General features: G+C 41.3%; 1 protein-coding gene across 1 annotated transcript; it reads right to left on the bottom strand.

Annotated features, from left to right (window-relative positions):
* Nucleotides 1-38,085: 38,085 nt before the first annotated feature.
* On the bottom strand, nt 38,086-45,706 carry LOC145411612 (perlucin-like protein). The gene is made up of 4 exons (XM_080281620.1): nt 45,624-45,706; nt 42,017-42,204; nt 39,024-39,259; nt 38,086-38,145 (listed from the first exon to the last, which is right to left on the bottom strand). Exons 1-4 carry the CDS (start codon nt 45,704-45,706, stop codon nt 38,086-38,088), a joined length of 567 nt encoding a protein of 188 aa, XP_080137746.1.
* Nucleotides 45,707-72,089: the final 26,383 nt, after the last annotated feature.

Genomic DNA, 72,089 nt, shown 5'->3' with positions numbered 1-72,089 from the left:
CACTGAGTTCTTTCTGTCCTTCAGTATGTTTTTGTAATTGTTCATTGAGTTCTTTCTGTTCTTCAGTTTGTGGTTGAAGTTTTTCACTGAGTTCTTTCTTGAGCTCTGTCTGTCCTTCACTTTGTGCCTGTAGGAACTTCATGACTGCAGACAGACACCTCCTCCAGCCTAGGTTGGCTTCTTGTCTGTACAACTTCCGGCACCATATCGAAGATTTGACTCACTGCAGCACTTTTAGATCCCACACCTGACTCCACTTGTTATGTCCTCGTCCAACACAGCCATAGCCTCCAACAGCAGTAGTTCAGTATAGGAAGGAAGTCGCCCATTGAATTGTTCTTCGTAGGGTCAGCCTTTCAATGTACACAATATCAACTCTGGCGTCGTAATAACGCAGGCTCCTCATGTTCATTGTCTTTTTATTTCCAAGCAATTACACTGTCTGCTTCACAACTCCAGAGCTACGCTATCTTCACAAGGCCACAAGTAAAACTAAACTGAAACTCCTCTATCCTGTCTGCCATCCTTTTATAACCTTGCTCGAAACGCGAATGTTCTAGTATGTGCTCCTAGCAACAACAGATTTCTATGCTGGAGACGTCCATAATATTCCAGAGCTTTCTTACATTACGTAACACTCTAAATGCTTCAGCATACAAGATAAAATTAAATATGAACATTACAAAATAATCCAAAGAAAAAATAACAGAGAGAAAATGAATAAAAATTAATGCATAACTTTGCAAAATAACTCCGCTGACAACAGGAGGCTATCTGGCAACTCTGACTCGTAACTGAAAACGCGAGAATCATCGGGAATGTTCTGTCAGGACTCTAAAATATCATAACACACTACATAATAACTAGTAACGTATATATGTAATATAGGAGTTAGATGAAAGTCATGCCTAAGCGAGAGGACTAGAGGAAATAACGATCGCACATTCTCAGTTAGGAATTTCAAACACAGTAAAATGTGATGCTGAATGGAAAGTCCCCAGGCTCGGGAAGGTTCCACACACCTGTGCCCTTACAAGTGACACAACCAGTCATTGACACAACCAGTCATATACAGAAGAAATGGGAGATACAGGTCAGAAGGGGTTTAGGAGAGAATAGATGCATGGCGACGAGAGGCAAGGAGCGTGTGGGGTTAAACCGCTCTTACCTCAGTACTGCTCTTGTGAGATACAATACTCACTATTACTAACCTCAGTACTACTCTTGAGATATTCCCTCTGAAGAAAATAAACTGCAATCAAACCCCAGACTCCTCTTTATCTTTCTCCTGCCATCTACGACATGTTAATGAACATTCTCTCCTTTCACAAGATCCCTACAAATCAACACACAATAGCTCGGCGACGACTACAATACATTTACAGTTACGATATATTATACTGTATTTGGTGGCAGTAAGCGTAGAAACCACGTCTACAACTCTACAGTTGAGTCTACATTATCAAAACAACACAAAAGCTACCACAAGTTCGAGCCATACAACGCCACACAGCTTTATACTGTCGGTGGTTTGACGATTTACAATTACAACTAAGCTTCTAATTTCTATGTCAATCTACAGTACAATCAGCGAACCTACTAACTAGAATACAATCTACTAAAGCCTCACGATTTTATTAACATTCAACATCCAGCTATAATAATTCTATTCAGGTACAAGCTTCAGTTCTACGATTCACGATAAACTGCAAGTATCTACGATTGCCACGAAACAAGCCATATCTACAAGCAACATTCATCAAGCAATGCAACCTAAACACCAGAGATTGAGAAGGCGCTGATTTGATGGTGACGGGAGAAACAACGCAGCCTACATTCACCACCCCTGACTCATCACTCACCTCACTCACCACTCAGCACCACAACCACCAGAGTGGGGAGTCGACTTGCGCTGTGCCAGGGTTTGCTGAGAACACTATAACACGTCAATCAACCCATATCTGATACCACCATCACCACCACACACACACCATTCCCACCATGGTTAAAATCAGTTAGTTGAATATTTACTTCATATTTATACAATACAGTGATAGATACAGTGTAGACAAACATTCTGCGCAGACATATAAAACGCGCTTTATAGTTACAACTAACGTACTTCAATTATCTACATTAAGTCAGTCACTAAGTACTTGAACCAACAATAACTATTATATTCTGTATATATTCATTCATCTACTATAGCATTCATACATAAAGGGTTTCGTGCGTACAGCGAGGCAGCATTCCATCTGCAAAGTGATAAATAAAATATACTATCACATTAACCCAGTGAGCGATGAACAGAACTGTAATAAAGAGTTATTAATTAAAGCTATCTAATGGGACCAGACAAATTAAATTACAAGGAAATTCCGAGAGAGAGAGAGAGAGAGAGAGAGAGAGAGAGAGAGAGAGAGAGAGAGAGAGAGAGAGAATGGCCAACACGAATGAAATTAGCAAGAATGAACTACCTTCTTCACACAATTGTGAGGACAAAGATTTCCGCACAGTGCTGACACATACATTGTCCCCCAGAAATACAAATGAACACCAAGTGAGTGTATATTGTTTTATGTATTACACTGTATATATATTTTTATATAAAATAACATAATATAGGGTTACATAATATCATTTTCAGTAATAACTGTGAAATATAACAAATTTATACAAATTGTGTAACATTACTACAGTAAGTGTTATATATGACTGATTCAGAATACGATTCATTGCGGTACATTGCTATTTGTGTTACTATTGTATAATTATATGCATGTGCACACAATTATGTCGCAACTTACAATGTAACATACAATGTAAATGTACAATATTACTACAGTTACCTACAATATTACTACAGATACTACAATTACTTACAGTATGACAGCAGTTACTACAATACCTATGACATTACTGCTGTTACTAAATTAATTACAATATTACTTCAATTAAAATTATAATTATATGTTACAATATTACTTCAATTAAAAATATAATTATGTAACAGTTACATTACTTCAGTTAAAAATACAATTATGTAACTATTACAATATTTTCATTCATTCATTCATTGCCAGACGCCATGTATCCCAAACGGGGTGGCCAAGGGCTTAGAGTTAATTGTTTTACAGGAAGGGGCACTAATCCTCCACCAACCCCACTTGACACGTAGGGATGCCAACAGCATCTGGTGTTCCCAGGCGGTCACCCATCCAGGTACTAACCAGACCCAACGTTGCTTAACTTCGCTGTAACTACAATGTTCTTACAATTCTGTGTTACCAGAATTACCGGTATGTATTTCATTAAATCATCATACAAGCTGAGTGTAATAGTAGACATTATTAAAGGCAAGGTCACCATTAACCTACTTTCAGTTCACAATCTACGTCAAATCAGTCAAGGCATACGTAAACATGGTTTGAAGCCTTTCTTCCGGGACAGGAATCTCATGCTATATTATCCATACTTAGAAGCGACTCTAACACCAACATCAGTAATAATTCATGTACCATTCATAATAGATTATCTGTTCACCGTCTATCAAGTATACCCTTTTCATTCTAAGAATAACACCTTGGTCATCATCATCAACACCTAACTCGTCACAGCCTCCAAGAGACAGGACACTGTCACTTTCCCTAGTGAATCAACGACTGAACGAAAGTGTCGTACATCCTTACATGCTGTTCAACTTTGTCCTGCATACATTTTCACGTTTCAGCCACCTGGAACAGTCCCTTGTGAAATGGCCATCATACGAAATCATGACATTCATCAGCATTGCAACTTCACGTTTGCTCCAGATAAACTTACCCATCATCAATGCATCGGGTATTCACATTTTTTCTTCTTCACTCAGCACATTAGCTTTCGTAATTTGTCCAGATACACCATCATCTCATACTTCAGCATCAGGATTATACATAAACCCTGACTATTCTGCAGTACTTACACCATCTTTGTCCACCTTAGCTACAAACAGTCACTATGCTATCCTTAATCACACACACTTCCAACCACTACCTGAGGTGGATCTAAACATGAGCACAAATGCAATTTTTTTATGTGAGAAAGAATGAACCAAAGGCCATGAGCCCACAAACCGTTCCCTCCAAGAAAAAACAAAAACAATACAAAAGAGAGCCAAATTCAAGATCCGTTCATTTCGAGATGCCTGGACACAGTGCGTCTGAAAGACTGGAAATCATAGGAAGTAGGAAATACAGACAGAGGGACAGTTCCAGAGTTGACTTGTTGCATAAATGAAGGACTGAGAGTAACGGCTAACTCTTGCATTAGAGAGTTGGACAGAAAAGGGATGAGAGTTTCTAGCAACAAACAGCTCTCCCTGTCATCAGCTTTCCATCAACCTTGGGAGTACTGCCCTGCTCGACTGGCACTACAGTCTACTCCTCTAAGATCAACCAAAAACAATGAAGCCCTGGGAAGAATTGATTATAAGTATGTTCAATCCATCTTATGTGTACAACCCAGCTCCAATCATCTTTAAAATTTTCTCCATTGTATTTAGTATAATCCTATTGGCAATGCATGGAATGCAAGAAAGGATTGCCAACTTGGAGTCAGTATTTACGGAAGGAAGAGTAAACATTCAAGCGAGACCCCTTGAGTGAAATGTGTATAATATGTAAATAGTGTAAATTAAATATGTAAAGGAAAAAAAAAAAAAGAAATAATGAAGGAAAATTGTGGGGTAACATTATATAAAATTAATCTATTCATGCATAAATGATAAACTGATATACATGTATCCAATTCATACAACAGTATTAATATATCTCATATCTATCTATCTATCTATATTTATATATATGACTCTTACTAAAGTCTTGGCATGGTACTGCCGTTGTATTACCGTTGCATAAATATATGCGTATGTCTGTTGTACTATCACGAACAAAAGTTCGTTCCCCCAACCAGCCACTGTGTGAATCTAGAACACGTGAGGATCGAAAAACGAAGCATCTGAAAGAAGCGCCATTTTCATCTAACAGATGGCGCACAGTAATGTTTATGAGGGGGGACAGAGAGGTTGGGAGAGGGATTTACGACGAAAGGAAGTTTGTATCTGCGTGAAGATTACGTAGCTTAATCACCAGATGTTCATATGGTTACGATTGTGATAAATGATTTACATTAACAATAAATAATGTTCGGTAGCAATATTTGTATGCGTAGTGGATGTTGTGGGAGCAACAGTGGTCGAGTTAATATTATGATTACTTGCCATATTCAGAAATTACACGTTTTAAGTGTTGAATATTAGTCCAAGTCGCACCAGTAGTTTTCGCGTAAAGTTGTTAACAGACAGACAGGCAAACAGACTAACCGAGTGAAAACAATACCCGTCCTCGAGCCCCTTCGGGGCGGGGACAGGCAATAACTGATAGGCCAATTTACCTTGGGTCGGTAAAGTGTGGAATGAATTCGAAACGTTTATAACAGAGCAAACAAATTATTGTTCGGTATAATAGGTTGTCAGAGAGATGGTCGATTATTGGGACTTGAATATCACAAATATATTAATACCACGTCATATACACCTAAACTTACTATCCTGGCAACTGCATCTCCCAACCTCCCCGACACCATCATAAACAAATACAGAAGCAAACATTCTACAAGAGACAAAGTAAAGTGATGAGAAACGTGAAGACCATCACCCCTAGATAGTTAACCAACTGTCTATGGGTGGTTCTGTCATGTAAAAACCAATCACGAGTATCATAGACAATTTAAGACTCGCAATATACATCTAGGAAGGTATTTGTTTTATTACATAAGCTGTGGACATCGTTTTTATTTTTGCATAGCGATTATAACGTCGTGAACAACTTGCGTAACTGCATGGTTACTAGACCTATTTAACGAGTCTAGGAAGCTGATAGCGTCTGCACCAAGGTAAATTGATGGTCTGCACCATGTAGGCTATGACTGTCTATTCCACCCGCACCAGTCGAGTCGGGATAAGGTTTAGGTTACGATAATAGGTTTGCCTTAACTAAGGCACAGGTTAACAGTTACTATATTCTACGTAATATGCTTATATATATATATATATATATATATATATATATATATATATATATATATATATATATATATATATACAGTTCACCTCACTGAAGGTGCTAGTTTACTGAGGAAAAAAATGCAGGGCTATTTTTGCTCATTATAGCCTGCCCGTGAGGTAAAGTGGAAAACAAAGAAAAAAGAACACCACTTTTGTTATGTTGACCTGAGGTTGAGGACAACCTGCCAGGTGTAAATGTAGGTGAATTTCAGCCACTATTTCCTGCAATACAGTACTTGGTGGAGGAGGTAACATTTGTTGACGATATACACATAACAATGTGCAATGTATTTTCTTATCTGCGAGATATTTACTGTGTTGGTACTGGGTGGAATATAACATAACGGACAAAATACAATATTGTTTGGTATAACAGGTTATCTGATTGCTGGCCGTTTGTCGACACTGAAAATAATATCATACTGTATATTAGTAAAATGTATCATATGCCCCTGCTTCAGCACTTAAAACGTGTGATTTCTGAATATGGCAAGTAATCATAATATTAACTCGACCACTGTTGCTGCCACAACATCCACCACGCAAACAAATATTGCTACCGAACATTATTTATTGTTAATGTAATCCATCTATCACAATCGTAACCATATGAACATCTGGTGATTAAACTACGTAATCTTCATGAAGATACAAACTTCCTTTCGTCGCACCTCCCTCTCCCAACCTCCCTGCCCCCCTCATAAACATTACTGTGCGCCATCTGTTAGGTGAAAATGGTGCTTCTTTCAGATGCTTCGTTTTTCGGTCCTCACGTGTTCCGGATTCACAGAGTAGCTGGTTGGGGGAACGAACTTTTGTTCATGATAGTACATACACATTTGTGCCACTATATTACTACAATATATTATACAATATTCTATACTCATTATTATACTACTATGTATTTACTCCATTATACATACTATATATTACTAAAATGTGTTATGTTTCTACAATATTATTGTGTCTCTACAATATTGTAATGAATACCATGTATTAATAGATCTGATTGTAATTAGTTACTACATGCTGTCACAGGCTCACCAGCTAGGCGTGACCAAGTGATATCAGGACTGTAAAATATCATAACACACTAAATAATAACTAGTAACTTATATATGTTATACAGAGGTTAGATGAAAGTCACGCCTAAGCGAGAGGACTAGAGGAAATAACGTTCGCACATTCTCAGTTAGGAATTTCAAACATAGCAAAGTGTGATGCTGAATGGAAAGTCCCCAGGCTCGGGAAGGTTCCACACACTCGTGCCCTTACACGTGACACAACCAGTCATATACAGGAGAAATGGGAGAGACGGGTCAGAAGAGGTTTAGGAAAGAATAAAGGCATGGCAAGGAGCGACATGGAGCGTGTGGGGTTAAACCGCTCTCACCTCAGTACTACTCTTGCGAGATACTATACTCACTATTACTAAACTCAGTACTACTCTCGAGATTTTCCCTTTGAAGAAAATAAACTGCAATCAAACCCCAGACTCATCTTTATCTTTCTTCTGCGATCTACGACAAGTACAATGAACATCATCTTTCATAAAATCCCTACAAATCAACACACTGTTACAATAGCTCGGCAATGACTATGATATATTTACAATTACAATATATTATATTTCCAGTACCACCCAGCTAACAGTCCAGATTCTCAACAACTGTTTTACCATCGACATAATTACTATAAATATTATTAAGTCTCCATCCCACACTACCATAGGCTCCATCAGCAGTAGCTCAGTATATGAAGGACGTTGGCCAGTGAGTTGTTCTTCCTAGAGGCAGCCTTTTGGTGTACAGTACACAGGATCAGCTTAGGCGTCATAAATAACACTGGCTTCTTAAGTTCACTGTCTTTATTTTCCAAATAATTACACTTAACATTTGCCACCTTCACTACACTGTTTTCGGAAGTACTGGAGATACACAATCTTCACTATCTGCGCTGACACTACACTGACACTGAACTTCACTCAGTCTAAAATGAAGCTGACTGAAACTGTTCTAGTCTCTTCCCCATCCTTATATAAGCTTCCTATGTACTAGAATCTTCTAGTACATTCTCGGGAAAGCAACAGTTGCCGACTCAGTGACATTCAATATATCACGAGATTTTGCACATTACACGACTCTCTAAATTATTTAGCATTCGGACTGATATAAGATTACATAATTTAACGTTCACATAAATAAATTATTATAGAGAATAAGAGTACAAAAATTAATGTACATATTGCAAAATAAGTATGCCCACAAACAGCAGGCTAACTGGCAGCTCTGGCACGTAGCTGAACTACGAAAATCATCAGGAATTCTGCACAATCTAACTAGCAATCCAGCTTATTAACCTTACCCCCTCCCTAGTGTCCTTTGTCGTCCCAACAAACCTACACAATGTATACAAACACAATCCTTAATCCAAACTAAACACATAATTATTCACAAAATAATCCTTCAGCTTATCAAGTCTTCTCCTATGCTACTTCCGATGACATCCCTGCTCTTTCACACAGTCCACTCCTGGAATGTCTTGGTCCTCCTCATGATGCACTTCTACTCTTGGGAAACTGTCACCATCCTCTTGCACTTCAGTTCCATGGTCCTCCTCAACATCCTCGGCTGCGGGAGAGCATGATTCCTCGGAGACATCCCGACTGTACTGTCCTGGCCCATGGTAATGCCACAGACGATTCACATGTACCACTTTTGGGCGAGATTTCCTGCCTCCCCGAATCCGGTACGTTATGCTTGATAGGCAGTCCAATACAGTGTAAGGCCCACAGGCTCTGCAGTTTCGGTGACTGTCCGTTCTCTCACTGAGGATTGTATAACCAAACTTGGTCACCATCCTTGAAGCTCACCTCCCTTGCCTTGGCATCATACTTGCACTTCATCACTTTGCCCGAAAACTTTAGAGATTCTTGCACCTGATAATGTACCTCAGCCAGCCTTTCCTGAAGATGCTTCACAAAGCTAGAGGTGTCTGTAGGCAGCTCTTCACCAGGTGATCTTCCCATTAGCAAGTTAATAGGTAAGCTTAACTTGTGGCCCAACATCAGTTTTGCAGGTGTGTAGCCGGTAGACTCATGGGATGCAGACCATTATACCGTCAGCAACGCAGGTAATTTCTGGTCCCATTCCATTTGTTCCTCTACACAGTACATGGCCAATTCTTGTCCCAGGGTCCAGTTGAATTTCTCCACCATCCCATCTGTCTTTGGCCTTAGTGGGGTCGTGCTGGTCTTCTTGATCCCCAGTAACTTGTAGCACTCACAGAACACAGCAGATTCAAAGTTTCTACCTGGTCTGAAAGTAACTCTGGTCAACCAACAACTGAGCAACAGTCGCCGCCTCTTGATCAGGGATGGAATAGGCTTCTGGCCACTTTGTGAAGTAGTCCATGGCAACACATATATACCAGTTTCCTCTTTCAGTGAGTGGCAGAGGTCTAGCAATGTCCACTGCAACTCTTTTCATTAGTGCACCCACTTGGTACAGCTGAAAAGGGATGCAACCACGCTTCTTGGGTCCTTTTTGGCACAGCATACATCACAGGCCCGACAGTACTCTTCAACATCCTGATGCATGCCAGTCCAGTAGAACCTCTGTTGCAGCTGACTTAGTGTTTTCTTCACTCCCAGATGCTCACTAGTGACCTGGTTATGGGACTCATCCAAGATCTTGGACCTCATATTCTTCAGAACCACCAGTTGCCAATAATTGCTAAGGCCATCAGGTGTCTCCCACTGATGCTCCAGTAGTCCGGTGTTCGAATGAAGAAGGTTCCACTGACTCCAGTAGCTCTTAGTCGCAGGGCTGAACCTGGAAACCTCTTCCCAAGTTGGTCACACTGTACTCTGCTGCAGCCACTCTAACACTGGTTGTAAATCTGCATCCTCCATCTGCATCCACTTCAGGTCTTCTTCATCTGACGCTGGCCCTGTCGCTGCAGTGTGGTGGCATTTCTTGCTTAGATTCCCATTCCTATTACACTGCTTGCCGTTTGTTCTTCCGTTATCACGCACACTATTAATCAAGGTTCTTTTGCATTTCCCCCGTGGTGGCACTTCTTAGGAAAAACTGGCTGGTTGTTGTCTCTTGTCACCAGCCTTTACTAATTTACCCTCATTCCTCTCATCTTCAGCAGTCTTCTTCTTGCCATCCTTCTGATTTGGACAGTCATAGCTGAAGTGTCCCATCTCATCACATGTCCAACACCGGTTTGTTGCAATCGTGGGGTTCCTTGGACTGTTCTGATCTTGCTTCTTCTTCCATAACAATCCACCTTCTTCTGTCCTGGCTTCTCGGAGAACCAGCAACCTTCTCTGATCTTCTGTTCTCTGATCCACTTGTAGCAGTCTATTTTCCTATGTCCTGGCTTTTCACAGTATCAGCAACTTCCTTCAATTTTTTCCACTTCACATACCTGAGCCTTTCTTGTCTTGAGTCCTGCACTATGTCCTGCCTGAAAAGTGGACATACTGGACCTGACGTAGGAATCATATTCTAGACCCCTGGCTAGTGTTTCTTGCATGCTTCTTGGTTGTGCTTGCTTCATTTGCACGTTCAACTCTGCACTATCAAGAGCATCAACGAACTTGTTCCTCAGAAGAATAGGCAACAGGTTAGGTGCTGCTCCAGGGTACTCCTTGCATGCCATACTTTCCATGTCATGAGCAAGCTGCTGTAGGGATTCTCATCGAGCCAGTACATGGCTCCAGAATCTTGCTCTGTAAACCTCAGCCTGGTACATGGCCCCATATCTGTTCTCCAGCACTTCTACTAGGGACTGATAACTGTTCCTATTCTCCACTGACATTTGGCCAAGTATCTCCATTGCAGCACCCTTGAGGCTTATAGCAAGCTGCACTACCTTCTGCCCATCATCCCAACCATTCTGATCCGCAAGCAACTCAAACTGCACACGATAAGTGTCCCAATATACTTTGTCATCAAATTCCTGAGGTTTCTTTTTAATTGGATCCTCATTATAGCCATGCACTTCACTGGTTTTGGGCCTAAGTACTGGGGCATCATAACTAAGTCCAGGACTTTAAAAATCTCCATTCAGATTATTCAACCCTGTATTGCTACCTTTAGATGCCTGGGATTCGTCATGATTCGTCTCATTAACTCTCCTCCTCTTACTGACTCCCTTCAACCTCTGTCTCTTCGCCGCACTGTTGCATCTTTATCTCTTTTCTATCGCTACTTTAATGGTCACTGCTCCTCTGAACTGTCTGCTTGCATTCCTCCACCTCTACGACGGGCGCGTAGCACCCGTCTGGCAGCAAACTCTCATCCCTTTTCTGTCCAACTCTCTAATGCAAGAGTTAACCGTTACTCCCAGTCTTTCATTTATGCAACAGGTCAGCTCTGGAACTGTCTCCCTCTGTCTGTATTTCCTCCTGCCTATGATCTCCAGTCTTTCAAACGTAGTGTGTCCAGGCATCTCAAAATGATCGGATCTTGAATTTGGCTCTCTATTGTATTTTGTTTTTCTCTTGGAGGGAACTGTTACTGCGGGCTCATGGCCTTTGGTTCCTTCTTCCTCGCATAAAAAAAAAAAAAAAAAAAAATACACTGTCCATTCTTTTCATATGCTCCCTGTACACTAGTCTGATGCTCAGCAGTGCAATATTTCTCTACAGCCTCAATTTTCTTACTAATTAGTTTCACATGGTCGACTACATGCATCAACTGGTTATCTACATGCTGTCTGCACTCCATCACAATTCACTCGCTAATTGTCTTCAGCTGGTTGTCTACATGCTGCTTGCACTCCGTTACATTTTTGCCTACCTCATACTTCTGCTGCCATAGCTTAGCGTATACTTCCTCCTTCAGTTGTTCCTGTTCGTCCTTCATTTCCCCCCATGAAAGTGTCTAGGTGTCATAGCATCCTCAATTGTAATTCCCTCTGTTGCTCTTGTAATGCCTCTTGAAGCTGTTCATATAGTTCTCTCTGTTCTTCACTTTGTACCTATAATTGTTCTTTGGTTTCTTCATTCTGCGCCTGTAATTGTCCTTTAAGTTCTTTCTGTCCTTCATTCTGTGCCTGTAATTGTCCTTGAAGTTCTTTCTGTCTTTCATTCTGTGCTTGTAATTGTCCTTTAAGTTCTTTCTGCCCTTCATTCTGTGCCTGTAATTGTTCTTTGAGTTCCTTCTGTCCTTCATTCTGTGCCTGTAATTGCTCCTGTAGTTGTACACACTTGTCAGGACTCCATATTATAAATACAAATCATTATAGATAGCATGATGGATAGATAGATAGAAGCACCAGCCAAGGTGTGGGAATGGGAAATATGTCAGCGAGAGTTGACTAAAGGAAATGTGTTTGCGATTTCAGTGGGAAAGGAAATGAGTCTGCATTTCTGTAAAAAATGCCACACGTACACTATGTCACCGGAAACGCTACATACACACAGACACACGGGTTTCTTGAACATTCGCATGTGTCTTGCACACGTGACATTAGCCCTCGTAGAGTAGGATGGATGGATTAGAGAGTCAGAAAGGGGCTAACCATAGAACCAAAAGATTGTGGAGAGAGGAAAAGAGAAGAGGGGTCCGACGAGAGTTAACTAGTAAATTACGTTCCTGTGTAATACATACACTGCTCAACTTAAACTCTTCCTTGAAGATAATAAACTATGATCAACTCCCTGTATCCATCTTTAACTTCTCCTACCGTCGACTACACGATAACTAGAACCAAATCTCAAGAATTACATATTATATGGTCAAGATACCACATATCACACTTTGTGCATGCAATAGCTTCATGATTGCAGCCAGTGATGCCTCCTCTTGCTTTGCTTGGCCTCGTTCCCGTACACCTTCTGCCTCCATGTCGAAGGTTAGACTCACTGCAGCACTTATGATCCACATTCCTGACACCTTTGTTATGTCCTCGTCCCACATTGCCACAAGCTTCAACAGCAGTAGCTCAGTATAGGAAGGGCGTTGCCTAGTGAGTTGTTTTTCCTAGAGGCAACCTTTCAGTGTACAGTACAGTACACAGGATCAGCTTAGGTTTCATAAATAAACACTGGCTTCTTAAGTTCACTGTCTTTAGTTTCCAAATAATTCATAATTACACTTAATATGTGCCAACTTCACTTCACTGTTTTCACAAGTACTGGGGAAACACAATCTTTCTTCTTCGGTTGTCCCTGTTCTTCCTCCATTTCTCCCATGCAAGCGTTTAGCTGTCTTCGCATCCTTAGTTGTAATTCCCTCAGTTTCTCCCGTAATGCCTCTTGAAGCTGTTCATATCATTCTTTCTGTTCTTCACTTTGTGCTTGTAATTGTTCTTTTATTTCCTCATTTTGTCCTGTAACTATCCTTTAAGTTCTTTCTGTCCTTAATTCCGTGCCTGTCATTGTTCTTTGAGTCCTTTCTGTCCCTTCTGTGCCTGTAATTGTTTTTGTAGTTGTACACTTTGTGCTTGCAATAGCTTCATGATTGCAGCCAGCAATGCCTCCTCTTGCTTTAATTGGCCTGATGTCTGTACACCTTCTGCTTCCATGTTGAAGGTTAGACTCACTGCAGCACTTATGATCCATACTCCTGACACCACTGTTATGTCCTCATCCCACACTGCCACTGGCTTCAACAGCTGTAGCTCAGTATAGGAAGGACGTTGCCCAGTGAGTTCTTCTTTCTAGAGGCTTCACTGTACAGTACACAGGATCAGCTTAGGCATCATAAATATACACTGGCTTCTTAAGTTCACCGTTTAGTTTCCAAATAATTTATAATTACACTTAATACATGCCAGCTTCACTTCATTCTTTTCACAAGTACTGGAGATACACAATCTTCGCTATCTGCACTGACACTGAACTACACTCAATCTGAACTGAAATTGACTGTAACTGCTCTAGTCTCTTTCCCATCCCTATATAAGCTTCCTATGAAATAGATTCTTCTACTACATTCTCGGGAAAGCAACAGTGCCAACTCAGTGACATTCAAAATATCCAGAGTTTTCTTACATTACACAACACTCTAAATCATCTAGCATACAAACTGAGATAAGGTTACATAATTTAACAGACAATCATATAAATAAAACATTAAAAAAAAAAAAAAGAGCACAAAAATTAATGCACAACTTACAAAATATCTACGCTCACAAACAGCAGGCTAACTGGCAATTCTGTCGTGTAGCCGAACTACGAGAATCACAGGGAATCCTCCAGCACAATCTAACTAGCGATCCAGCTTCTTAACAATATGTGAAAGGACAGTGAAGCAAAATGTACAAAATAAATCACCATGTAAGAGATGTTTAGAAACCTCCAAAGTCATTTCGTGTATAATCTGACAGAAGTAGTAGATAGTGTAAATGCGTGGAAACTAGATTTACTTCACCCCCTTGCACTCATGAAATTTTATATATTCTTAGTACTATCAGAAGATAATTTTTTCATCATATGGGTAACAGCTACCTCTTGCTGAAGAAAATTAGTTAAACCGGTATATAATTTCCCTAGTTAGAGAAGTCTCCTTTGATCTAAACAAAATCGTCTGGAAAAGGAAAAAGAAATAGAATATAGATTACATCATCTGAGCGAAGGGAATTGTCCTAAAATGGCCTTGAATTTTAAGTGTAGTACCCAGCGATGGGAGAATGGGACTTTTCATGATTATATATATATATATATATATATATATATATATATATATATATATATATATATATATATATATATATATATATAAAACTGGACTTTTCCCTGAGGTCCACCAGCCCTATTGATCTACTGCAGCAATCCTGTTTTCTTATGTTCTTATGTTTTATATGCTACACAAATTATGTACAGTGGCAGTGGGGAAAGGATAATGCTTCGAACAGCCTATATGTACTGCGCCAGGCTCAGTGCCACACATTAAAACTGGATTGATATTGTTTGGTGCATTAAAACGACCTGAATCTCTTTTCATAGTTTTCACTTCTCTAGGTATCCTATGGAACACCCCAGGTCGCCAAGAGGGAAATGCTTATGTCTCTTGTAACTGTTACATTGGTATGTTTTATGGTAAAAATATAAATAACTGATAATTTTGTAAGTATTTTATGTAATTTTCAAGATGGTGAACCTGCAAATATGTTGTAATAAGAGAAAGCATGATGTGATATCAACATAATGAAAACGCTTTATTTACAAGTTTCACTTGATCTAGCATTAAATTGTTTGTCGTTCTTAGATGATTATTCCAAAATTATTATGCACTGATGTTGGTTATAAAGTGAAGTTACTGTATACTTCTGACTTGACAATATGCGTTCCATAATCGCTAGGTAAACTAAGGTGAAAGGTAAGTATATGTTCATGACAAGTGTGATGTATGCTACCACTTTAAAGATGATTTTGAAGGCTGTCAGCCCTAACCAGTGTCTCAGGGTTGGAAAAAATGAATCGTTTGTGTTTGGTGCACGTTCTCCCATTTTTAATTAAATTTCGCCACTAATACAGTTTTTTAAGCTGATTCCATATATGAACTTATTTCTTGGGGAAAAATTATTTTTTTAAATGTTTGGTTAGGTTAGGTTAATTATTAATAATAATTAGGTTAGTTAATAAGAATATCAAACAAAATTTAAGTATAACATCCTTCTCCTTGCTCCATGCTTAGATAAATACGTCTATGGTGGATAACGGAAACGTGCCACCCTAAAATCACATTCCATTCCTGATGGAAATGCACTATTTACAGCCACGTTTTGAGCAGCGCCACTGAGAAGATCTACCACGAATGTTTATGTTCATCAAATGCTTGTGGCAGAATAACTTAGATTTTGGATCTTTTGAGTTAATACTTTAGTATTTACTGTTATTATTATTAACTAACCTAAGTATTAAGTAACCTAACCTAACCTAACCTAACCTAACCTAACCTAACTTTTTAACGTATCTCCCATATATCTCACTGGAGCCCAGTGTCCCGTGTATTGGACAGAACTGGGATTTTTCAAGGCTTTATTAAGTAGGGAACCCTCGGGTAGGGACCTATGAGCTTCGCGACTATCAGCCGATAGGCGGAGGGCGGTACACTTAGTGCCCTCCCAGTGCAATGCCTCGTCCAGCACCCCTGGGATCCAATGGGTTAATGACTGGCAAACCTATCAGTCTCTTTAACCCTTTGGAGCCCAGTGTCCCGTGTATTGGACAGAACTGGGATTTTTCAAGTTTTTATAAAGTAGAGAACCCCCGGGTAGGGACCTATGAGCTTCGTGACTATGAGCTGATAGGCGGAGGGCGGTATGCTTAGTGCCCTCCCAGTGCAATGCCTCGTCCAGCACCCCTGGGATCCAATGGGTTAAAAGTTCATATCTGGAAATCTGCTTAAAAACCTGTATTAGTGACGAAATTTACTTAAAAATGGGAGAACGTGCACCAAACACAAAAGACCCCAAAAATCTTTGCTAAAACTGAGCAGTAGGCTAAACTCCTTTATTCCAATGGTGTACTTCTTTATTTTTGCTTTCCTGTCACTTTCTTCTTCATCCTACGATGGATTTGTTGAATTATGGGGGCATTAACCCCCACACGCTGGGCAGTATTTAACGTAGTTATCACCTCAAGATGGACAATTCCTCGAAAACTGCTGAAAATTTTTTGTTTTCAAACCTTAATATCTCGGAAAGTATAGATCTACGAAACAGATTTAATGACCATTTTACTTACCAACTCTTCCTCTTGCGAGTAAAAGTATCCCCAAGTCTGTAGGTCCTTGCGTGAGTGAGTAAGGACATGAGGAAGAGAACTAATTTTTGCAGCAAGAGCAGCGTGAGAGCAGGACGTGTTCGTGCATCTGCCCTTGGCGCCGACTGTGGCTTTGCTCTCACCGTGATAACTTACTCCACTACTAGATAAACTGGACACTGTTGCATCCAAGGCATGCCTTATGGCACTATCACTGAGTCCTTTTCTAGTATTCTTGGAAAGAGGCTTGGCAGGGGTGGATGATGCAAGTGTCCACATAAGGCAGGAACAGAATCGGATGATATATATAAGAAAACATCATCTTACACCTGGCAGAGTCAAAGAGATGACTGAGGTATGCTTGCCTCGGGTGCTGGGAGGCTATCACCACCCTTTGGTGACGAGATCAAGTGGCAGCCACTGCAAACTGTGGCGGGAAAACCCTTGTGGTTACAGCCGTCCCCTGGCGTCCCCAATCCACCAATTTCGCATCGGATATAACCGTCACCAAGCGCTTAGAGGTTAATAATAAGCGACAGATATATCGTTATATATAAGTCATCATATAGTTGTCAATTTTAAACCCAATCAGATATTCTGATATAATATTTATTGTTGATTCTTTTTTTTTTTTGGGGGGGGGAGATTCTTAGAGCATAGTTTATGGCCCAAGAGAATTTAATTTAATATATTCAGTATGATGAGACTTTAAATTTCATTTCAGTTGCCTTAGGAGAAATCAGAATGTGGAAAGGCTATTAAAGATTTTCTAACTCCATTAAATACATTTGTTCCTCCAAAAGAAACAAAACTGTCCTGAGGTATCAAGAATATGTTTCATTTATAATTCGTCAGATGTATGGGAATGAATATCTAGATATCAAACTTTTTTTTTTTTACTTTTACCTTAAAATGGCATAACTTCATATCACGTGTTAAGGTGTAAAAAGAGATCACCACAAGAACATGACGCTAGTCACGAGGAAATCCATTGGAATGGATGTAGGGCGACAGTATGGTAATACTCGACCTTTGAGCTAGGGAAAATAAACTGCAAGGGACAAAAATGTCCAAGAGAAGGTGAAACGACATTATTAACAAATATATCTACATATCTGAATATCAATGATTTGTGGGCCAGCGCAACGGATGAGGAGGAGGGAACTTCAAGTGGATAGATGACAGTCAGGTCAGGATAGGGTCACCTTACTGGGGATACGATGTTGAAGGTGGGTATCCAGAGCCCAAAGGCGAAACAAATGAAAACTGTCATTTTTTGGAAATTCTACTACTATGACTTTGCTGACCACTTCTGTTCCCAAGGCCATGGAGGCATCTGTGAACAAGTGGACTGAAATTTTTGCATCTGCTGACCTCAATGGCGTAATTATAATTTAGCTCATTTGCCACCATACGATTAATGTAGCTCATGAGAGATTATTAATGTTCATGTGGTTAATGAAGGCTATATCTAACCCTTCCCATTTGAAGATTTTGAAGCTAAATAAAATGTTCATAGACAGGATGAATTTGCTAGGAAAAGTGTTATCAAATTAAAGTGCATAATACTTAAACAAGTGAATATGTTACCGTTTGCTTTGCCATCAGTTTCTCTATTTCTTACATTATTTTCCAAACTTTTTTTCTGTACATACAGACTGTGTCGATAACGCAACTCTTTTTCCATGAACATGTAGTGGCACGTCCTGAGAGAGAGAGAGACAGAGAGAGAGAGAGAGAGAGATTAATATTACACCAAAAGTAAATCCAGCCAATGAATATTTATTATTTCTTACCGTTTACTCTGTCGAGAATAGTGTTCTTATACTAGCTTGTAGTGTAATATATATATATATATATATATATATATATATATATATATATATATATATATATATATATATATAGATAGATAGATATATAGATAGATAGATATATACACACACACACACTAAGTAACACGATTTTTGTTCCTGAGTAGTGCGTGTTATTTTCTGATACTTTCGGTCTCAGAACCATGAAAAATGGCTATTACTCTCGTCAGAGTTCACTTTTTTTTGACAAGGATAGTGTTTTCTGTGCCTTCAAACAGGTTAAAATGGTTACCTAGGCAGAGTGAGGTGAGTTCTTGGGAAAAAGCTTCACTTCATAAAAGATTTTACATGTGTCTGCATGTGCCGATGTCAGCACTGCACGTCGTTTTGCTGAGCTCGGTTACCGGCTGAAGTACATTATTCGAACATAAACCGTTTCTGGACGCGCCCTACCTTTCCGGGTGTGGGAACTGTCATTTGAAATGAAGTCTCTCTGAGCAAAGCTTAGTTGAAAGGCTTGTAAATTTATATATCAATTCTTTATCGAATTACGGATGAATTGTGGTTTTTTCACAGTAACGTATACACGTAGCCACTGGGGGGGCAGGGGGGGCAGTTTGCCCCCCCTGGGAAAATTTGGGGGAAATGCTGAAAGGGATTTTTGGCATAGTTCTTGTATGACAATACAGTTTCCCTAAGTTTTCCACTTGTATATTAAACAATATTATCTATTTCCAAAAGTATTTACGTGGGAGTAATACTTTCCTTTGAAATTCAAAGCTAGACTAAATATAATAAAACCCTTGAGAAAAAACTGACCAGTTATAACTTAACAATTTCCTCTATCACCTTGAATTATGTGGTTAATATTAGAGCTCTAATGATGTTTTGCACTTGAATCCTGATGAGGTGTAAAAATGGCCTTCCTGTCCCCTCAGCCACATCCTCTAACCCTGCAGCCATATCCTCTCACCCTGTAGCCAGTTGCAGACAAACACTGCACGATTATTACAAACCATTGAAACAAGCAGAATTTTCGAATGAAGCCATTTTGATCACCTCAGTCTACATTTTAGAAGGTAAGCAAATATTAATATGTGTGCCAGGGGCCTCGTTTGAGTGGGGGGCAGGGGGACATCCCCCCCCCTTTTTGGGGGGCCTGGGGGACAGAGTATCTTTTGTCCCCCCCACTTTTTTAGGTGAGAATTTTCAGGATAAATAGCTTTACGCCGTTTTTCATTTTTCCTTAATGGAAAAATCCTTTCTATGCGGTACAATGCAGTTCAGGTGATATGAAAATCATTCCCTGCTGAACGGGGCAGGTCGAGTGGTCACCTGAGTCAAGAATTAAGAGAGGTTAATCCCACCAGATGTATTTACTTAGGTCAGTCTTGACGTATGCACCACCCCTGATGCCTGAGCCAGTGAGAATCAAACTAGAAGAATAAGTAGCTGAAAACAGAATTTCTGTTACCTACCACCACAGCAGTAGTACGTACAAAACAGAATACCAGGCTGGGGGTGGCTGCAGCAGCGAATTTTAATTTATGCATATGTGCTAAATGGAGAGAGAGAGAGAGAGAGAGAGAGAGAGAGAGAGAGAGAGAGAGAGAGAGAGAGAGAGACCCGCAAAGGAAAATAGAAAAAAAGCGATACGAATGTGGGAAAGTGTGTGTGCTTGGGACACTTACGCCAGATTTCGAGTTTTCACTGGCCTATCCATGCCGCCATTTTTCTTGAAGCAGCCAATGAAAATACATTTTTTTTTTCCTAATATAAACATATAGTATGGACGCCATTGCCTCTCGTATGGTAGATGCTGTGCCGATGTGTGGTATATTTCATCATAATTTCGTAGGTTGTTACGGAAAATAGCTGTACTTCCTTATAAGTACAGAGAGATAAAAACAACAGGTAAATGATGCGGTAAGAGTATAGTGTTGGCATTGCTTTTTTCAGTATTAAAATTGCACAAGATATTTGTGGTACCGAGAAAAAATAATATTATGAGGTAGAATGGACGGAAGTCAGCATGCATGTATCGATAATAATACCCTGTACGAGGGTGACCATGATGACCAATGATACTAGTGACAAGATGTCTTTGCTATGGAAACTCCAGTGCCTTCTGATTTTTTGCTGGTGTTTCCTTTTTCTCTCTAATGAAAGAGTAGATTTCTGGTAACATTATGTACTGAGTGTTTTACATACCTCTCCCCTGAAAGGATTATTAGCTATCTACTTAAAGTTACTCCAAGAAAGCTGTGAATATGTGGGAAAAACATAGTTTTTCTTTAAGACACTGGAACAAATGCGACAGTAATGATGTGAATTTATTTCTGATGACATAAAGCATCAAATCTAGGAAAATTTTTGGTGACATATTTTGGGGGAATATTCCAAGTGTTTGCCCCCCCTGGCAAAAATCCTGAATACGTCACAGCAGTAACGGTGCTAATTTTGTTGTACTCTAAATTTTATACCATTGTTTTTGTTTTTTGGAGAGAGTTTTAGAAGGTATGATTAGAGAAAGAGTGAATATTGATGAGATGCAGTTTGGGTTTATGCCAGGTAGGGGGACCACTGATGCCATATTCATTGTTCGACAGCTTCAGGAAAAATATATTGGTAGGAGAAGGGATCTTTATTTTGTTTTTGTTGATTTGGAAAAGGCCTTTGACAGAGTCCCTAGAGAGGTGGTGAAGTGGGCAATGAGAAAGCTTGGCTTGGAGGTGTGGCTGGTTAGGGTGGTTATGGCCATGTATGTGGGTGCTCACACGCAGGTAAGAGTGAATGGAGATTAGAGTGATGAGTTTTCCGTGAATGTTGGTGTGCATCAGGGGTCAGTCTTGAGTCCCATGTTGTTTATCATGGTACCTGAAGCCCTTTCACGTGACTTTAGAAACGGACTCCCATGGGAGTTGTTGTATGCTGATGATTTGGAGTTGACTGCAGAGAACGAAAGGGAGGCGGAGGAAAGGTTTAGGAAGTGGAGAGATGGTATGGGGCAAAAGGGTTTAAAGGTAAATGCAGATAAAACAAAAGTGATGATATCTAGGGTTGGTGGCGGTACTGTCATAGACGAGGGAGAGTGGCATGTGCAGTTTGCCACAAGAGCGTGGGAAGTAATTCCATCTTGTGCGGTGTGTGTGATAAATGGGTGCATAAAAGATGTAGTGGTATCAGAGGTAGACTGCGAGATAATGCTGATTTTATGTGTACGGCGTGTCGGGGTGAGCAGGTGGAGATTGTCAGACGTGAAAGGATTGAACTTGCTGGTGAATCTCTTGAGTGTGTGGAAGAGTTTTGTTATTTGGGAGACATGTTTGTGTGCTGGAGGTGGGGCTGGAGCTAGCTCTGTGGCTAGGGTGAGAAGTGGTTGGAAGAAGTTCAGGGAGCTCTTGCCTCTCCTGACATTGAGAGGACTCTCCCTACGTACTAAGGGGTCTTTGTATGCAGCATGTGTTAGGAGTGTAATGCTGTATGGTAGTGAGACCTGGGCAGTGAAGGAGGAAGATATTCGCCGGCTCAAACGTACAGAAATGACAATGATTAGGTGGATGTGCAGTGCGTCCCTGCGTCCAAGGCCTGGAGGGGCTGGGTTTACGATGGAAGAGTTGAGAGGTAAGATAGGACTGGAGTGTATTGATGTTGTGATGAGGAGAGGTAGATTGAGGTGGTTTGGACATGTGGAGAGGATATTGGATGATAATTGGGTGAGGAAGGTGAGAAGTGTTAATATTGGGGGTGGGGTTATGAGGGGTAGGCCGAGAAAGACATGGGACGAGGTCATTAAGTGTGACCTTAGGGTTTAGGGACTGAACAGGGAGGCTGCAATGGATCGTGCAGCGTGGAGAGCCGCCATTAGGTGACCAAGGCCGACACATGCAAGCATGTTGGAGCCTTTAAAAACGAAAACGAATTGCAAACATGAATGTATCTATTTTTTCAGAGATGTCATCTAGAGGTTGTAAGCATTCCGCTGATGCGTTTTGCTATTGTTGTGGTCATTTTATTAAAACAAGAAAGAAGAAATATTCTGTTGAAGCATTTGTCAAGATGTGTGAATCTTATAAGGCATATTTTGACAACGTGAAATAGGAGCCACTTGTGGATCCTTGAAAAGTACAGATGCCACCCTAACACATCAAACTGGGCCTCATGAAACAATTTGTCACGGCTCTGGACAACCGGTCGGCGGCATTTCAATACCTACGAGACTTCTTCCTCCTGCTATCGGAGGCGAAAATCAAAGCGGGTATTTTCGTCGGTCCACAGGTTAAGAAGATCCTGGAGTGCAAGGATTTTCCCAACAAGCTTTCGAAAGTGGAAAAAGTGACTTGGGACAGCCTGAAAGCAATGGTTCGCGGTCTTCTTGGAAATCACAGGGATGAGGACCATGTGGAGCTGATTGACATCCACATAGAGAACTACGACGGCATGGGCTGTAGAATGTCACTCAAAATTAATATGCATCATTCCCATCTTGATGAATTCAAGGACAACATGGGTGCATATTCTGAAAAGCAAGGACAACGCTGCTATCAAGATATAATGGACTTTCAGAGGAGATACCAAGGACTGTATAACGTGAGCATGATGGAGGACTACATTTGGGGGCTGGTCCGTGAAAGTGAACTGCTATACAATCGCAAATCGCGAAAAAATGTTCGATTTTAGACTTCTATGATTTCAATCATTACGTATTCAATATCGTTACATACCACTTTTCATAATTATATGTTTTCTTCTGGCTCCTCACGAAGGAAAAGACAAACCCATTCATTATTTCTAAAGAAAATTAGTCAGTATAAAAAATCATTCTCCACTTTACAAAAGCAAAGTTTTAGAATGGTGATATATGTTCTATATACAGTAGTTTTGGAGCAAAACAAATAAGGAAATAGTATTTATTACAAAGGAACAGATTTTTTTTTTTTGGTTACATAGTGTATCTCTGTCTCTGTCTCTGTCTCTCTGTCTCTGTCTCTGTCTCTCTCTCTCTCTCTCTCTCTCTCTCTCTCTCTCCATACATATATCCCATTGGATCCCAGGGGTGCTGGGCGAGGCATTGCACTGGGAAGGTGCTAAACATACCGCCCTCCGCCTGTCGGCTCATAGTCGCGAAGCTCATAGGTCCCTACCCAGGGGTTCCCTACTTTATAAAGCCTTGAAAAATCCCAGTTCTGTCCAATACTCAGGACACTGGGCTCCAATGGGATATATATTTATATATATATATATATATATATATATATATATATATATATATATATATATATATATATATATATATATGGTCCTTTTTTTGTAAAATTCGTGGTATTAACATGAATTATAAAAAGAACAATAAATCAAGTAATGTGATGAAAGATATTGAAACAAGTTGCATTTAAAGTATATAATGCTGTTTTTGTGTCCATGACTATTTTTAATGTTGGAATTGTGATTTCTTGTATGTGCATAAGAATGAGAGGGCAAGAGAGGAGTATGTCTGATGATAAGCAAGAAGTGGAAGGAGAATATAAGAGAGTATGGAACAGTGGGTGCAAGGATTGTATGGGTGAGGATGAAAGTAGGTATACAAGCGTGGGCGATTGTATGTGTGTATGCCCCGACAGAGGATCGAGTGACAAGAGTGAAAGATGAGTTTTGGGCGAGAGTAGAAGCATGTATGGACAAGTTTGAGAGGAGCGAGAGAGTGCTGTTGATTGGAGACATGAATGGCAAAGTTGGGAATGTACGAGTGGATGGAGTGATTGGTCAGTGGGGTGTGCCAGCTGAAGTAGATGGGAATGGTAGTGCTTTGGTGGACATCTGTGCTCGTAAGGGGTTGGCAATAGCCAACACATACTTTCGTCATAAGATGATCCACCGGTATACATGGAGAGTAATGAGGAGGATGGATGGTGAACTTGTTGAATGAAAGGCAATGATAGACTACGTGTGTGTGGATGAACGAGTGAGATGACAAGTGTTGGATGCAAGAGTGTGGAGAGGGTGGGGGAATGGAGTCTCGGACCATCACTTAGTGATGGCCAAGGTAGAGCTGCAAAGAAAGTGGTTGAGGAGACAAAGGGGAAGACAGGAGGAAGCAGCTCCTGTGAGAAGAGTGGAGAAATTGCAAGATAGTGAGAAAATGACAGAGTATAAGAGCATAGTGGAAGAAAGATTGGGAAGGTATGAGCTAGAGCAGATGGAAGGGGTGGAAGACGTATGTAAGATATTCACGGAAGAGATAGGCGCAGCGTGTGAGGCGGTTTGTGGAGTGAGGAGGAGATGCAAGGGTGTGCAAGGGACAGCATAGTGGAATGATGAGGTGAAACGAGCTGTGGAACAAAAGAAGAAGGCATATAGTGAATTGTTAACGAATAGAGGTAGGGGAGAAGATGAGAGAGAGAAGAGAGAGGTATATGTGAGCAGGAGAAGGGAGGTTCAGAGACTGGTGAAGGAGAGTAAGAAGAAAGTGGATGAAGAGTTTGGGAGGAATCTGAGTGTGAAATGGAGGGAGATTAAGAAATTGCTTTGGAAGGAGGTAAATAAAGTAAGGCGGTGTGAAAGGGGAAATAGTAGGGGAGTGAAAGATAGGAATAATAGATTGTTGGTGGAGAAGAGAGAGAAATTGAGGAGATGGAGGAGCACTTTAAGGATTTGTTGAATGTAGAGAGTGAAAGCAGTGCGAGGATAAGTGGTTGGGGAATGGCTGGGAGAAGAAGAGATGAGAGGAGGGAGGAAGAGATCAGTAGGGCGGAAGTAGACGAAGCGATGAAGAAGATTAAGTTGGGAAAGGCCCCAGGAATTGATGGAGTGTGTGGTGAAATGCTTAGGTATGGGGGTGGGATTGTTGTGGAGTGGATATGGAAGTTGTGTAGATTGGCTTGGGAAGAGGGAAGGGTTCCAGAGGACTGGAAATCAGGTATAACTGTTCCTTTATACAAAGGAAAAGGGAAGAGAGAAGTATGTGTAACCATAGGGGTATTTGCCTTCTTAGTGAGACTGGTAAAATACAATTATGGTAGAATACTCATTGATAGGGTTAGGCATATGACAGAGGAGCTAGTTGGAGAAGAACAAGGGGGGATTTAGGAAGGGAAAAGGGTGTGTAGATCAGATATTTGTTCTAAGATGTTTAGTGGAGAAGTATCTAGAGAAGGGAAAGAGAGTGTATGCTGCCTTCTTGGACTTGGAGAAAGCTTATAACAGAATAGATAGGCAAGGTATGTGGAAGGTATTAAGAATATATGGAGTGGAGGGGAAATTGTTGAGTGCTGTGAAGAGTATGTACGAGGGAGCTAGGGCTACGGTGCGAGTGGATGGTGAGCTGAGTGAGTTCTTCGATCTCAGTGTGGGACTGAAACAGGGTTGTGTGATGTCTCCATGGCTGTTTAATATATACATGGATGGGGTTGTAAAGGAGGTGCAAGGTAGGGCAGTGGATGTGGGGGTGGATCTAATGAATGAGGGCGAGATTTGGAAGATTCTGGTGTTGCTGTTTGCTGATGATACAGTATTGTTGAGTGAAGATGAATGGGAGTTGCAAGGTTTGGTAAATGAATTTAGGACAATGTGTAGGAGGAGGAATCTGAAAGTTAATGTAAACAAAAGTAAAGTTATGGTGTTTGAGAGAAATGAAGTCACAGTGTGTGCAGTGAGGTTGGATGGTGAGGATATGGAGAATGTGAGTGCATTCAAGTACTTGGGTAGTGTGATGAGTAAGGATGGAACTTTGGGGGATGAAGTGCGTGAAAGGGTACAGCAGGGAAGGAAGGTTGTTGGTACACTGAAAGCAGTGATGAGAAATAGGGAGGTGAGTATGAAAGTTAAGAAGTCACTGCATAATAGTATTGTGCTCCCCACTCTGACGTATGGAAGCGAGGCGTGGACCTTGCAAGAGGGGAACAAGTTGAGAGTGAGAGCAGTGGAAATGAGTTACTTGAAAGGAGCATACGGAGTGACGTGGAGGGACAGGTTGACGAATGAAGAAGTGAAGGAACGTTGTGGGGTGGATGTGGATGTGGTTGAGAAGATTAGGAGAAATACACTGAGGTGGTTTGGACATGTGAAGAGAATGGAGAATGAAAGACTGACTAAGAGGGTGTATGTAGGCGAGGTGGAGGGAGGGAGAGGGAGGGGTAGACCGAGGATGAGGTGGAGGGATGGAGTTGAGAGGTATATGAGGGAGGGGGGGTGAGTTGGGGGGAGGGTAGTCAAATGGTGGGTGACAGAGCGACTTGGAGGCGTTTTGTCTGTGGCCACCCTTTGCGGGATCAGGGCGTCGGGCTATAGATAGATAGATAGATAGCATAATTTTTCTGACTTCATGGAGCCTTTCTTGAAATTTACAAGTTCTTTCTACTGCGTACAATAATAGTCTCATTTCTACTTAGAGAATGGGAGGCCTGGTTTCATTCAGTTGCACGAGCAATTCTTGGGCAATTTCAAAACACAATGTATTCTGGAATGGGAAGATAATTTTACAGTATCTTTTCCTTTACTATACACACTGTACCTCTCCACCAATGGTAAAACTAGAGGAGTTAACCTACTGTATGACAAGGATCTCTTAAAACGTCACTGAGGATTGGATGACTATAGCTTACCTTTAGAGACAAGATGAATAAAGTGAAAAATTATAACCTAAAAATGGCTTTCAAAAATCAGGGCTAAATATTTTCAGACATGTTTCCAAAGAGCTTGTACAACAACCTGTTTAATGTCAGGAAAAAAAAAAATCACAACTCTTGTGACATGCATTTTTGTTCATGCTCATAGATTATCTCACACTTTTACATCTTGTTGACAACTGTCTTCACACCTGACAGGACCTCTGTTTCAATAAAGCTAGGGTTGCATATAACCTATAAAAAGTTATTTATTTATTTTTATGAAATAATAAAGCTTTTTAATTCTTAACTTTTATAACATGCCATTTGTTTTTCCATTCTTCTTTAATATTCAGTTTAATTTGGTTGAGAAGTATTTAGTATCTCTGTGAGTGAAGATGAAAGTATAAAATAAACAGTCTTTGGGGGAGGCGGTGGCTCAATCGGTAGAGAGGTGGCCTGCAGTTCTACCGGACGCAGGTTCAAATCCCCGCTGGAGCAGGGAACAGTTTAACCCGTCACGTCCCGAGCCTTTCCGCACCTATGACATCCCCCAGTCCCGAGCCTTTTTGGAAAATTTTTTTTTCTTATGAAACTTCCGCTTAGGTCGAGAAACTATGGAAAATCTTGAAGAAAGTTGTCTCTGCAGTCTATAAGTGGTCTATACAGGTGCGGTTTCCCCCCGCAGGTATCGTATTCTGTAATGGGCTGGATATGCGTAAACGTTTTCTATGGTAAGGAGTAATGGGACAAACAACACACAACACCTCTACATTTATTGAATTTGTACTAATAAACAATAACAGTAACAATATAATGGATTTCAGACACATATATAGGAAAAATAAGCATTGTACCATCGCGCGAGCATAGCGAGTTAGGTCCGAGTCGTAACATGCTATCTGCTAATTTTCTGTTATGAGTCTACCGATCATTTTTTCTACTTGTATACTTCTGTTTCAATGACAATTTACTAATTACCACTGTTTGTAAGTGATTTCAGATGTTTTCATTCATTTTGATGACATGCAGCATAAGTTTAGCGCACATCAGCTTAGTAAGCGCACTCGCTATGTCTCGTATTTCAACATACCAATTTGTTTTATCACTTTCTAATTATTTTCCCATTTACATAGAACCTTTCCCCCACCACTGTGAAGGTTTTCAATTATTTTCATTCATTACGAGGGCATTTAGCGATATGCTAGCGCCTATTCACGTAGCAACCACGATCTCAAACACTCGTGTTTCATCATCTACTTTATTTATTCACTCCATTTATATTTTCCCACTTACATTACACACGTTTACACCCCTCCAATGCACTGTACATACTTACTGCCATTATTTATTCAAGTGAGCGTGAGAATATCGCCTGAAAATACCCTGGCAAGGAATGTTACGTCATACATAATACTCACACACTTATATAGTAATTCACGCACACACTTATATACTAATTATTCACTTTATCACTTGCTGACTTTTATTTTGACTAATACGTGCCTTATTCATTCGAGTAGGCGTCAGGAAATCTTATCTTTATAGACACGCTATGAATATTTGACTTAGGAAATACATCATCATATACAATAATTTGAACTTATATTATACCAGTAAGAATGTCACATAATAGAAAATATATAATAAGGGGTCGTATTTATTGCACTGAGCGACAGAATATCGCATCAAACAACCCTCTCTATGTAAGTTTCAACTTAGGGCAGATTTATATACTTACACCCAATGTTTGCACTTATGTTCTACCCGTAGGCACTTTATACTAATATTTGGCGATCCACATGACTGATTTTTTCACAGAGCGTCTGTCTGTCGCATTTACATCATAATTTCTGCGTCCTTTCGCAATCACACCATGCTAAAATTGCAGCAACGTGTGGTATTCACTAAAACATGGTGAATACACAGACCCACGTCACAATGCACGCACTCATAGCGGGTGTCCTTCCTCTGTGTCGTGAGTCGCACCTGGGAATTACTGCACACGTGACACCTGCGCTGGGGCCTAGGTCTGTTGGGCTGGGGCGGGATAGGAGTGGGGAAATGGCGGGCGGATATTCTCTGGGAGTGTGGGTAATAGGGGCAGTGCGGGGGCGCTGTTGGGGCCTTTCAACCGCATATTTTGCAAAGATTTCTCGTGTGAGCTCCCTCACAAACCCTTCAAAGGTTTCCTGAACTCCTGTGGTCATGGCGTGAAGGTGGTGGCAATTCAGAGCAGTGATATCTAGCAAGTGAAAGAACAGTTTCTTATACCACTTCATCGTGGTCCTGGCACACTCTACCGTCGATATCATGGAGTCTGACTGGTCCACGAGGCGCATGTTTATATTATAGTCCATGACACATTCAGGTTTCCAAACACGACGCCTGCTCTCGCTATGGTAATCAACAGAATCAGTACGGTGCATCAAGGGGCGGTGAACCGTGGACAAGAGGCTTACTTCTCTGTTGTGGTTCCACATTGTTGCAAGGATGTTGTTTGCTTTGAAGAAGACAACCTCACTCCTTGCAAGTTTCCGCCCTACCTTGACCATGTGACGCCGGTTCACCTTTACGGTTCCACATACTCCCGTTTCATGTCTGTGAAGATAACGAGCGAGAAGAGGGCTAGTGTACCAGTTGTCGAGGTAGAGAACGTGACCACGATGAAGGTAGTCTTGTATCATCGTCTTTACCACTGCTCCAGAAAGTCCTATACTTCGATCTTCTATTATGTCTGTCTGTGCACCGTTGTACAAGACTATGTCTTGCACGTATCCAGTCCTACAGTCACACATAACAAAGATCTTGAACCCAAAACGGTGCCTTTTGCTGGGTATATACTGTCTGAATGAAATATTGCCTCTCCACAACACGAGACTCTCGTCTATGACGAGATCTCTATAGGGATAGAATGAGGATCGAAAGGTTTGCCTGAGGTGATCAAAGACCAGCCTAATTCGCCTCATTTTGTCCGTGTTGTTTGTATTTGCAGGGTCATTAGCATCATAAAATGGAGGCGACTCAGAATTTGTTGAAACCGATTACGGCTCATCACTTGACCAAATATGGGGGTAAACATAACAGGGTCCCTAGTCCAGTAAGCAGGAATTCTATTTTTTCTTATTATACCCATCAAAAGGACAAGGGCAAAAAATAAGAACATTTCTGGAATGGAGACAGGGTAATCATAAATCATTGAATGCCTACTCCTTGTTCCCAATCTTTCACTTTCTAGCCGCTGGCTGCTTGCAAACAGGTTTGTTTGAAGCACGATCTGATCAACGAAGGCCTCACTGAAAAAAGGTGGAAAAAATCCAACCTGCTTGAATTGCAGTGAATACCTGGTGCAATGCAGCCAGATCGCCCATGCTCAGTGAAGGGGTGAATGAGGGGAGAAAAATCACTCCCATCCTCCCAATCCCACGACACAAATCCCTCGTCCCCATCACCGCCTTCGTCTGGGTGGGGAGGAGATCCTGGTTGGGGAGGTTGGGGAGAAGGAGTATGGAGGGCTTCCCCACTGTCACTCCTCTTCCCTCTGCCTTTACCCTTTCCCTTTCCCTTACCCTTACGGCCTTGAGGAACATTAGGGGGCTGTGGGGATGAAATAGTTTGATATTGGGGAGCAGAAGACGTGCTGGGGAGTGGTTCCTCCCCACCTTCCCCCTCCATTACCACACCACGTGCTCTCTCACGCAACCTTGCTCGACCACGTGTTAGGGGATATTGGGGAGCATAAGACGTGCTTTGGAGTGGTTCCTCCCCACCTTCCCCTCCCTCACAACCCCACGTGATAAGGAACGCACCCGCACTGGCCCACGTGATCCACTCTGCCGCCTCACACTGCGTAGGGAGAGCAATGACTCACCCACCTCACTCTCACTTTCCCTAATCCCAGGAATGTCCATTTCACTCCCCACTCCCTCCACTACACTTCCTACCGCCCCAAACAGAATGGTTGGCCCATACCTGCTTAGACGACGTGGTGTGCGCTCTGGGCCACGATGCGTAATCACCTCCCGCCCATACCACGTGGCAGCACGTCCCACGTCTCCGTCCTCGTCCTCGTCCTCGTCCTCGACCTCGGGACTCCGCTTCCAAGGCACGCTGGGGATAGGGATATGACATACCACGTGCCTTCTTTGCCTCCTGCTCCCTCTCTAGCAGCACGGTAAGTCACGTACTGCCGTTTCCTTGGTGACGGAACTTCCTCGTCACTGCTGGTGGTTTCTTCCTCGTCTGGCTGCACATAATCTTTGTCCATCTCCTCGTCATCCAGTGGGGAATCACTGTCGCCGGTAAAGGTGTCCAGGGCGACTTGAATTTCGCTCTCTGAGAGACCTCTCTTAGCCATGTCTGAGCAGGACCGTGGCTACCAGGTGAGTGGACGAGTGGCGGGCTAGCGCGGGTCGCGCGGGGTCGCCGAGTGTCCCCGCCTGGTGGCAGGTAGGGGAAGGTCAGGCGAGGGTACGTACCGCAAATCAAGCGCGAAATTTGAAAATTGTCGAAATTATGCACATTGCAATTGCACGACGTACTGGTACGTCGCCGGGACTGGCAAATGCAAATCGTGGTGACGTACCCATACGTTGTCAGGACGGGGCGGGTTAAGGATTTGAATTCCATGTAAAGCAGACTTTACCGATCTACCAGAAGACCAGCCGACATGTCGTAAAAATACCCCAGCTAATATCAATACACTAGTCCTGTATGAGACAGCCCTAGCAAGTATTCAGTATGGACGGTGGGTGTTAGCGCCGAAGTGGTGACACGTAGAGGTGTATGTTATATAGGACTCCTGGGCCTTGGGAGCAGGCTGTGAACTCTATGCCCAGAGTCGAACCCATAAAAAAAAAAAAGTCTGATACATAATTACGTTTAAGAGAACTTATGCATAAAGATCAAGAGCAAATCGTCAGAAACGCGAAGTAATCCTACTGTTAATGCCCTTACTTTCTTAATTCACAGACTGACTTCCCACTCCATCTTTAGTGCTGCTATAGTTAAATATTTCTTAAAGATGGACAACAGTAAATAGGTGACTTTTGTAAACGAGGCTTTCCTTGCAGGAAGACATTAAATGTAACAGTTTTTAAAAATAGATAATTCAATAGCACATTGTACACAACACCAACCTTTAAATATCATAAATGTGTATATATTATGAAAAAGGATATCTTTGATAGCCGCTCCAACCCCTGCAAGATTGTAAGAGGGCAGGAATAATTATTTACCGTGGAGGCGTAGGGGCAAACACCTGATGTCTCACCCTCTATAAACTCCGGGCCGCGAGAAGGTCTACTGCTGTGCAAAATTTCGTGTACCTAATTAAAATCTATGCTGCTGTCACCCCCACAGAGACACTTCCTCCCCGCTGGGGGTGGCCATTGGAGGTCCCACCTTGCCTAAAACTTGGCCGGGGTAAATGTCAACCAGAATACAAAATTTCGTATTCCTAGTAAAAAAAAAATAAATAATGACAGTACATAAAGAAATAGGTAATGACTCCTGGGGAGGTGGCCGTTAGAGATTTCACGTTACCTAAAACAAGGCTCCAGTAAAGACTTACTATTCTGCAAATTTCATGACCTTAGAAAAAAAAAATGGTATTGTCCCTTCTGGGGAAATTCCATCCCACCCATAATGGGGTGGTCATTGAGGGTCCCTACCTGTCGAAAATGTGGTCGAGGTACACCTACCAATATTAAAAATTTCGTGGTTCCAAGGATAAAAACTATGGCCATTCATAATTTTGTTGAGACCCTCAAGGATAATCCCCTTCCCTGTGAGGGGCGACCCTCGGTGGTTCTGCCCTTCCTGAAACGTGGCCGAGATAAACATTAATCAATAAGCAAAATTTCATGTTCTCGGCTTTAAAATTTGGCTGTGCATAACGGCTTTGGCTGGAAACACCGAGAGGCTACCCTTCCACAGGGGTCCTATTATTCTTATAACTTGGTGTGAGTGAACCTCTACCATTGTGCAAAAATTCGTGTTTCTTATTAAAAAACTGGCCATGCCAAATGGTTTTGGGAGGGATACCCAAGGGCCGCCGCTGCTCCCAAAGGGAGCAGACCTCAGGGTTCTCACCCTGTCTGAAACCTTATGCTGAGAGAGTTCTACCTTTGTGCAATATTTTGTTATCCTTACATTCCTTCCTGAAAGTTTGGGCCTCATTCTTCAAGAAAGTACAGTAACTCAGAAAGTGGGAGAGGGAGGGAGTGACACAGTTAGGGACAAGCAGTATACTTAGCTGCCCCTGAGGGTGCAACAAAAACTTATTGATTCGAGTAATAAGCAATTTACCGAAAAGAAACAGCATTAATGAGAAAAGTATCGAGATCCAGGTTCGTCATAGACAAATATAAAAATCAATCAATTGGATCCCAACAATTTTTCCCTTAAAATCGCAAGAAAGAGGATAATGAAATATCCAAAACAAGAAAAGCAACAGCAGCGTGTCCAACGTATTGGTACAAATATCCAGTAACTAATATTTGAAACCTTCAGAAAACATTCCGAGTTCTAAAATAAAAGGTGACTTCAGTCCTAGTCCTGTACATCTTCATTCACAGTTTATCTGTCACTTTCTTTTGTCTGTCTATTGCTATTGTTTCTTCAGTTAGATTTTAAAACACATTCATAGACCATTAACATATTAGGTATTGTAAATCGACTGAATGATACTCAGTACCAGTAGTAGAGCAACTCTGATCTGCATAGATAAGCAGACGTATTAGCCGCAGGCAAGTAATCGCCCCTGCAAGGCAATTCCATGCAGTGAACCGATGTTCCCTTGCGGTGGTCAGCGCCTTGCTACAGCGAGGCGCAGAGAAGTGTGGAAGCCTAGTTCATGGATGGATGCCGCATCTGTGTCCCCCAGTGCTCTAAAACGTGGCACCATAGTAGGCTTCACATTACCTCGTTATATGGTTTTATGGTTACCACCCAGAGTTGTAAATGAGTTCCTGGATTACAGAAAACATTAGGCTTGTCACTAAGTGTAATGTCATGTTAGGCAGAAACACGTAGTTCATAATCAAGTGAGTGGATGATTGTCGCACTCAACTACCTCCACTTTACTCAATAGCTTATTAAGCCAGAGTAGGCATCGTATTTACAAACAATGCCTAGTAAGAACGCACTGATATGATAGAGATTGTTTTATACGCAAGAATGGGAGAGAGGCCTGAAATTCAAGAGGGTATATAAAGCTTGAAAGCAACTTGGTCAGCTACCTCATTCTTAATTGATACGTCTTATGGTCCGGCATCCTTAGTCCTACGTGAGTCCTCTACGCTACCACACTATTAGAAATCTGCCTTTGACGAAATGCCCTCAGTCTATGATCAAAGTTATCTTTCAGGCTTTTGTACTATTGTGTTGGATTCCACCCGGAAGTTAATAATACAGCATTTCCGTGGGACTGGCCTTTTAGATAAACGTTTCTTTCACGTTTATGTTAAGGATTCATAACCAACCTAGCTCATATCGGTTATACATACACTGATGAATGCATGAACTATTTTGTCTTCCATTCAGGCCTTAAGCCCGAGTCGATGGTGCGATTATTTTCAGGTGGCTCGGTATAACCACATGAGCACGTCAAACATCAGTGTACAATTCTGTAAAATGTGTAACTATGTGAGCAACGTAGTGTACGTTTGTCTGTGTGTATAAGTATCTCACACAGATTACAAACATTGTTATATATATATATATATATATATATATATATATATATATATATATATATATATATATATATATATATATATATATATATATATGTATATATATCTATCTATCTATCTATCTATCTATCTATCTATATATATATATACATATATATATCTATATCTGTCTATCTATCTATCAATATATATCTATCTATATCTATATCTATATCTATCTATCTATCTATCTATCTATCTATCTATATATAAAAATCTATCTCTCTATCTATGTATCTATATCTATCTATATCTATATCTATATATATCTATATCTATATATATCTATATCTATATATAGGTATATAGATATAGATATATAGATATATTTATATATCTATCTATCTATCTATCTATCTATCTATCTATCTATATATATATATATATATATATATACTCTATATCTATCTGTCTATCTATATAAATATATATATATCTATATCTATATATATCTATATATCTATATATATATATATATATATATATATATATATATATATATATATCTATATATCTATCTATCTATCTATATATATATATATATATATATATATATATATATATATATATATATATATATATCTATCTATCTATCTATCTATCTATCTATCTATATATATATATATATATATATATAGCTGATAGTCTGGGTTAGGTGCAGGTGCCGAAAGAAATGAACATGAAACATGAGCATCCAAACACTGCTGGTGACAGTGCAGTGCTTGGTATGAATGGCACACCACAAAGCTGACACAGCAGTCTTAATTTTTGATAAAATCCTGCCTGACTGAGTTCTGGAAAATTTTGCCAACGAGTCTACACTTATGGGGAGGATGGGAAAATGATGTTCCTGGCGGCTTTAACCGCTCAAATGTCTTCCAAGTCAACCTTTGGGACCATAACCAAACGCCCACCAGCTCTAAACAGACTACACACCAAGCTGACAAGCCTCTTGGATGCAGTTGCTCTACCATCTGATACCACCAGTCTTCATCCAGACATGGGAGGGATAAGAACATCTAAGAATCACTTTTCTTAGTGTTCCGATTGTATTCCTAAGCCAGAAAGACATATCCTGGTTTTCCAAACACAGATTCCTAAATACGTGATAAAAATATAGCAAAGCTGACTCCACGCTGCTGCTGAACATGCCCTGTAACGGAGGATGCAGACTAACCACACCTTATGCTGACACGGTTGCAGACGGATTAAGTTACGAGGAGCTGTCATTATAGTACAGAAATTACAAATACGGCTACCACTGCCACTCCAGATGAAGCCGAACCTTCACTGGTTGCAGTGGATGAAACTAGCACTACAAGGTTCACCCAAATCAAATTCTGTACATGGAACCCTTTTTATATACAATTACTTGGCATTTCAACAGTCTTGCAGAATAATATATACAGTATATATTTTTTTATGTTCTAAATTAGTCTTTCCTGATAAGGTATATACAAATTAGGAATATGTATCTTTATTAAGACAAGTGTATGTGAATCTTGAAGTACTGCACTGGGTATGTGTAAGTGTAACAGAGTTTGTTGTTTACATTTCATTGGTATGAACCAACATGGTCCAAACATAAACATGCATGTGTAGGATGTACCATAAGCACCATGTTAAACGTGCGCCGAAGCTACAGTAGATCTAAACCCAGATATAGGATAGTGCAGACGAAGAGACTGACTAGGTACTGTATCTTCGAGCCACCCTGACTCCAAATCTAAAATCACTGATAATCATCAAATCACAGCCTTATTCAGTATTGCGTACCTTAGTGCAGCAAGGATCTGACAAATAAAGGAAGGTTATTGGAAAGGGTGTACGAAAGTGGACATGTAAAGAATTACAGGATAATGCAGGGAGGAAAGACGTGCTTATGCATATAAGAATACATGCATTGCATGTGTGTTAGCCATATAAAGTATACGCATATTTGTGTGTCCAGTGTTTATAAATATGTATGTTGTTCTTATACACACACCTGCCATCAGGAAATCTCCCGAGTTCTAAGGGTAAGCATAATAATAATAATAATAATAATAATAATAATAATAATAATAATAATAATATCTACTTGTTGTATATCTGGCTGTTAAACTGTCAGTGTCATGGACTGTTAGTTGGTCAAATAATTAAACTAAAAAAAGCTGCATTATTTTCTTTATTACCAAACAATTGTCCTAATAGATCAATAAATGTAAGGTTTCATTTTACCTATGATTCTCTCATTTATACCCAAACCACAGCTAAAAGTAAAATTACTCTTCATACATCAAGGAATTACACCAGTGATACCGAAGTTTTCTGACTTCTCTTCTCATTTCTTGTCAACAACCTATCTTCGACATTACATCTTCTAAAACCATAGCTATTTCAAGAGCAACATTAGATCAAATGTTTGCAGCTTTTTTTTTTTTTACTATTATTTTGACGTTTCATATTTTCTTTTATGTCCTTGATACTACCACCAAAAAAGTACAGAGTTTCCTATACAAGGATATTAAAAAAATATATCCCATACCTGTCAAAAGAGAATCATCTATCTACTTAATAATTACCTTTCGGGATGCTACGAGTAGCCTAGTTTGCATCAATTTTTGGTGATAATGAACACCATTTCGTGACTACTTTGGTGTCTTAACTGCTTTCTTACTCCTTACTTTTTGAAACCCGATGAGTGTGTCGGCTAGGATTAATTCTTTCGACTCGGCAGCCTATTCTTTTTTCTTTTTTTTTTCATTCAGGCCAGCTCTACAGAGTTTTACCCAGGTTTGATTACACATCCCTGTATTGCAGAAGTTAAAGGAGGGGCTTACAGGGAGAGAGTGGATTATACAGAAAACACTTAGGATGGAGCTGGGCTGGGGAGGAGGTGAGAGATGCCCGCTAGGATAAGGAAAACACATAAGAATGCTGGCAAGGGATGTTAAAAGTGACGATGGTGAAACCAAAACCAAGGGAAAGCAGTGATGTTTCTTTAGGGTAGTTAGTGGGTGACAGGCTGGGTGTCCGTGAGGGGCCTGTGCTGCGCTACCAAGCCATGTAGTCCTGCAAGGCCTTCAGTGATAGATTTAGTCAATTGTTTTCTTCCCTGATGTTATGTCATTACTAATGCAGTGTTTGATGTAGCATTAGGGTACTTGCAGTAGCTGGTGTTCTGAAAAGATGGTCACCCTCATGGATAAACACTGAAATGTCTCGAAGGCATGACTGAAACAGCTGGAAGGACAAATACTGAAGAAAATGAACTGAATTATTTGTTAACGGAGTTAAAGAGTAGACACCTGGGTACCAGACTGGGGATCACTTTTTATATGGGCATTTATCTCCTCAGCATAAACTAAATGACTTTTGAATAATAGTTAGTACACTGGAAAAATAAGTCAAAATCATGATTTACCAACTGTTATATTTTTTTGGTTAAGTCAATACCCTGTTTTTTGCCTACATTTCCGTACAATCAGTAAATCTACTTGGTCATGGGAAATGAGATCTAACATGAAGGCTTTTTGAATAGTTTGTGTATATACTTAATAACATCTCAGTACCATTATATACGGAAAACTGAAAACAAACTTTAAAAAAATATATTTATTTTGGCTATTCGATACACTTAAAAATTTTTATTTACTAAATTCTTGGTACCTTGAGTCAATTTCGTTTATGTTTTGAGAGATTTTACGATTTTGATGGGTCACAAACAGCCTTCATTATTCCTACAGTACGATGGATCTCTTGACCTGCATTTTCTAACGTTGTCTGGAACAATATGAAGGCGTCCTCCGTTAAAAGATTTAATCTCTTCAGTCAGATTGCGCTTATTTTAATCTTAAAGTTCCATCTATCAGCCGACTTTATTTGTGATTAAACTCTAGCAGTACCGGTCAAAAAAGGCTAAATGTAACACCTTCAGTGTAAAATTTCTCAATTAAGTTGAACAAAATTTTCAAAGAACAGCAGTAATGTAATAGACAGGACGTCACCCGATACACAGGTCTCAGCGTGAAGCAGAGGGAGCAGCTCAAGCTACTGTACCTGTTCACAGATGCCTCCACAAGCACTGGAGCAGGTGAGGTCATCAAAGTCGTACCTAAAGTCTCTCCAAAGAACAACACAGTTTTCTTCCGTTCCGCCATTGGGTTCTGTTTCCTCATCGGCGTGGTATCCCCAGTACGGCGCCCCCATCCTGACTGATGTACCGTCCACCCATTTGAAGTTCCCCTCTTCCTCTACGTCTGTCGCGCCGATCCAGAAATTCTCGATGTCCAGACCTGCAGGAAAATCAATTGACCACTTCTGTCCGGTGACATATTTCTTTAACTTATTCCTGCTTCCTCTAAAAGATTTTATTCATCCTAGGAATGAGCTATGTTGATGTTAGGGTTAAGGAATTATGTATCAACACTCTCCAGTTAGAACGGTATATCCAGACCTGCATAAAATTGACTGGTGCCAGAAAGAATAAGCTGTTAGATACGTCACAACTTCTGTATATATTCTAACCAAACTTTCTTGTGGATGTGTAATGTGGTGTATAAAAGCCCGCGTTGCCTAGAGGCAAAGAGGGGATCCTCTCTTTGGCTCAGTGGTAACGTGCACACCAATGAAGCGCGAGGGCCCAGGATCGATTCTCGGCCAGGACGGTGTGATTAATTTGTTAAGTTTCAATTCAGTCATTACAGATGAATCATCCTTCACTATGTGTATGATTTCACTTGATGCAAATATAATGACTACGTGATACGATGCTAGGATTCCCAAAAGGAAGACTCGTATGCTCCTTGCCGTGTACAGTGGATTCTCTGTTATGTACTGATATCAAGTTATGCAGTCAGTCTGTTCGAATAGGTGATCCTTACAATAGGAGAGGAATTAATATAGAAATCAATTGCTTAGTACGGGTAGGATTAACCTGCACTTCTTGTTTCTTTCCTGCTTACCATTCTGCCGACCTACTTACTTTCCTGCCTGCCGTGACTCCCTGTCTACCTCCTTACTTACCCCGCCCAACTTCCCATCTGCCTCCCTGTCTACTTAAACAACTCCCTACCTACATCCCTGCCTACCCTGCTACCCACCTCCCTGCCTACTTGCGTGTCTACCTACCTGCCTGCATACCATTTTCCCTAACATCTCCCTACCTACCTACAACCTTTGCCTGCCTAACTACCTGCCTCCCTATCTAACCCCCTTTCCTCTCTTACCGTCTTCACGCGACAAGTTCGCGTAATTATTTATTTATTGGAGTTTGACAGTTTGCAGTGGCTTGTATTAAACTTGTGATACGGGCATAATTTCCTGAATTTGGAAAGCGCTTTAATTTACAGCATTGCTCTGCATAAACTCTTATTTGAAGACTGATTATGGTTTCGATTTTTACGAGTACTGTCGTTGTGACCTTGGTCTTCTCTGAGCGCGTTGGTCACTCTGATGAGGGCGGAACGCCAGGTGAAAAGGATTAATTTAACATGTCATTCATCAAAATCTTTACTTTAGCCCGTAAAGAACGAACGAAAGAGCGAACAGACGGTAAACTCTCCTTTGGCCAGGCCACGTTAAAGACATCAAACTTCGTGTTCGGAAATTATGAATTTTCATTTACGTACAAGATTACTCTTGTCATAATGCCTCGAGTTCGGAAAGTTTCTCCTGAAGTGAGGAGGATTGTCTTTAGTTTTTTAAATCTGAAATCAAGATTACGCTCTCGTAATGAAGACGTTAAATACCGATAAAAGCCCAATCTTTTATACTGAAAAGTCTTAGCCTTTCCTAAGTAATTGGCAATCTTTTATATTGAAAAGTCTTAGCCTTTCCTAAGTAATTGGCACGAATAATGGACAACCACTTCACTTACCTTTTCAGCACTGCATCATAAAAAAAAAAAAAAAAAAAACTATCAATATTTTGTGTCTATGTCTATCCATACTACAGTAGCTTCACTGCGGGGAAGAACCTATACCTTGGAGGGAGGGTGATAGTCAGAATAGATTCTTCCCATATTAACGATATACAAATGAGAGAAAGCCTGTACCGCAAAACAACAGTGGTGTCCTACTCCCCACATCAAATTAACCACTCAGTACGATCGTCATTATAATTTAATTCTCGTTACCATCAGAAGATTTTATTCAGATTACAACAAGCTTCCATGAAAGAAATGGAATAATGAATGATTTATCGAACTCATCCATGAACACTTTATATCTATATCTGTCTATCTAACTATCTATCTATCTATAATTTCTTCATACTCATTGAGATCGCTTGCTGGTAACAATAACAGAATATAAAATAAGCCACCGGAATGTAGTAGTTTTCTTAGGCATTAATATAGTCATAGGACAATATGTAATCGTTACAGGGATTAATATAGTCATAGCACAACATGTAATAGTTATAGGCATTACTATAATCATAGCACAATATGTAACAATAGCACATTATGTAATAAGCAGGTGGATGTCTGGTGCATCAGGATGAGAGAACACTAACATACCCTGGCCCTAGACTACCAACAGTGTCAAAACACATGATGTATGTCAAACACACGATGCAACTCACGGAAAGCAGTTAGCAACGTGACGGAAACATGCTATACAGTATACACACACACATACAAACACACACACACACGTCAGTCAGCCGGAAACCAGGCAGTAATATATACCCAGAAATTAGGAGGAGGAGACAGCAGTAAGAGAAACAAACCGAGGAGAGACCGAGATACAGTAGGAAGTTGGCAGCCAGAGATTAGTCTCATTCTGACAATCGGGGGGTCACGTCACACAACTGTAGGGGTAGGCAGTGAACAATATAGTTGTGTCACAGTAAAACCCCTTAACCTCAGAGTGCCTCTACCTCACCTTCACTTATGATACAAGATAGACAGAGGGGGGAGTGAGACAGCATGAGATTAAAAATACATGATCGGTTTGCAGTGGTTATGCTACCATGATGACACATATTGCATATGTGTAGTTTTAAGCAAAAGATCCCAGTTTCGGAAGTTGAACGGTTGTGTCACTTACCATTGTCTCTGATGAACTTGATGAGGAAATATAAGAGGTTGCCATCGTTCAGAACTGCCAGGCGCCCTCCTATCTGCTGGCAAAAGTTGTTCATCTCGTCCCATGTCCCAGTGTTCAGTGTCTCCACCACGATGCAGTGTCCACTAATCTCCGTGAAGGGCAAGTGACACTCTGATGTGTATATGATACTGTTAAATGAAGCAAAGAAGAAACAGATGAAGACTTAGGACTAGTTCCAAACCCAGGCTTATGTGATGGACTGAAGACTGAAGTTGCCTTTTTGCACTTCACAATCCTCCTTTTGGGGGATAAGGAGGGGAGTGAGAGATGTTTATAGAATCACGCAGCTTCACCATCAAGTACTCTTAGCCATACAGTGCTGCCACGTGAAATTGTCCCTCTCTAGTACCAGGGTTTAGAATTAGAATCATTATGGCAGAAAAACAGTTTTTCCCAGTCGTAATCTCCTCGAATACGACATGCAAAAATCGTATATCCCATTGGAGCCCAGTGTCCCGAGTATTGGACAGAACTGGGATTTTTCAAGTCTTCATAAAGTAGGGAACCCCTGGGTAGGGACCTATGAGCTTCGCGACTATGAGCCGACAGGTGGAGGGCGGTACACTTAGTACCCTCCCAGTGCCATGCCTCGCCCAGCACCCCTGGGATCCAATGGGTTAATGACTGGCAAACCTATCAGTCTCTTTAACCCATTGGAGCCCAGTGTCCCGAGTATTGGACAGAACTGGGATTTTTCAAGTCTTTATAAAGTAGGGAACCCCCAGGTAGGGACCTATGAGCTTCGCAACTACGAGCCGACAGGCGGAGGGCGGTATGCTTAGTACCCTCCCAGTGCAATGCCTCGCCCAGCACCCCTGGGATCCAATGGGATATACATCCAGGCCCCCAATTGTATTGGTGAGTGAAGAGGTACATATCTCATAATTTTGAGAAGTGTACCGTACATTGGGGTAATTCGGGACGTATAGGATAGTTTCAGAGATTAGCGATTATTATTAAAGAAAACTCATTAAAAACATTTAATATCTCTAAAACCTTAATTTATTAACTGGAGAGGTTATGGTATTGAATTTCTTAAAATTTGATGCACTTTTTATATATTCAAAATTTAAATCCCCTTCCACATGTTGCCTTTAAATTAAAACCCAGCAGGTTGAAACAGGAAACATTTCAGTTCATTTACATGACTTTTAATACAGCTGCATACCTGAAACTTGGTGGCCAGAATCCTTATTGTATGAGGTAACTTGCAGAAATTTTTGTGGATGTAAGTTGAATGAAATTTGTTAGAAATGCTATAAAACTGATATGGGGTAATTTGGGATGGGGTGATGTAAAAGTGCTTTTCTTTGAATTTTTAGTATGTTTTGAATATGAACTCTAAAGTAACATAAATTTTATGCTTAATTTAATATTCTATGAATCCTACAACCATAAAATCATCAGAAGATGATGATGATCCTCCTCCGATGGATACTTCTGACACCAATGTTTCTGAAGTTACTGGTACAGTATTACCACTACGAGCAGTGTGATCTCCAAAAGTGAAAGTGAGCTGAAAGTAATGGAAGAACATGAAATAAAGGATACATTGTCATTTGAAGTGGGAGACTCTGTTCTGGTACGCTTTTGTGGTCTCAGTTCAAATAATCCACACTATTATGTTAGTAAAATAATTCGATCAGATGAACACAAGGAACTGTTCACTGTAGACTACCTGAGTAAAGCTCACTTGTACAAGTCAGTGCAAGGCTTTATAGTCTTCAAATATCCAGAGATCAACCCCCTTGCACACCATGATACAATATGAGTCATAATCCTTGCAATCTGAAGAGTAATCAATGATGCACTATGACGCAACTTCCCTATAAATGATCATAGAGACTTTTCCTGTGGCTGAAAGTCAGTCAAATTTTGGTGAGTCAAAGGTGAGGGTGGCCAGGTCTGAGGGAAATATATGGGAACACCCACCAGCCTATCACAAGGACAAGCAGCCTATTTTTTAGCTCAGTGTCCTCTCGGCGGTCAGACTAGGAGGGTGTGTGAGCGCACGGCCAGCAATCTTATTTCTCGTTTTCTATTACATCACCGTTCATACCTTACATTATTATAGTGAGAATGTGTTATATATAGTGCAGTGTGCTAGTGAAGAAGGTGATAAGTGTTTTTTATATATTTTCAGAGAAATCCAAATTTGAAATTCATAACCGATTGTGACCGTTCCCCTGCTATACTGTACACTGAAACAAACCACGATGGCAGGCAAGGGCTTATCAGAGGAGGAATACTGAAATACCTGTTTAGTGAGATGGAAAGTGAGGAAGAAAGTGACAAAGAATCTGGTGATAGTGAATATGAGAGTGACTGGGGTGAGGAGGGGAGAGAGAGAGAGAGAGAGAGAGAGAGAGAGAGAGAGAGAGAGAGAGAGAGAGAGAGAGAGAGAGAGAGAGAGAGAGAGAGAGAGAGAGAGAGAGAGAGAGAGAGAGAGAGGGAGAGAGAGAGAGAGAGAGGGAGAGAGAGAGAGAGAGAGAGAGAGAGAGGGAGGGAGAGGAAAGGGAGAGCTAAATCCTCCCGCAGGGGTCTAGATAAACCCAAAGCCAGGGTCAAGGCCAAGGCGATTAGCACAACCACAGCCAGTAGCACCATCACTACCACCACAGGTATCACCACTACCACAACTAGTATTACCACTGCCACCACTGGTATCACCACTGCCACCATGGGTATCACCACTGCCACCATTGGTATCACCATTGCCACCACTGGCTCCACCATGACCATGGAGACTGAGCTGTCTTTTTGCCACCTCTCTTCCACCCCCCCCACCGCAAACACTGACCTCGTTATCCCCGCAATCACCCTACACTCGCACAACACTCCAACCTGCCCACATTTCGCCACCCATCCAAGATATTTCGGTATCATCTTCCCCTACAATATCGTCAAAGTCAGTGTCCCCTTCAGACTTCATTCCCCCTGATTTTCAGCCATCATCATCATCATCATTAGCACTACAACCATCTCCACCACATCCACCTCCACCACAACCATCTCCACCACTACCATCTCCACCACAACCATCTCCACCACAACCATCTCCATCACCACGATCACCTGAACCTTCATCCACCCAACCATCATCAACAAAATCATCATCGCCATCTCCCTCCCCACCACAAAGACTAGGGCAGCATGGGCCTAGGCGAGGTAGCAGTGGGTGGCCAAGAGGCAGTCATCTGGCTTGGGGTTGTGTGCGCCACACATGTACACAGCCAAGAATTTCCTCAGGTGAAGACCGTCAGAATGGAACCTGGAGTTCTGGGTCATTCACACCCAATGCTGGCCCATTCACTGAAACTCCAGGTTTGAGAGTGGCAGCAACAACAACTCCACTCCAATATTTCCAGCTTTTTTATACCAGGGAATTGTTGATCTACCTGATGGTCAAAACCAACAACTAAGCAAAAATTCCTGGGGACTGCACTAGTTGCTTGGTACCTCTGCAATAAAGAGGAGATGGCCCAGTTCCTCGAGTTATACTATCTTATGGGGATATGTGTCCTGCCAACCATAAGACACTACTGACGGTCCACAGAAGTTCAGGATTACCCCATATTTCGGTGGACAACGAGTGGAAAGTGCTTCAGGGCCATCCTGAAGCACTTTCATGCTTTCAGTAGTCTCGCCATACCTGAGGACAATCAAGACTGGCTAATAAGGATTCGCACAGTGATGCAGTATCTCCTTCAGAGGTTCAGGGAGGTTTACATCCCATGCGAGCATCTTAGCCTGGATGAGGGATCTCTGGGTTGGAAGGGGCGGCTCTCTCTGTGTGTGTATAACCCTATGAAGCCCCAAAAGTATGCCATCAAACTTTACATTGTGGCTGAAGCAAAGAATGGCTACATTTGGAATTTTGAGATATACACGGGGGAGAAGAAATCTCTAGAAAACACAGTGTGGGGCCTCATTGAACCTTTGAAGGACAAAGGATACAAGTTGTATATGGACAATTATTACAACTCTGTATCACTGTGTGAATGCCTTTTCAGTGAGAGAGTGTATGTGTGTGGCACAGTGCGACTTGCAAGGGGAGCACCGAGGGAGCTGCAGGACATCAGCAGTGCTAGACGGCTTCCTGATGATCAAGTGGAAGCTAGGCACAAGGGCAATGTAATGGTGTTGTTGTGGAAGGACAAACATATCGTAAGTGTGGTGCCCACCTTCCACAGCGACACCACCGTCCCTAAGCAGGTGCATGGGAAGGTAAAGGGTCCAGACGGGAAATTCCATCACATTATCAAAACCATCAATAAACCCGTCATGGTGGAGGACTACAATCGGCACCTGGGCGGGGTGGATCATTTTGATCAGATGTTCCAATACTACCCCGCCCAAAGGAGAACAGTCAAGTGGACAAAGAAAATATACTTCTATTTCATTCACATGGCCCTCTTCAATGCCTACACCCTGTACAAAAAGAACACCACCAGGCCTATGACTCTCCTAGAATTCCAGGAGCACATATGCCACAAGCTCCTGGCATTCCAGGGGGAGGAGTGGCCTGCATCGGGTCTTGCCGTTCACCATGCCCCTGACCTTCCCTTGCAACGATGACCACCAGTACCTGCAGCAACCACTCCATCAACTGCAGCCTCCGCTTTACCTGCAACAATCACTCCACCTTCTGCAACCATCGCTCCACTTCCTGCAGTAGCTGGTCCATCAAGAGTTACTCGGCCAGCTCCTACCACTGCACCCCCAGCAGGAGTACAGAGGCAAGGAGATGGAGGAGCACCGCCATCCAAGCGCCGTCGATATGTGGACGATAGGACACGCTTGGACTCAACACTGCACCACACCCTGGAGAGAATCCCCAACAGGAAAAGGCTGTGGTGTTTGCTGTGCTATTTGCACAAGAGGAGGAAGGACACCAGCTATATATGTCCTGTTTGTGATGTGCCACTCTGCACAGGACTATGCTTTCATCAGTACCATACTGATGAATGCATACAGCAGTAAATCACATCACACACACACACACACACACACACACACACACACACACACACACACACACACACACACACACACACACACACATCACAAATACTAACACTCACACACAGGCTGTGATCGTACCTTACCTCCTCTCTGCAACTGCATCTCCTCTCAAGAAACATTACAACACTGCTAGAGGATGTGAGTAACCAGCTTATATGTCTAGTTTCTATAGTATTGTATTGTAAGGTATAAAATGTGCATTTACTATATATATTCTCATAGGGAAAATGTGGTGCATTTCACGGCTATTCTCTCAGTCATTTTACTCGTAAAGTATAGGTCACATAAAAAATCCGAAGAAAGCATGATCAAGCTGATGATTTCTTATGCATACTTGTGTAAAGCAAAATAACCTATGTGTGCAAATAATTATTCTGGGAAAAGTTCCGAAACACGAACATACTCAGCCTACGGGCCAGAGCATATGTGCTGTTACCGCGTGCAACACATAATAACTTTTCAAACTTCATTTTCTCAATAACAATAAGGGTTACAACACTGTGAATTATATCAAGGGCTTCCTTAACGTTTGAACTACAAAACCGGAAATATTTTACCTATGTGTTTGTTACAGTGTCACTAATAACATACCCGGTACGAAATAAACAAATCAGACTTTTTAGGCGATTTTTTTTAGTTTTCTCGATTTGCTCGAAAACTGTTGGAGGTAACAAATCGCAACCACACCCATTGGAAAGCTCGTGAAATTCTGAATATAGACATTACTTTGCAACTGCGCATCCTGGGAAAAATTTTGCATAATGATGTAGGGAAGTTATTGGAAGCTAGTCTTCACCTAATCAAGGTTTATTCATATTTCATTTCTGTAGATTTATTCATTTGTTTTATGTTTTTTTTTTTTTTTTGCTTATCTTATAGTATAAACATCAGCGAAGATGATGGGCTACGATTTATAACAATATAAGCATTTTTCGAGGTTAAATTTGGCCATAGAAATTTTTTCCTTTACGCGCGAGCGAAGGCAGCCTGAGCCGGGTTTTGGTTCAGTGGGGGGCAAGGAAACTTATTGGAAACTTATGGTGCACGAGAGGGTTAAAGATGAATATGATACAAGTTGTTATGATACTGTGTTTAAAATAGAGAAACCTGTGATTGGTAAAGGTATATTTTCTTTCAAAAACTGCTTCGGCAAATTGCTGATCCGCTAATTTGTTTCTGGTAGGTACATACAGTATTTTTCCAACAATGTGATGTATAATTATTTTGTCACTGCAAGGAATTCAAATTTATTGCTTTTAATATGGTTTCCAATTATAATGCAAGCCGTTCGAAGTTGCCCCAGTGTGTGGGGTAATTCAGAACAGCCATGTATTTCTTAAAATTAGAAGTATTGGATTATTTTCAAAAGTTTAGTATACCCCAGAGTGTGGGGTAATTCAGAACAGCCATATAAATATTTCTTAAAAATAGAAGTATTCGATTATTTTCAAAAGTTCTGAAGCACTATAACCTATAATCCAAAGCAATAACATGTTTTGTTTCAACACTTTTTTTTTTTTATTACCCAAAAGTACCCAAAATTGTCCCAAATAACCGTAACTTACGGTATTTTGTCCAAATAAAAGACTGGGCCAGGAACTGAAATCGAGCTTTTCCATTTACTGGCAAAATATGGTAACCATTACATTCTCTTCTCCATGTTAAATGACACAGAATATCCCTAATTTGTAATCCCTTCAGTGCGAGGACTTTTTTTTTTTTCTGTCAAACAATTTAGCTGATATTAAAATGAACAGCCTAGTATTGAAGGGGTTAGTGAAGGCTATATTTAACCCTTCAGATTCGAAAAAAGTCTCCTGAACAGAGCGTAATCGTCTGAAGATGGCAAGAATGAAATAAAGATTACTTCATAGGACTGAGGAGGTTAACCCCATGAATTTAATGATCCATATTTGGCCATGCAATCTCCATATGATTATATTCAGCTAAACAGAGTCTTTTCAAACAAAGGGGATTGGATATAGCCTTCTGAAACATTGTAATAAGAGACCTTATATAGATTGAATATAACTGTCTCTTAGTTGAATGACTGTGCTAATATATACATATATATATATATATATATATATATATATATATATATATATATATATATATATATATATATATATATATATATATATATATATTATAGATTTTCTTTTATGTGAGGAAGAAGAACCAAAGGCCACGAGCCCGAAATAACTGTTCCCTCCAAGAGAAAAACAAAATACGAGAGAGAGAGCCAAATTCAAGATCCGGTCATTTCGAGATGCCTGGACACACTGCGTTTGAAAGACTGGAGATCGTAGGAAGCAGGAAATACAGACAGAGGGAGACAGTTCCAGAGTTGACCTGTTGCGTAAATGAAGGACTAGGAGTAGCGGTTAACTCTTGCATGAGAGAGATGGACAGAAAAGGGATGAGAGTTTGCTGCTACACAGGTGCTATGCGCCCGTCATAGAAGTGGAGGGATGCAAGCAGACAGTTCAGAGGAGCAATGACCAATGAAGTAGCAATGGAAAAGTGATAAAGATGCAATAGTGTGGCGAAGAGACAGAGGTTGAAGGAAGCCAGTAGGAGGAGGAGAGTTAATGAGACAAAAAGCCTTTGACTCCACCCTAATGAGAAGAGCTGTATGTGGGGAACCTCCCCACACATGAGAGTTGTACTCCACACAGGGGTGGATAAAACCCCTGTATAAGGTCAACAATTGTGCAGGGATAAAGAAGGAATGGAGTCGGCTTAGCACACCCAATCTCTTGGAAACAGATTTTACAAGAGATGTAATATGATCTTTCCAAGATAAGTCCCGAGTGAATGAAACCCTCTAGCATATTCAAGGATGAAGCAGGATTAAGCTGAATGTTATTAAACATTAGTGGGTACACCTGTGGAAGATTTTGTTGGGTTGATAGGTGTAAGAACTGAGTCTTTGATGCATTAAAAACAACATGATTACTTTTACCCCAGTCGGAGATATGAGCCAAGTCAAATATTAGGTGTGCCATAGCCTCATCCCTTGTTTGTTGAAGTAACTGAGAGATGGGTGTTGTGGGAACCGAATGGAAAGGTGAAGGGAGGAGTCATCAGCGTATAATTGGATAGGGTTAGATGTAAAGCTTAGAAGGTCATTGATGAATAAAAGGAAGAGAGTTTGTGATAGGACAGAGCCCTGAGGAACACCACTGTTGATAGATCTATGAGAAGAATAATGGCTGCCTACAACAGCGGCTATGGAACGACCAGAAAGGAAGCTAGAGATGAAGGCACAGATAGAAGGATAGAAACCGGAAGAGGACAGTTTGGAAATTAAAGATTTATGCAAGACTCGATCGAAAGCCTTTGAGATGTCGAAGGTGCAATGCCAAAGCTTTTGTCAAAGTCCCGAAAGGAGGATGACCAGGAGTCTGAAAGGTAGGTGAGAAGATCACCAGTGGAGCGTCCCTGACGGAACCTATACTGATGATCAGAAAGAAGGTTGTGAAAGGAAAGATGCTTTAAAATTTTTCTATTAGGAATAGACTCAAAAACTTTTGAGACACAAGATGTTAAAGCAATTAGATGACAGTTGGAGGGTTGGGAATGGTCACCCTTCTTTGGGACTGGCTGAATGAGAGCAAACTTCCAGCAAGAAGGAAATGTACAAGTTGATAAACAAAAGTGAAAGAGTTTGCCTAGGCAGGGTGTAAGCACATAAGCACAGTTCTTGAGAACAATAGGAGGGACTCCATCAGGCCCATATGCCTTGTTAGTATTGAGGCCTGTGATGGCAGAAAATACATCAGTTGAAGAAATTTTAATGTCAGCCATGAGGAAGTCAGAGGGGGGAAGTGATGGAAAAAAAAGCACCGGAATCGTATAAGGTGGAATTGGAGGAGGAAGTCCGAGTGAAGGGATCCGCTTTATCAGTAGAAGAAATAGCTACAGAGCCATCAGAGTAGAAAAGAGGAGGGAAGGATGATGAGGTAAAGTTGTTAGAAAGGTTTTTGACAAAGTGCCAGAAGGGGCGAGAAGAATTCGAGTTGGAGAGTTGAGAGCCTTTAGTGTGGATGAAATTATTTTTTGCAGAGCGAAGAACAGACTTAGCACGATTCCAGACAGAAACATATAAAAGGTGTGATTCAGGGGTGGGTTGGCTCCGGTACCTTTTATAGGCCCTCTCCTTGTTGCGGACAGCATTAGAACAAGCGTGATTAAACCAAGGCTTTCTTGAATTAGTCAAAGGTTATGAGAAAGGAATGTATGCTTCCATGCCCGAGAGAATAACCTCCGTAATGTGCAAGGCACCCAGATGGCTCCCGGCCATGGAAGCAATAATCATTCCAGGGAAAATCAAAGAAGTACTGCCTGAGGGCCTCTCAATCCTCAGCTCCAAAGTGCCACAGACGCTGTTTCTTTGGAGGGTCCACAGGTCATACCGGAGCGATAGGACGGGTTAAGGTGATAAGGTTTTGATCGGAAGAGCCCAACAGAGAGAAAAGATTAACAGTGTAAGCAGAAGGATTAGTTGTAAGGAAGAGGTTAAGTATGTTGGAGCTCTCTCCAAGACGGTCAGGGATACGGGCAGTGTGCTGTACAAGCTGCTCTAGGTCATTAAGGATAGAAACGGTGTAGGCTTGTTCACCAGGTGGATCAGAGAAAGGAGAGGAGAGCCAAAGGGGGTGGTGAACATTGAAATCTCCTAGAATGGAGATTTCAGAGAAAGGAGAAATGGATAGAATGTGTTCCATCGTAGAAGTATGATAGTCAAAGAATTTTTGATAGTCAGTAGAATTAGGGGATAAGTAAACAGTGCAGATATATTTAGTCAGAGCATGACAGGAAAGCCGGAGCTAGAGTGTAGAGAATTCAGAATAATTAAGTTCATGAACACGAGAGCAAGAAAAGTCGTTGCTTATATATACACAACAGCCACCTTTGGCTCTGAAATGAGTATAGAGAAAGGAGGATACAGAAAAAGGTTTGCTGTCAGTTGCCTCAGACAGCTGAGTCTCAGTTAGGAAAAGAAGGTGAAGTTTAGAGGAGGAGAGGTGGTGCTCAACAGAGTGAAAGTTAGAGGAAAGGCCGCAAATGTTGCAGAAATGAAGGAGTAAGTTGGGCAGTGGTTCCAGGCATCTCTCTGAGTCGTTACCGGGAAAGCGGCTGATGGTGGGGGAATTTATGGTGCCTCCCCCTTGGGACTCCGAGGCCTGATTTTCTGAAGCCTTTTTACTTTTTAAAGTTTGGAAAAGGAAATGCAGTGTGTACTGTGCATGTAGTTTGGTGTAGATAGTTTGAGAAACTTGTATTGGAGAGCATGCTGGCCATTCTCTCTGTGTTACTGAGACTCTGAAAATGTTCAGCAAAGGGGAATGGTCGGGAACTAGTCCCAGGGCTGATGAAACGGGAGCTCCAGCTCTTCCTGTCATCAGCTTTCCATCTACCTTGGGAGTACTACCCTGCTCGACTGGTGTTAGTCTACTCCTACATATGGACTTCCGTTTTCTCCTTCAGGTTTGTTCTCTAACGGTAACATTCCTCTTGAATTTGCCCTGAATTTTTTACAACATTTAAGTATTGTTGAGAAGAGGGATTGCTAGATAGGAAGTACTGGATTGTTCTCAGTATTTTTCGTATTTTTCCGTTACGTGTCAGAATTGCCAATAAGTCTGCTGTTGTGAAGGGAGTTATTCTGGAAGTTGCACATTAATTTATGTGCTCTTCTTCGTTATGATGTCTTATTTATATGATTCTTTGTTAATTTATGTAATTTTATTTCAGTTTGTATGCTAAATAATTGAGTGTTAAGTAGTGTAAGAAAACTCTGGATATTTTGGATATCTCCAAGTTGGTAACTGTTCCTCCTCCTAGAATGTAGATCATTCTAGAGTATGGGACGGAATAAGGAAGGGGAAGAAACTAGAGGACTTTCAGTTCAGTATGAGTTTAGTTCAGCATCAATTAAATGTCAGTGCAGCTAGTGAAGATTGTATAGCTCCAATACTTGTGAAAACAGTGAAGTGTAGTTGGCAGGCATTCGGTGTACTTATTTGCAAAATAAAAACAGTGAACTTAAGAGGCCAGTGTTTATCTACAACACCTGAACTGATCTTGTGTGCTGTACATCGATAGGCTGACTATAGGAAGAACAACTCACTGGCCAACGTCCTTCCTATACTGAACTACTGCTGCTGGAGCCTGTGGCAGTGTGGGACGGGGACGCATCAGTGGTGTCAGGATTGTAGATCATTAGAAAAGTTCCGCAATGAGTCTGTTTTTCGACATGGAGCAAGGGGGTGTGCAGACAAGGTACCAAGCTGGCCAGGAAGAGGAAGTGTCACTGGCGGCAATCATGAAGCTATTACAAGCACAAAGCATACAACTACAGGCACAGAATGAAGGACAGAAAGATCTCAAAAGACAATTACAGGTACAAAGTGAAGAACAAAAAGAGCTGAAGAAAGAAATCAAAGAGCAATTGCAAGCACAGAGTGAACATCAAAAGGCACAAAGTGAAGAACAGAAAGAGGTCAAGAATGAAATCAAAGAACAATTGCAGGCACTGAGTAAACAGCTAGAGGCACAAAATGAAGAAAAGAAAGAATATGGACAGGTTCAAGAGGCATTTCAGGAGCAACAGAGGGAATTACAACTGAGGATGCAAGGACAGCCAGATGCTTTCATGGAGGAAATGAAGGAAGAACAGGAACAGTTGAAGGAGGGAATATACACTGAGCTATGGCAGTTGAAGTGTGAGGTAAGCAATAATGTGACGGACTGCAGACAGCATGTAGATGACCAGTTGAAGATTAGTGAGGAAGTTGTGATGGAATGCAGACAGCATGTAGATGACCAGCTGAAGCATGTAGTCGACAATGTGAAGATGATTAGTGAAAAATTGAGTTTGCAGATATATATATATATATATATATATATATATATGGGATGGCCACAAACAAATCGCCTCCATGCCGCCCTGTCCCCGCCATTTCACTGCCCTGCTCCCAGCTCACACCCCCTCCCTCATATACCTCTCCACTCCATCCCTCCATCTCATCCTTGGCCTCCCCCTCTCCCTCTCCCCCTCCACCTTACTCACATACACTCTCCTCGTCAGTCTCTCACTCTCCATCCTCTCCACATCGCAAAACCACTCAGTGTGTGTCTCCTAACGCTTCCCATCGCATCCACATCCACACCACAATGATCCTTCACAGCCTTATTTGTCAGTCTGTCTTTCCATGTGACTCCACATGCTCCTCTCAAATAACTCATTTCCACTGCCCTAACTCTTGACTTGTGTCCATCCAACAACGTCCAAGTTTCGCTTCCATACGTTAGAGTTGGTATCACAATTCTGTCATGTAGTAACTTTTTCATTTCCATGCTCACTTCCCTGTTCCTTATCACTGCTTTCAAGGAACCAGCAACCTTTCTTCCTTGTTGTACCCTTTCAAGCACTTCACCCTCCAAACTTACATCCTTACTCATCACACTACCCAAGTACTTAAACTTACATTTTTCATTTCCTCCTCGTTCAACCTCACTGTACATTCACTGGCTTCACTTCTCTCGAAGACCATAACTATACTTTTCCCTACATTCAACTGTAGATTCCGTTTCTTATACACTCTCCCAATCTCATCTACCAAGCCTTGCAGCTCCCCTTCATCTTCACTTAACAACTCAGTATCATCTGCAAACAACAGTATAGGGAGTTTCCAAGCACTGCCCTCTCTGATTAGGGCCACTCCAACATCCAGTGCCCTACCTTGTTCTCCTTTATATACCATCCATATACAGATTGAGCAATATATATATATATATATATATATATATATATATATATATATATATATATATTGTTACATAGCCTATGATTTCATCATCCTTTGTGTAATTTTAACGCACAGTTGCTGCATGTTTGATCACGAGCGTGTTCTGCCTCAGTCCCTCCCTTCTACCGTTATAGTAGAGTAAGTCGTTCTCTCTGTTATTTAGAGCGGGATTGTCAACTCATTGTCCCCATGGCTTCATTTGCGCGTCCTTCTTACAAGTTGTATCAAGCTCTGCTGGCCCCTATATAATGAGCTCAGTCTCTGCATCATTGCCACTTAGATCTGCTCCTCATTTTGTTCACATCTCTGTCCTCCCCTGTACAGATATTATTATTGTGAGTGCTCAAGAAATCTCCAAACATCTAGCAGCAGTGTGTAATTTGAGTATAACTGTTGTATTTTTTCTTGTACTGTGTAGCATAAGGTTAATTCTTAGGCCTAGTGAGATTTTTTATTAATGTTGGGTTTTATGTCAGTCATTTTTGATAATAGTTTGTATCTGTAATAATTTATCTGGCATTCACTGAGTATTATCTGGTATTTCATTTTATCAGGGCTGACTTAGATAAATTTACTCTTGCTAATTTTGTGTTAATAGAGGCTATTACAGTTAACCATATATTTAACCTGTTTTTTGCCATTACATTATCCTTATGAGTCCTGAATGTTTTGTTGTTAGTTTGAGCATTAAACTTTAACTTGTAATTTTACCTAACTCTTTTGTTTTGAACCTGGAACTTTACGGGACAGTAGTGACTCTTCGTATTCTCACTTAAAGTGTACATTATCTTTCTCTGTTCCGTAACATAAATTTGGCGACCTCATATCAGGATTTTCAGGATATTATCATAAGGATATTGCTCGATATTTTGTGACTGTTACTTATTAATTATGTCTACTATTACTACACTTGATGAAGCCAAGGACTTTTTGTCAAATGTGCAAACAGTGTGTGATATAGAAAACAGAACAAAGAATGAACTTAAGCTTGTTGCTCAACAATTGGGAATTGCAGTTCACTCTCATCATTCTAAAGATCAAATTGTTGGCATGATTAATAAAAGCTTGTTTAATGTAACTCCTCCAAATGAGCAAACGCAGATTGAATTAGCTAAGTTACAGCTAGCTCTGCAGGAGGCTCGTGCTAAAGAAGCTGAATTTCAGGCAAATGCTAAGGAGGCGGAGTCTCAGGCTCGTATTCAGGAGGCACAGATACAGGCACAAATTGAACTTGCCAGGATTCAGGCAGACCATGAGTATCGCATGAAACAAGGTGGAACTGGATCATCTAGCTCTGATGATTTTGATGTGGCTAAAAATGTTAAACTTGTCCCTCCTTTTAATGAATCTGATTTAACAAAGTATTTTCAGTTGTTTGAGAGGGTAGCTACAGGTTTTAATTGGCCTAAGGAGTATTGGCCAGTACTCCTTCAAACTGTTCTCACCGGTAAAGCTCAAGTAACTTATGCATCTTTGCCTCAGGATCAATGTGATAATTATGATGTAGTTAAGAGCTTGATTCTTAAGGCCTATGAGCTTGTTCCTGAAGCTTATAGAGTAAAATTTAGGACAACTTACAAGCAAGATAAGCAATCCCATGTTGAGTATGCAAAAATCAAAGAAGATCTGTTAGAGCAGTGGTTAAATTCTAAGAATGTGGATTCTGATTTTGACAAATTTAAGCAGATGATTTTGCTGGAGGATTTCAAGAGGTGTATTTATAAAGATGTAAGCCTATATCTTGATGAGAAAAGAATAGATAATTTGTCTCATGCTGCAGTTTTAGCTGATGAATATGTTCTCACTCACAAGAGATATTCTAAAGAAAAAGGGAAAGCTGAGAGTAAGTACGTTGCCTCTACTCAGAGTACAGGTAACAGGAAAGAGAATAAGGATGATGTTTCTCAGGAAGTAAATACCAGCTTCACCTCTAGATTTCAGAAAAGTAATTGTACTTATTGTAGTAAGCTTGGTCATACTACGGAGAAATGTTTCAGGAGACAGCGTGATGTGAACAAAAAGGAGTCTTTAAATATTCAGTCAATTGGTCTAGTGTCCACTCTTGAGAGTTCCCAGAATTCTTTAACTGAGTTAACTGAACCTGCTTTGAGGGGTAACTTAAATTCTCATGATGGAGCCCCTCTTTTGAGCAGTAACGTGGGTGACACTCTCAAGAGTTCATGTGCTAATTTCCTGTCTGATGGTTTTGTCAGTCCTCTGGACAGTAATGACAGGAAATCAGTTCAAATATATCGTGATACAGGTGCTTGCCAATCCCTTATGCTGACCAGTGTTCTAGGCTCTAATGTTAATTCCTCTGATGAAACTGTAATCTTACAAGGTGTAGGGAATAATTACTTCTCTGTCCCTCTGTGCGGAGTGAATTTAGAGTCTGGTTTTGTTAATGGTTCCGTTATGGTTGGGTTGGTTGAGACACTCCCAATGTCAGGTGTAACTTTCTTACTTGGAAATGATATTGGTGGAAGTCAAGTGTGTCCAGCTCCTCAGTTGTCTAGTGAGCCAGTGGCTGCGTCCCGGGATTGTGATGTCCCTGATGTGTTCCCTGCATGTGCTGTCACTAGGGCTAAGTCAAAAGTTACTGGTGATTTAGAGGATAATGATGATGATGATGTTATGCTAGCTGACACTTTTCTTGCTAATTTGGACCACTCACCAGATGAGGCAGTACCCCGTAGTGTTGATAATTTGTCTCGTCAAGAGTTGGTTGAGTTGCAGGTTGCTGACCCTGAGTTGAAAGGTCTAGCTAACTCTGCTTACAGTGAAGAAGAGTGAGCCGGTGCTTCTACTTGTTATTATGTAAAGTCAGGAGTACTTATGAGGAAGTGGAGACCCCCAACAGCATCAGCCGACTGTGAATGGGAGGTTGTACATCAAGTTGTCATCCCTCGTGTTTGTAGGCAGGATATCATTCGAGTGGCTCATGATTCCAGTTTGGCAGGACACCTTGGAGTGAGGAAGACTGTGGCACGCATTTTGAAACACTTCTACTGGCCAGGTATCTTCAGGGATGTTTCTTGGTATTGTAAGTCTTGTCACACCTGTCAAGTTGTGGGGAAGTGTAATCAGACCGAAAAGGTTGCACCTCTAGTTCCCATTCCTCCTTTTGAGGCGCCTTTCACCCGTGTGTTGGTGGATATTGTGGGCCCTCTTCCTAAGACTTCTTCAGGATTTTCTTATGTGTTGACCATGATTGATATGGCTACTCGTTATCCTGAAGCCAATCCACTTAGAAACATCTCAGCAAAGAACGTGGTTAAGGAAATGCTAGGGTTCTTCACAAAGTTTGGTCTGCCCAAGGAGGTACAGTCAGACCGGGGAAGTAATTTCATGTCGAATGTTTTCAAGCAGTCTCTGAAAGAGTTGGGCATCACCCAGATCACGTCTTCAGCTTACCATCCCCAGACCCAAGGAGCATTGGAGAGATATCATCAAACACTCAAATCGATGCTCAAGAAATACTGTTTGGAACATCAGAAAGACTGGGATAAAGGTCTTCCATTCGTTGTGTTTGCCGCAAGAGAATCTCCAAATGAATCACTGGGCTTCTCACCTTTTGAACTACTGTTTGGCCATGAAGTAAGAGGACCCCTTAAGTTACTCAAGGAATGCTGCCTGTCGGAGGAAGATGACGTCAACCTGCTGGAGTATGTGATGAAGTTCAAAGAACGGCTGTCCACTGCTTTACAGCTGGCGAGAGAGAATTTAGGAGCTGCTCAGGAGAAGATGAAGACTTGGTATGATAAGAAGTCCAGGTTACGCCACTTTCAGCCAGGAGATCAGGTTTTGATTCTGCTACCAGTTCATGGGCAACCTCTTCAAGCCAAGTTTAGTGGCCCTTATTTCGTGGAGAAGAAACTCAGTGATGTCAACTATGTCATCGCCACACCAGATCGTAGAAAGAGGAAGCAACTATGTCACATCAACATGCTAAAGTTATATCACAGGCGGGACGAAAATAATCCAGTCTGCACTGTAGCTGTTCCACCCGAGTCTACAAGTGAAGTTCTCCCATGCAGCATGAGCCTGAGTGATAGTTTGGGGAAGAATCCTGATATCATGAATGATCTCCAGACTAAGCTTTCTCATCTACCTCCCAAGGAAAGGCAGGAGTTCTCGGCATTACTGCAGGAGTACCCACAAGTGTTCCGTGCCACTCCAGGAAGAACCACTGTGTTGATGCATGATGTCGATGTTGGAGACGCAAAGCCAATTAAACTGCCTCCTTACCGTGTGAACCCAGTGAAAGTTCCTCTCATCCAGAAGGAGCTTGGCTACCTGTTGGACCACAAGATGATTGAGCCCTGTCAGAGCGAGTGGAGTTCTCCTGTCACTCTAGTCCCTAAGCCAGGTGGGTCACAGCGGCTTTGCATTGACTACAGACGTGTTAATCAGATAACTAAAACAGACACTTACCCTCTCCCTCGTGTGGAAGATTGCATAGACAAGATCGGAAAGGCTAGGTACATAAGTAAGTTTGATTTGTTAAAGGGATACTGGCAAGTACCTATGACTGAACGTGCTAGGGAGATCTCATGTTTTGTAACACTAGGAAAGGCTTTTGCATGTTCGGTAATGCCATATGGTATGAAAAATGCACCAGCCACATTTCAGAAGCTCATGAATGTTGTAACAGAGGGTTTGGCAGGGTGTGTTGTTTATATTGATGATGTATTAATCTTCAGTGACAACTGGAAAGATCACCTATGCCATGTCAGTAAATTTCTTGACCGTTTGGTTCATGCTAATCTTGTAGCTAATTTATCAAAGTGTGAGTTTGGTCAAGCTAAAGTTCAGTACCTTGGGTATGTAATTGGTGATGGACATGTTGCACCACCAGGAGCTAAGGTTCAGGTTATAAGTGATCTTCCCAGACCTAAAAGTAGGAAGGAGCTACAAAGATTTTTGGGAATGGTAGGTTATTACAGGAGATTTGTTCTTAACTTTTCTATTCTTGTATCACCACTTACAGACCTACTGAAAAAGGGAGTTAAATTTGTCTGGACTGATAACTGTGAATCCTCTTTCAACAAACTTAAAGCTATTCTATTAAGTCAGCCAGTGCTCACTACTCCAAATTTTGCTAAGCCTTTTAAGATGGCTGTTGATGCAAGTGATACAGGAGCTGGGGCTGTTTTGCTGCAAGAGGATGATCAGGGTATTGAACATCCTGTATCTTATTACAGTAAGAAGTTCACTCCACCTCAAAAGAACTACTCAACTATTGAGAAAGAGCTTTTGGCCTTGATTTTGGGTTTACAGCATTTTTCATTTTATTTGTGTTCTGGTTTTGACCCCATAGTCATTTATACCGATCATAACCCACTGAAATTCCTTAGTAAGTTTAAAGATAAAAATCAGAGATTGACAAGATGGAGTCTACTTCTTCAGGAGTATTCATTAGACATACAACATGTCAAGGGGAAAGAAAATGCTATTGCAGATTGCTTATCTAGACTTTAGACAGATTGTTTTAGGGTAATAAGAAATTTCCTTTGTAAATTTCTTTTTCTTTGTGGGGAGGTGTTACATAGCCTATGATTTCGTCATCCTTTGTGTAATTTTAACGCACAGTTGCTGCATGTTTGATCACGAGCGTGTTCTGCCTCAGTCTCCCCCTTCTACCGTTATAGTAGAGTAAATCGTTCTCTCTGTTATTTAGAGCGGGATTGTCAACTCATTGTCCCCATGGCTTCTTTTGCGCGTCCTTCTTACAAGTTGTATCAAGCTCTGCTGGCCCCTATATAATGAGCTCAGTCTCTGCATCATTGCCACTTAGATCTGCTTCTCATTTTGTTCACATCTCTGTCCTCCCCTGTACAGATATTATTATTGTGAGTGCTCAAGAAATCTCCAAACATCTAGCAGCAGTGTGTAATTTGAGTATAACTGTTGTATTTTTTCTTGTACTGTGTAGCATAAGGTTAATTCTTAGGCCTAGTGAGATTTTTGATTAATGTTGGGTTTTATGTCAGTCATTTTTGATAATAGTTTGTATCTGTAATAATTTATCTGGCATTCACTGAGTATTATCTGGTATCTCATTTTATCAGGGCTGACGTAGATAAATTTACTCTTGCTAATTTTGTGTTAATAGAGGCTATTGCAGTTAACCATATATTTAACCTGTTTTTTGCCATTACATTATCCTTATGAGTCCTGAATGTTTTGTTGTTAGTTTGAGCATTAAACTTTAACTTGTAATTTTACCTAACTCTTTTGTTTTGAACCTGGAACTTTACGGGACAGTAGTGACTCTTAGTATTCTCACTTAAAGTGTACATTATCTTTCTCTGTTCCGTAACAATATATATATATATATATATATATATATATATATATATATATATATATATATATATATATATATATATATATATATATATACCTTGTTCTCTTTTATATACCATCCATATACCGATTGAGCAAAATATATATATATATATATATATATATATATATATATATATATATATATATATATATATATATATATATATTAAAAAACAGAAGAGACAAAGGAAAAACAAATTAATGAAAAAATAATCCATACACCAGATTTCTCGCATCCTCCATTCATAAAAAATCTGTAACAGTTGGACTTGAACAGCTGTAAGATGAAGTTTGGGGGGAAACAACTCAGGGAAAGTGAGTTCTAGAGAGATGCAGTTCGACGAATAAACGAATTCTGATAGAAGTTCTCCAATATGGCTGTGTGACATTCCAGTCATGAGCGCTACCAGATGCCCGTGTAGCACGAGCGAATGTATGGAGATGTGGCACAATGAATGCAACTTCGTCTGAGCATTTGTCATAAAGTATCTGTAAAATAATGCTGGGGAGGCAACATTCCTTCTTACTTGTATGGAAGGTTTAATTGTAATGGCAGGATTATTTATAATTCCAACAGCTTTGTTCTGAATTTTGTCTAGTTGTTTAAGTGCAACCTCTCCCCATCCATTCCACAAGAATAAGCAATATTCTAGCTGAGAGCGCACATGACTCTTATGAATTATAGGTAACTGCTCATCAGTGAAGAAGCTATGAACTCTGTACAATAATCCAAGTTTCTTTGAGTCAGTTTTAGGAAGTGATCTGACATGAGAGGTGCAGCTGAGGGCACTGTTGAGTGAAACACCAAGAATTTCACTACTTTTAGAGATGGCAATATTTATAGCATTGGAGGTAATATACAAACCTGTCAGTATCTGCTTATTAGTAAATTGTATGTACTCATATCTCATTTACTAGCATTAAATGAGACAAGGTTATTTTGTCCCCATTCATTGACCTTAGATAAGTCTTGATATATGGAGATTGCAGCACTGAGTTGAGAGTTAGAGATATTAAACTTTGTGAATATGAGTTTGAATGTGAATGAACTGTGAAGTGTTGAGTCATCTGCATATGAATGGATGGGATTGTGGGTGACAGAGAATAGATCATTAATATGAACTAGGAATAGGCTTGGTACCAGAGCTGACCCTTGTGGCACACTGGTGTTAACTGAGTAGATTTGGAGTATACATCATCTATTTTTTTTTTTGCACTGCAAAGCCTCAGGTTAATGTACAGGGAGCATATGAAAAGAATGGACAGTGTATAGTGAATCCTGACGGATCCCAAGTATCTAAATGTAGCATTCCAGGGTTGAATAATCAGAATGTAGGAGTTTTTACCCATCGCATCCAGGTAACATGTATACATGATGACCTGGGGACGTCCAGGTAGCACATATACATGATCTAGTCTTTCGCAGCTTTTTAAAAATATTCTGTGGGTTATTTTCACAACACACAGCCACTGCCAACCTTCCTGCATGCATGTGAGTCACACTCCAGTTACCTGCATACCTCCGTAATGGGTAGACCTACGCAAAAAAATTTTTCCCTGTGTATGGATCCTCAGCTGAGTGCCCGCAGCTGCTGACTTCAACACCGATGAAGTCTAAAGGCCAGAAAAGGCCTTAGAGATAGTGCAACAGGTAAAGAACTTGAGGTGACATAATCACCAATTGTGAGTGGAGAAAGTGACTCTTCCTCTGAGGAAAGCAACTGCCATGTTGAGTGCTGATATTTATGCATCACATGAGGAGGATGGATCACGTGAGTCGTCCACTGTGCTCCCATTGTTTCCCCCTGTACGTTCATCTGCTAATTCCTATGATAGGAATGGTTCAGAGGGTACTGACAATCCTGGAGAGGGGGATATTGGCACAGATGAGGAGGTGGAAGAGGAGGTAGGGAGTGGAGTAAGGGAGGAGGTGGAGGAGGGAGGGAGGGAGGAGGAAGAGCAGTGTGGAGTCTTGCACGACCACTGTGTCTATTTACATGAATATGGAAGCAGAAAGTTTGTTTCATGATGAAATCAGTGCTTTATTGTTTTATTGAAAGTGTTTGTGTATGTTATGATGAAAAAGTACAAATCACAGGAAAAAAAAAACTGTTATAGTGGAAAAAAAAGTGGAGTGAAGAAAGGGGGGAGGTGGAGAAGCAAGGGAAGATATGTAGTGAGGCAAACCTCACCACCACTGTGTCTATTTATGTGAATAATGGAAGCAGAAAGTTTGTTTCATGAAGAAATCAGTGCTTTATTTTTTACTGAAAGTTTTCCTATGTGCATGCATTGTATTTACTATGATGAAAAGTACAAATCACAGGAAAAAAATTCTGTTATAGTGGAAAATATTTTTGATTATGGACAGTACATGTATAACTATTTTGTTCACAATTTTTGTTTTAGGTTTTATACAGTAGTAGTAGAAGTAGTAGTAGTAGTAGTAGTGGTGGTAGTTGTAGTAGCAGTGGTAGTAGTAGTAGTAGTAGTAGCAGTAGTAGTAGTGGTAGTAGTAGTAGTAGTAGTAGTAGTAGTAGTAGTAGTGGTAGTTGTTGTGGTAGTAGTAGTTGTAGTAGTAGTTGTTTTTGTAGTTGTTGTTGTAATACCCAGATTTCTAGTGGCACAGTGATGCTAGAATCGAGCGACAATGCAAGCCAAACATACATCTCCCTGTGTGTGTGTGTGTGTGTGTGTGTGTGTGTAAGGCAGTGGTGTGGAGTGATGCTGAGGCGATCAGGTACCTGAGTTAACCTGCCGCAAGGTCGTTGCTATGGTTACCGGACTCGCAGCACCAATCACACCACAGTTTTGGAAAATATACATGGAAATAGTGTTTCTGGTGGATTGCAGTCTTCTGGAAGTATTATTAGTGTGGAGGGCTAGTCTAAGCCTTAGTTGTGTCACCGCATTTCTGCCATGCATACGAACACGGGCAAAAAACAAAAAAAATTGCTCGCTTTCCCCATTCACTCTCTCTGACTACTCACATTTCACGGACCATCTGAGGCAATCAGCTTGAAGTCGAAGGATTAGTGAGTATTATGACAGTTTTTTATTTCTGGTTAAGTATTAGATGAGATATGAAGGTTTCAAAATAGACAATTTTCTCAGAAATGCCCGGCTAGGAGAAAGGTTGGTTGGAATATATGCCAGAAGTGATGGGTTAAGTCCTGGACTTAATTATGATGCCCCAGTTTTTTTTTTACCCCAACCCAGTGGATTGCATGGCTATAAAGGGGGTCCAATTAAAAAGAAACACCAGGAAATTGTTGGCAAAGTAACTTGGGAAGCCTATGTGCAAGTTGCTTGCAGATAAGAATGGTTGGGATGATAGGCAGAGGGCACTACAGCTTGCTACAAGCCTTAAGGGTGCTGCGATGGAAATTCTGGGCCAGATGTCAATAGAGGAGAGGAACAGTTATCAGTCCTTAGTAGAAGTACTGGAATGCAGATATGGGACTATGAACCAGACTGAGGTTTAGAGAAGGAGATTCCGGAGCCGTCTACAGGCTCGAGGCGAATCCCTACAGCAGTTTGCTCATGACCTGGAGAGAATGGCACAGAAGACATACCCTGGCGCAGCACCTAACCTGTTGGCCATTCGTTTGAGGGACCAGCTCACTGACGCTCTTGACAGTGCAGAGTTGAAAGTGCAAGTGAAGCAGGCACAATCAGGAAGTATGCAAGAAACACTAGCCAGGGCTCTAGAATTTAAGTCCTACATCAGGTTCAGTATGTTCACTTTTCAAGCAGGTCATAGTGTGGTATTCAAGGCAAGAAAGGGGCAGGTACATGAAGTGGAAAAATTTGAAGGAAATTGCTGGTACTGTGAACAGCAAGGACATAAGAAAGAGGACTGCTGCAAGTGGAAGAGGGAACAGGAGAAGACTGGAGGAGGTGCTGGTTCTGTGGGAAGCCAGGACACAAAAAAGGGGATTGTTACAAATGGAAGAAGGAGCAAGAATTAAGCAGTTACGACCGTAACAAAAGGGTGTTGGACATGTGGTGAGGTGGGACACTTCAGTTCTGAGTGTCCAAAGACGAAAAAGGAAGATAAGAAGAAGCTGCAGAAGACCAGAAAGAAGCAGAAAGCTAGTCGAGAGTGGTGTTAAGGGACAACCACCAGCTGGCTTTTCCCAAATAGTCCCACCACTGAGGAAATGCAAGAGAACTGCAGTCTGCGAGCAGACGAAAGATTAGATGGGAAGAACTGTTCCCTGATGATTGATTCAGCTTCAGAGCAGACTTTTGTAAAGTCTGATGTGTTACATCATTGGTGTCTGCCTGAGTCATTAGAACAACTGCGGGGCATAACTGGGCACTGTGCAGAACTGAGGGGACCCCTGGATATCCAGACTGAAGTAGCAAGGCAAGCGGGTATGCTTCCAGTCTACGTGGCCGACATGGAGGATCCTAGCCTTCTTGGTCTGGACTATCTGATGCCCATGGGATACGAGCTGGACTTCTGCTCCATGAGACTCAAGGTCCAAGGAAAGTCAGTTTCCATCATGGCAGTGAGACGTACCAATTGTGGTGGTGAGGTAAAGGTGCTGTGAGGTAAAGGTACTGTGATACCCCCAAGATCAGAACTACTGCTCAGTGGAAGGTGAGTGGCTCTTTTGACAGCTGTCAAGGGGTGGTGGGGCAGGATACACAGTGCAAGACGAAGACCAGAGTGATGAGGGGGAGGACTTTGGTAGAAACAGGTGCAGGTGAAGTGCTGGTTATGGTGACCAATTTCTCCCATGAGACACAGATTAACGAGGGACTGTACCAGGCAGTGGACCCTGAGTGGCATCAGCAGATGGCCTGTAAAAAGAGTGTAGTCAAAGAAGACGGGTATCTGCCAGACCACTTACAAGACCTATCTTCAAGGAGTTGCCAATGCCTGGATGACTCACAAGCACTGAAATTGAAGCAGCTGCTAACGGAGTTTACTGATGTCTTTTCCACTGGAGACCTAGACTTGGAATACACTGATTTGGTGGAGCATTGAACAGACACAGAGAATCATCACCTAATTAAGCAGCCAGCGTGGAGGATGGTGCCAGGCCAGTGGCAAGAAATGGAGAAGGTGATGGAGAATCTCCAAAGTCAAAGAATGATAGAGATCTCCAGCAATCCTTGGGCATCAGCAGTGGTTCTGGTAAGGAAGTCTTATGGCTCGGTAAGGCGATGTGTGGATCATCAAGCCCTGATTATAGTGACAGTGAAGGATGCATACCCCTTGCCAAGGACCGGTGACACACTGGATGCTCTGTCAGGTACCAAGTGGTACTCCATCCTAGATATAAAAGCAGGATACCACCAGGTCAAGTTTGCAGAGAAGGACAAGGAGAAAACAGCCTTTTCATACGTTCTGGGTTTATAGCAGTTTAAAGGCCTATGTAATGCCCCAGCTACTTTCGAGCAGCTCATGGATTGTGTACTGGAAGGCCTGCACTGGTAGACAGCTCTCATCTATCTGGATTATGTAATTGTTTGGATGGACTTTCGACCAGGAAATGGAGAGGCTGTTGGAGGTGTTCAACAGGATCCAAGTGGTGCACTTCAAGCTGAACCTCAAGAGGTGCTACTTGTTTCAGAAGGATGTGATATACCTGGGACACATTGTAGGCGATGGCAGTTTCTGTATTGATCCAGAGAAGGTGGCTGTTATAAAGAACTGTCCGGTTCCAACTTGTGTGAAGGAGCTACAGAGTTTCCTGGGTTTGTGTACCTACTACCGGCATTTTGTCAAGGACTTTAAAACAAAAGCTGCACCTCTGCACAAGTTGCTGGGGAAGAGGCAGATGTTTGTGTGGACAGTAGTGAATCAGAAGGCCTTTGATGAACTCAAGCATGCATTAGCAAGCTCTCCTGTATTGCCATACCCAGATCAGAGTCAGCCATTCATCCTGGACTGATGTTAGTGACCAAGGTATTGGTGGAGTCCTGTCACAGAAGAAGGACAAAAAAAAAGTGTGTAGTGGCATATTACAGGAAGAAGCTCAGCCCACCAGAGTGGTTCTACTGTGTGACCCGTAAGGAGCTCTTGGCAGTGAAGAAGAGCCTTGATTTCTACATTCTCTACTTGTAGTGGGTCCTACCTCATCATTAGGACAGACCATGCAACACTCAAGAAGCTTAAGATGTTAAAGAATCCGGAAGGACAACTGGCATGCTGGCTCGGGAAACTGGGCCAACACAACTATAGGGTGCAGCACAGTACTTGGTAAGTAAATGGGAATGCTGACAACCTGAGTCGTGGGCCTTGTCACCCAGGTTGTAAGCAGTGTAGTATAAAAGAAAATTGCAGCAAGAAATGCAGCCAGACTGCAGTGACAAAGTCAGCATCAGATGAAGAAGACCTGAAGAGGAAACAGATGGACGATGCAGATTTACTACTGGGGCTAGAATGGCTGCAGCGGAGTACAGTGTGACCATCTTGGGAAGAAGTTTCCAGGATCAGCACTGCGACTAAGAGCTACTGGAGAGTGGAACCTTCTTCGTTAGAGTAATGAACTACTGGAGTGTCAGTGGGTGACACCAGATGGCATCAGCAAGTATTGGCAACTGGTGGCTCCGAAGAAAATGAAGTCCAAGATCATGGATGAGTCCCATAACCAGATCACTAGTAGGTACCTGGGAGTGAAGAAAATTCTAAGTCAGCTGCAACAGAGGTTCTACTGTCCTGGCATGTGGCAGGATGTTGAAGAGTGGTGTCGGGCTTGTGATTTATGTTGTGCCAAGAAGAGACCCGAGAAACGTGGTTGCACCCCTGAACAGCTGTATCAAGTGGGTACACCGATGGAAAGAGTTGCAGTGGACATTGCTAGACCTCTGCCACTCACTGAAAGAGGAAATCAGTATATACAGTGTGTGTCGCCATGGATTACTTAACAAAGCGGCTAAAAGTCTATGCCATCCCTGATCAAGAGGCTGCTACTGTTGCTCAGGTGTAGGTTGACCAGTTTTTCTGTCGTCTTGGGATACCACAAGAGCTACATTTAGACCACAGTAGAAACTTCGAGTCTGCTTGTTCCATGAGTGCTGCAAGTTACTGGAGATCAAGAAGACCAGGATGACCCCCCTAAGACCACAGTCAGATAGGATGGTGGAGAAATTCAACTGGACCCTGGGACAAGAACTGGCCAAGTACTGCGTAGAGGGACAAATGGAATGGGACCAGAAATTACCTGCGTTGCTGATGGCATATCGGTCTGCATCCCATGAATCTACTGGCTACATCTAATGCTGTGATGTGAGTTACTTTTACCGGTTGACTTGTTAATGGGAAGACGACCTGGTGAAGAGCTGCCTACAGACACCTCCAGCTATGCGAAGCATCTTCAGGCAAGGCTGGCTAAGGTACATTATCAAATGCGAGAAGCTCTGAAGCTTTCAGACGAAGTGATGAAGTGCAAGTATGAAGCCAAGGCAAGTGAGGTGAGCTTCAAAAATGGTGACAGAGTTTGGTTATACAATTCTCAGTGGAAGAAGGGACAGTTGCTGGAGCTGCAGAGCCCATGGGACGGGCCTTACACTGTGTTGGACTGCCTATCAGATGTAACGTGCCGGTTTGGGGGAGGCAGAATGTCTCACCCAAAGGTGGTACACGTGAATCATCTGTGGCAGTACCATGGGCCAGGATAGTACAGGCGGGACGTCTCTGGAATCGTACTCTCCCGCAACTGAAGATGTTGAGGAGGACCAAGGAGCTGAAGTACATGAGGATGGTGACAGTTTCCCAAGGGAAAAAGTCCATCAGGTAGAGGACCAAGACATTCCAGGAGGACTGGACTATGCGTAGGAGCAGGGACGTCATCAGAAGTGGCATGGAAGAAGACCTGATAAGCTGAAGGATTATTTTGTGGATAATTAAATGTTTAGTTTGGATTAAGGGGTTATGTTTGTATACACTGTGCAGAATTGTCAGGACGACAAAGGACTAGTGAGGGGGTGTTGAGAAGCGGGATTTGCTAGATAGGATGTCCTGGAGGGTTCTCTGTACTTCTTGTATTTTTCCATTACGTGTCAGAGTTGCCAGTTAGCCTGCTTTTGGAAGTGGAGTTATTTTGTAAGTTGTACATTAATTTTTGTGATTTTTCCATAATAATGTTTTATTTATGTGACTGTTAATTTATGTAATATTGTTTCAGTTTGTATGTTAAATAATTTCGAGTGTTAAGCAGTGCAAGAAAACTCTGGATTTTTTGCACATCTCCGAGTTGGTAACTGTAGCGCCTACAGTGTAGATCACTCTAGAATATAGGAAACTTTAATAAGGATGGGGAAGAGACTAGAGGAGTTTCAGTTCAGTCTGAGTTTAGTTCAGTGTCACTGAAGTGTCATTGCAGTTAGTGAAGATTGTATAGCTCTGGTACTTGTTAAAACAGTGAAGTGTAGTTGGCAAGCATTAAGTGTAATTATTTGCAAAATAAAGGCAATGAACATTAGAGGCCAGTGTTTATTTACAACGCCTGAGCTGATCTTGTATGCTGTACACTGGAAGGCTGGCCATAGGAAGAACAACTCACTGGGCAGCGTCCTTCCTATACTGAACTACTGCTGTTGGAGCCTGTGGCAGTGTGGGACGGGGACGTAACAGTATATTGTCACCATAGTGCATCTTCGCTAAATTGAAAGAAGTATCCCAACCTCTTTTGAATTTAGTTGATTGCAAATTGTGGTCAAATAAGAATTTGAGTTGCACAGTCACTAAGGAAATTCACTTCTACCGCGTGTTTAAGACTCATCGAATTTCATACAAGCACAACTTAGAATTCAAATGGTGAGAATGGTGATGGTACCCTCACACCTGCTGCCTTGAAGATTTCTGCCTCGTCGTATCTCTCTCATTCCAACGCACTTTTTCACCGTTATATAATGTATACAATAATATTAATCGTCAATGAACAATATATCGTAAAGATATGGGGTCATTTTTTTTTTCTTATATAGCCAACGAAGCTGCTCCTACATCTCTCTCTCTCTCTCTCTCTCTCTCTCTGAACCTAATATCCTCATGTTCATAGGGACTCTGATTCAGATATTCATTATGGTAGTTACCTGACAAACGAGACTTAAAGCAAGATTCTTAATTAAACAAGGCTCCAGGAGAATATTAACATAATTTCAAATTCATTATTGTGCTTGTATTTTACTCACCCTCTTCTATGTTACTGCTGTCATCTGCCAGAACACCGCTCAGTCCTGAAGAGAAAGAAGCAAATATTATGTCTATTTAAATAAATATATAATTTCCGAAGAGTCAGAATTTCCACCACCCTAAGGAATATATTATTAAATTAGAACGCATTCCAGATAATTAATCAAGATATTATCGATTATGTATACAGCCAATAATGTTTCCTTACCATTGTTGGCTACTAGAAGCATAAGGATGGAGTAGATTATCATTATGTAACTTGTAAGTGGTACTGCTTAAGGTGGTTCACTGGCTTGGTTGAGGCGCCTTCCTACCAGAGGATGGACTGTGACTGGTGATGTTAGTGGCTTCTTTTATTGTCCCTTGTGCCACTGCCACACTTGCAGGTGATGCCTCCTCCCTTATCAGCTGTGTCCCTCCAGTGGTTCACGCCAACCACATGTCTGCCTCACTCCTGCCTAATGTCTGCCTCACTACTGCCTCATGTTTATCTCACTCCTGGCTCATGCCTACCTCACCCCTGTCTCATGTGTCCTTCACTGCTTTCTTCATCACTCCTGCCTTATGTTAACTCATGTCTGTCTCACTCCCGTCTTACAGTATGTCTGATGTCTGCCTCACTTCTGTCATATTCGTGCCTCATTGCTGCCTCTTGTCAACAACATCCTTGCCTCATTGCTGCCTTTTGTAATCCACATCATTGTCTTATTCCTGCCTCCTGTCAACCACATCCATATTTAACTGCTGCCTCTTGTCAACCACATCATTGACTTATTCCTGCCTTTCTTGTCAACCATATCCTTGCCCCCATCACTGCCTCTTGTCAATTAGATCCTTGCCTCATCGCTGCCTCTTGTCAACCACATCATTGTCTTATTCCTGCCTCTTGTAACCACATCCTTGCCATATTCATGCCTCTTGTCCACCATATCCCTGCCTTATCAGTACTATGATTCATATGTAAAGAGGGAAAAATGGGAAGGCTTTGTTAATGATATGTACCATCTACACAAGAACTGAACGTTCTTATCGTGGTTTCATAAGTGGAAATGAGTTTTTGATGCAAATCAACTGAAACAACAAAAATCGTCGACATGTCTGCAATGGTTTTGTCTTAGATGTTATCGGAACCGTTTCCCACTCCATTTACCTGGTGGAAGGTACAGTATCACCGCCACAGCTGCCGGCCGATAGCTTGTGTGGGACCCAGCATATGTACTTGACAACAACACGACAATTTTTACCAGTAAAACGCCTTTGTCGGCGAGTTACGAGAGAGGCCATTTAAATCCGAAAGCATTTAAATGTTGCTTTACACCCCGAGGATGCCTAGAGTTTATTGATGGCTATCTACCTATCAAGGTTCATGCCTTTATGACAAACTGTCTTGCCTGTGGCCCTCTTTTGAAGATTTTCTACATGCTGCACTTGGCTCGTGTTACGTGCCACGTGCAACTCCTTGATGTGATGAAATCTGTCAAAAACAAATTTTAAAAAACTGGGCTATCATATGGTGCACATCACGCCGTGATTGCTGAGATATAAGCTTCTCAAAAGCGTTATTGTCAGGCAGGGTCAGGCAGAGTCGGGAAGGGTCGGGCCGGGCCGGGCTGAGTCGGGCCGCTCGTATGTGAGGAAATGCCTCTACTTGACGAAAGACTCA

The sequence above is a fragment of the Coenobita brevimanus genome, chromosome 90 (assembly GCF_032717465.1).
Source record: "Coenobita brevimanus isolate Jiangsu-jjx chromosome 90, ASM3271746v2, whole genome shotgun sequence".
NCBI classification, from domain to species: Eukaryota; Metazoa; Arthropoda; class Malacostraca; order Decapoda; family Coenobitidae; genus Coenobita; species Coenobita brevimanus.
The sequence above is the reverse complement of the archived record's forward strand: the minus strand, read 5'-3'. Positions and strand labels throughout refer to the sequence as shown.

Excerpts from the sequence above, each read along its gene's own strand:
- LOC145411612 (XM_080281620.1), bottom strand. The coding sequence starts at position 45,706 with ATGAAAGTGCTTCAGGATGGCCCTGAAGCACTTTCCACTCGTTGTCCA. Across the intron at positions 42,205-45,623 it reads ATCCTGAACTTCTGTGGACC|TATCATATACACATCAGAGT; the intron begins GTCAGTAGTGTC and ends TTCATTTAACAG. Across the intron at positions 38,146-39,023 it reads GTGGAGGCATCTGTGAACAG|AACACCAGCTACTGCAAGTA; the intron begins GTACAGTAGCTT and ends CCATCTTTTCAG.